This window comes from Herpailurus yagouaroundi, unplaced genomic scaffold (assembly GCF_014898765.1).
Source record: "Herpailurus yagouaroundi ecotype Mexico unplaced genomic scaffold, PumYag 139, whole genome shotgun sequence".
Lineage (NCBI taxonomy): Eukaryota > Metazoa > Chordata > Mammalia > Carnivora > Felidae > Herpailurus > Herpailurus yagouaroundi.
Window position 1 is genome coordinate 72396226 of NW_024412394.1, and position 72089 is coordinate 72468314.

Below are 72089 nucleotides of genomic sequence, written 5' to 3' on the forward strand. Positions count from 1 at the left end.
TAACCAAGCAACAAACCACAGGTATCTCTTAATATTTGTGATTATTACATCGGAGTGAAGAACTCGAAAAATTAATTAAAAAGTCTGACTGGCACTCTCAGTCCTCATGTGTAACAATGAGCAAGATAACAGGTACAGGAGGATATTCTATAAGTGCTTCAAATCATCAACTCAGACATATAGCTCAAAGTACGTTAATAATCTCTACACAAAGAAACTTAAATCCAAACAATTCATATAATTCACATGTGTCTAATGTATAAGCAAGAATATTGTTATTTTTTAAACTATTTATTTATTTATTTATTTATTTATTTATTTATTTTGCGAGAAAGAGAGAGCACATGTGCATGTTCGTGTGTGAGCACGAGTGAGGGAGGGGTAGAGAGCGAGAAAGAGACTCTTCAGCAAGTTTGAAAGCCAGCGCAGAGCCTGACTTGGGGCTCGGCCTCACTAACCTGACATCGAGACTTGAGCTGACATCAAGAATCAGACACTTAATCAACTTAGTCACCCAGGTGCCCCTTTTGTTTAATTTCAGTACATAGTTTTCCCTCACTAATTGTAAGTTCCATGGAGGCAGGAGTTTTTGTCGAATGTATTCAATGCTGTCTCTACGTATCTAGAACAGTTCTTAACATATAATAGGTGCTCAATAAATACTCATTTTATGAATGAATGATCTCATACATAAGTTTGTTTCTTGCTACACCCCTGGGATTACCATGGCCTCAACTCTTCGCAGTTCCTCAATAAATGGCAACCACCTTGGAGTCTGCCCACGCATCCATTTGGGAACATTACCGTGACAGTTGACTGGACACATCTCCAAATGACAGTTGATGGGACACACCTGGTTAATTCTCAGAAACTTTGCCAGACTTTATAGAGTTCATATTTTTAAAAAATACATTTTTCTTTTCAAGGTGATGCCACATCTAGATGATAAAGTAAGGTCCTGTGACAAGAATAAACTCAAACTTCCTGAAGAGTCAAATAAAATATTATTTGCCAATTCCCAAGCACTGCTTCACCAAAACTTATAGGTTGTTTAAGAAAAATTGTTCATTAGAATTTTTCTAGCAGACACCTAATAGTTTGTTTGCTAACAAAACTTCATGCTGAGAGCTATACTGAAAAATTTTTATTTAAATCATTGACAAGAGTGTACAGATTTTACTTCAGAATGATACAAAGTATGGACAGCAATTAATACTTGTGTTTAAGTCAATATGTTGTTTCCTATACACAATTAACGTAAAATGATCACTCCTGTCTTTAAGTATCTAGACAGAGGAAATATGCCCAATAATATATACTGAATCCTAAAAAAATGCTCTTTTCTCTCTGAAAAACATCATAAAAATATTTGACTTCATATCCTATATGTATTCTTCTTACATCAGATCATGATTTTTTTTTTTTGTATACACTCAAGGTCCTTGCCATGTGAATGCCGCCCACTGTATCTCTCAATCCAGAAATTTATTTTTATTTTTATGTTTCTATCTCAACAGAATCTCTCAACTCCATCTGTTTCTATCGGTACTGCTTGATTGTGGCCTAGTCATGCTCTGCTTCCCGAGAGTATGTCAGTAACCCCTGACTCCTTTTCATCTTTAGTTTCGCCAGATGTGCTGGTGTTATTCTTCTCGCCTGGACCTCATGCCTCAAGACTCAACATTCCCATCCTTCCTCTATGCTAATGTTGTCCACACTGCAACCAGAGTGATCTAGAAAAGCAAACCACATCTTGTTGGTTCCTAGTTTATATCTTTCCAGTGTATTCCCTTTACACTGAGAATGAAATCCAACTCCTCAGCAAGGCCAGGATGATGAGGGAGATGCGGCCCCCACCTTCTTGCCTCTCATTCTCTGTGTTCCAGCCTAGACTTTAGCATAACAACACTTATTTTACAGATGAGCAAATGGAAGCTTAGAGAGGTTAAATGTATTCAAGATTACACAGCTGATCAATAACACAACTCAGGTCTATTTGACTCCAGAGAATACACTCTTACCCAATGCTACAAAACTCACATTTCTTCCTCTATGGAACACTCCTAGATATTTTAATTCGCAGAAAGGTATTGTACCTTTATTAGTGCTTAACATTAGATTATTAATTATAATTGCATCTTTCCCTGCAAACTTTGGGCTTCACAAGGCACGTCCTAGTACAATTTTGGTATAATGCCTAGCATATCATAGACCATAGGTAACAATTTTTGGGTAATTGATTAGTTATTCTGTGCTATAATTAATTAATAGAAGGCAGAAACATTGTAGATATGTTATAAATATTTAAATAAAATATGTTTTCCTGAATTCTGACATTCAATCATAACAGAAAGCTGAGAAGCCCAACACGCTATTTTTTTTCATTACCAACAGTCATTTTTATTATTTTAGTGTGTTGACTCGAAAGAAAAACAAAACAAAACAAAATTCTAGAAAATACTTGTTAGTTCTGGAAGCACAAATAAAATCAAACCATCAAAAACATTCATTTAATAGATGGCAAATTCAATACTATGAGAGAGTTTAAGACTTCAAAAAATCATAGACTGCCTCTGAAGGTGTTTTGATTTTCCTGTCACTCAAATTGCTAAAATAAAAATAGGAACACATGACAAGTGCATAGAAAGCCATAATTTTACTGACATATCCACAAAATCTTGAGGATTCAAGACAGTAGAAAGAAATTTCATAGACTTTATTAGAGTCCCCGATGGTTGGACAAAGGTCTTCCTGTAATGGTTTTATTTGTCAGCAGAGACTTGATAGAGGAACAACATCTTTGGAGGGGGTCAGTATTCTAGATAAGAGAATTGGCATATTAATTTCTGACTCAAAGAGAAATTAAAAAAAATATTTTTAAGTAGGGATTAATTAGTCATTTCAAAAGCAATCATTGTTAGCTAGATGGTGTGGGCAGAAATGGATGGATGGGGAAGGGCATTTGGGTTGACAATAGCCAGGTGAAAATCTTTATAGTCTCACTATTGAGGAGTTGTGATTTAAAGACATTTTTTTAATGTTTATTTATTTTTGAGAGAGCAAGCACGAGTGGGGGAGGAACAAAGAGAGGGAGACAAAGATCCCAAGCAGGCTCTGAGCTGACGGGAGTGAGCCACATGTGGGGCTCAAACCAGGAGATCATGACCTGAGCTGAAGTTAGACGCTCAACAGACTGAGCCACTCAGGCATCCTGTGAGGAGCTGTGATTTGATGAGAGGTACGTTTCTATCCAGAAATTAGGTAATGGTGGTTTTCCGCTCATTGCACTGTTAGCCAGGAGTTTCTTCCAGTGTTCAACTCCCTCACCAATTCCTTTGTCTGTGCATGGAATTTAATTTACCACAGACACTTTTTTAAAGCCAATTCTAAGAGTTTAGTGAAATTTCTCCTCCTGTTCTCCCCACAACATATAGGAGCAAACATCCAAGAAACTCTCAATCTCTCTTATTCACAAGGAGGCTTAACAAGTGCTCTAGGTACATCAGAGAGACTTCACTGTGACACAATAATGGGCCTCTGCCCCAGGAAAGATTAGAACTCCAAAACCCTTTTTCCTTGCCTCTTGAAGGATACTTTTATGTTTGACAGGGAGTCAAGATCCTGTCTATACCAGAAGTAAAGGCATTCCGGCATATTTACACTGTGAGTGTTCCCCCCAAATACTGATATATAATAATGCAATTTCAATAACTCAAACATTTTCACTTCTCCTAATTGAGTTTTATATATACTCCATTGGTACACTCAGTTGATATAAGGTGACCAATAGAGTTTATTTATGGTGACCACAACAGTTGTCTATTAACTATAAATGGGTCAGAAATTCTGCAGGTTGGTCTGAGTCATCTAATATTTTACCATTTACCAGGAGGTGTCCTCTGAGCAGCATCAGCTTCACCTGGAGTTTGCTAGAAATGCAGGTCCTCGGAAGCCCCTGGGTGGCTCAATTGGTTAAGCATCAGACTTTAGCTCAGGTCATGATCTTGTGTTTGAGTATGAGCCCCGCGTCAGGCTCTGTGCTGACACCTCAGAGCCTGAAGCCTGCTTTGGATTCTCTTCCTCTCTCTCTCTGCCCCTCCCCCACTTGCACTCTGCCTCTCTCTCAAAAATAAATAAACATTAAAAAATTTTTTTTAAATAAAAAAGAAAATGTAGGCCTTCAGCCTCACTGCAGCCCAGATATTTGCATTGACATTAAAGTAAAAGATGCCCAGGGCGCCTGGGTGGCGCAGTCGGTTAAGCGTCCGACTTCAGCCAGGTCACGATCTCGCGGTCCGTGAGTTCGAGCCCCGCGTCGGGCTCTGGGCTGATGGCTCAGAGCCTGGAGCCTGTTTCCGATTCTGTGTCTCCCTCTCTCTCTGCCCCTCCCCCGTTCATGCTCTGTCTCTCTCTGTCCCAAAAAATAAATAAACGTTGAAAAAAAAATTTTTTTAAAGTAAAAGATGCCCTGTTCTAGGCAGAGACTCTGTGGCTGTTTGTGGTGACAGACCAGTGTGTCTCCCTCAAGCCAAGCTGCCCCATCCATTGTGGACTGATATGTTGGCAAAAGACCAAATAATAAATTTCTAGAAAAGTTAAGTTACAAAACAATGAAAATAATATTTTTAGATGCCAAGTTTTTCATGTGTATGTGCTCTACAGTTAATTTTGCAATCTTTTCTTTGTACATATGTATGAATCAATATGAAAGGGACATATACAAGAAAAACTTAAAAATAATGAATATAATGAATAGCATGACATAATGCATAACATAACCATATTAAACATAATACCATTTATAGAGTGTTTCTATGTGCCAAGAATTCATTGTGCTCTATAGTTTCACATAGTATATCATGAGACCCTCATGATTCTCTGAGAGTTTGTCCAGTTCATATGCCCATTTTGTAGATAAATAGGCTAAAGTTTAAGTTAAACAACTGCCTGAGGTCACACAGCTATAAAGTATGGATCCCACATTTGAATCCAAGTTCTGTGTAGCTTGAAAGCCTAAAACTTTTGCCTTCTCAATACCTCAATCTGATCTTTCCAAAGAAGAGGGAAATCCAGAGAAAACATGTATGCTGTATTATTTCTAGAAAGTTAGAAGACTTTCTGCTATTACATGCTATTGATGCTATTACAACAATGCTTTCACTCTACCCTCTAGGCTCATTTCTGTTAGTGTCACTGTAATACAATTGATTGTAAGGGACTTGCTAGGCAGAAATAAAACTGCTGATTTTGGGGAAAGTGGGGATGGAGAGAGAGTGGTTGAAAGTGAGGATGGTTCATTAATAGGATAAACACTATAATGTATTACTCAAAGGAATAAAAATCTTATCTTGAGCTTTACAGTGATATCATTATCAAAGAACTCCCTAGAGTGGGGAGATATGTAACAAAGGACAATTTTGGGAAATAATATACAATTTGGGAAAGGAGTTATTTGCGTCAATATGTATGCTTTCAGCAAAATAAATAAATAAAGTCCAAAAGTTAACAGATCCCATATTTAATACTTATTTCTTTTTTTTAATGTTATTTTTAAAGTTTATTTTTGAGAGAGAGAGAGATAGAGAGAATGAGCAGGAGAGGAACAGAGAGAGAGGGAGACACAGACTCCAAAGCAGGCTCTAGGCCCTGAGCTGTCAGCACAGAGTCCGAAACAGGACTCGAACCCACTAACCACGAGATCACAACCTGAGCTGAAGTCTGATGCTTAGCCAACTGAGCCACCCAGGCGCTCCTCAGTGGAGATGAACTTCTGACATCTTTAGAGCAAGAATTAGGTTTCATTATTTTTATCTATTCCCACATCATTTGAGGAGAGCTGCTTTCTAGTGAAGATTATACAGGCAGGCTCCTCCATGGCCTCCCTTGTCCTCTGAGTGGCACCTGTGCTCAGACCTGAGTACTGACCTAATGTTCAAGGTAAATCTATTCTTGGTGATATCTGATGCAGTCTTCAATGTGATTATTGATTCTGGTCATTCAAGACACTCGCCACCTACCATGCCAGGGATGGCTGTCACTGAGCTATAGTTTTTACATAGAGCTCATTTTATTTTCCTCCCATCATTCTTTTCTCCTATGGGAGAGGAAATATTACACAATTTTCAGTAGATTAGAATTAGCGATCTATCTGCTTTGCAAATGATATATTAAAGATAAGTGTGTAGAGAATGTGTAGAGACCAGCATTTCATCTGAGCAATAATCTAACAGTAATACTACTGTAATAGTGCTCCTACCACTTGTTAATTGAAAATCAATTGGTTTCCATGTCCAAAATGCTGCAATTACCTGGAAAACTACATCACACCGACAACATTTTCTTATGTGTTATTCAGACCCTGACAATTAAATCAGAAATGCAACATATTAATTCTCAAGGCCCTCATCCTTCGGTTGTTTCCCACTTCATCTTTATGATTAATTCAAAGATGGTCTGGCTCAGGGAATATCACACAACTCTGACCAACAGATATTTACAAAATAGAAATGAGGTGCTGCAATTTTTTAGAATTTGGTGCTAAAATTTTTGTCAATGGGTGTTTACAAAATGTGAATGAAGTGCTGAAAGTGTTGAACTTTCTGGGTAAGGGAAATTTGTACATTTTGTTGGTATCTATTAGTCAAAAGACACAAGTACAAAAGGGGGAGGTAATGTGTTAAATATCTTCAAAATTACCAAAGTTATAACTGGACATGAACTTAGAGATAATTTGATTTCAAACTCCTCAGTTTGCAGGTTGAAAACAAATGCAGATGGATGAAATGGCCAGTGAACTAGTTAGTCAATATTCTTTCTTCTCTTGTTGGATTTACAATATTCAACTTGACAACAACAGAAGTTTAGTTAGAACCATATTGTACTCGATTAGGAAATTTGGTTGTAGTTTCAGAGAATATAGGATTTATTCTGAAAAAGTGTAGCGTGCCCAGCGGTTTCTCTGCTTCTTCTCTTTCTCTTTTGTTTTTAAAAAGTTCTTTCAACAGCATAGCAGATTGGGCTGTTTCTTTATCCAGTTGCATCACTATTTAGGGGTCTTCTTTAAGAAATGTTTATTATAGAGGCACCTGGGTGGCTCAGTTAAGAATCAGACTTCGGCTCAGGCCATGATTTCACAATTGTGCTCTGTGCTGACATCTCAGAACCTGGAGCCTCCTTGGGATTTTGTGTCTCCCTCTTTCACTGCCCCTCCCCTGCTCGCATTCTGTCTCTCTCAAAAATAAATAAACATTACCAAAATTTTTTTAAATTTATTTTATTATTATTAGCCCCATTTAGTAGATGAAGAAGTAGGAAATCTTATCAATATTTTCGGTGTCCAATAGAATATAAACAATGGAACAAAGCCTTAAATCTTCATCTTATAACTCCAGATCTCTGGTTTAAGCTCCCTACAATTTCTTAAGTGTTAATATTCACTTACATCTGAATAACAAGACCAAAAACAACTGCCTGGGCTTAATAGGGTGAAAATGCTTTTGTCCTTGGAACGCCAGAGTTGTCTGATTTTATCCCTAGTACATGGACTAGGAAGGTAAGATGTACCTAATGACAGTGAGATAAAATGACTCATGGCACTGTGCTTTTGGAGCAAAATGGAGTTCGAGAGCTGGAATCCCAGCCATCCAGTATTTTATTACATGGTCACAAGTGTCACTGTGTGTAAGAAACAGTGAAACAAGTCTGCTTTAACCCTCTTTGGCACAGGGATATGTGCCAAAATACCTTTTGAAAGTGTAAAGAATGTTTTTACTGATCTCCTGCATATCTTTCATATTCAATATTGTGTTTATATAAATCTATTTCTGAAAGAAGAGTCTTAATGATACTTTAAGTGAATGAATTAACTAAAATTTAGTATGCTATATATATATATATATATATATATATATATATATATATATTACTTGAAAAAAGCTATTTAGAAGCTATTCCAAAATCATCCAATCTATAAATTCACATTTATAGAATCTATCAAGAAGCATTCTGGCTAGATAATAATTTTGTATTTTGGAATGAGAAACATGAACTAGAATTGATATAGCGCAATGACTTAAAACTTTATAAATCTCTTTTTTTTTTCTTTGGTCCTAGTTGCCAGAGAAGCACATTCATTTAATCTTTATCAGAAACTGGAGTTGGCTTTCAACAGCAACCTTCCGGTAGCTTATCTCATTTCCTAAAGTGAATTTTTTCAGAGGTATCACAGGGCTAAACGTGTATAAAATATCAATTACTGTGTTTCTCATCGTTGGGTGGGTCTTTATAGATTTCAAAATGTCACAAACTTTACGCCGATCTTACAACCAGCCACTGGGTATTTATTTATTTTTTAATTAAATTCAAAAATATTTCTTTATTTAAATTATTTATTTTCTAGCTTATTTATTTATTTTGAGAGTAAGAGAGAGAGAGTGTGAGTGGAGGAGGGGCAGAGAGAGAGGGAGAGAATCCCAACCAAGCTCGGGCCCCATCTCACGAAGCTGAAGCGAGATCATGAAATGAGCCGAAATCAAGAGTTGGCCGCTTAACCAACTGAGCCACTAAGGCCCTTATGTATTTATTTTTTTTAAAGTAATCTGTACACCCAATGTGGGACTCAAACTCATAACCCCAAGATCATGAGTAGCATGCTCTACTGACTCAGCCAGCTAGAAGCCCCAGGGTGTTTCTTTTTTGTTCATATTTGGAGTTTCAAACAAAACAAACAAAAAGAAAACACAAATAAATAACAAACCTCCTCCACCACCACAAAAGGCCCAGACTTTAAATTTGAGAGAATTTCCCCCCGTGGTGGAGTTGGAAAACCCGCGGAAGAATACCTGAAACTCCACCCCTGAAACTCTCTTTCCCTTTTCAGCCAGCCTCCTGGACACCTTGGTATCTGATAACATATTTATGGTACATCTGGGGCCAGAAAGATTGAGTTCTGTTTATGTTTTTTTTTAATTCTCTATAAGCTTTCTTTTTCTTATCTGTCCGATGAAGTTAAGCTTTTTAGTGCATTACATGAAGCAACATACCTCCGGCACATGGTATAAATGTGAATATAATAAGTGGGAAATTACCAATATTGTTTATGACTACATGGTTGATTTGAGGGGCAGAGACTTGCTCTAGAAGTTAGAATTTCTGAAATGCTGTCCAGGAGGCACTTTATAAGCTGAGTTATATGAATAAAGTTTGCAGCCTCCTTAGAGAACATATTTCAGGATAAATTAACAAGGTTAACCATACCTACTTTATCTTATCTCTAGTGAAGGCAAAATCAATTAAGGCAAATGAAAATAATTTATTGGTATTCATATAAACTCTTATGTTAATTTACATATGGTTCTTTAGTTTCTTGGGGCTAATTTAAAAACCTCCAGGAGGCGCCTGTCTGTTGAGTGTCTGACTTCGGCTCAGGTCATGATCTGGTGGTTTGTGAGTTCCAGCCCCCGTCAGGCTCTGGGCTGATGGCTCAGAGCCTGGGGCCTGCTTCAGATTCTGTGTCTCCCTCTCTCTCTGCCCCTCCCCCACTGGTTCTCTCTCCTTCAAAAATAAATAAATGTTAAAGAAAAAACAGAAAACAAAAAACAAAAACAAACTTCCAGAACACTTTTGAGGGACCATCAATATTATAAGTATGAATATTTAGAAGTATGACATTAGAAAAAGTTTTGCAAAGAAAAAAGTGTAAGAAATCAAGCCTTAGGAAAACTGCTTGCCCATGAGTCATCCCTCCAGAAATAATTGTTTAAATCATAGAGGAAAATATTTCATCACATTTACTTATTAGCACAACTTTACTGTGGAAGTTTTTCCAGAAAGTTTAGGAACAATAAAACTTAGATACAAAGCATAAATTACAAGAAAAAAAGATACATTATAAAAAAAAAGAAAAACATTAATTACACAGAAAAAATAGAACCTATAATATTGGCCAAAAATTGGTTATTTATTACATTAGACTAAGTATACTTACCTTAGTCTATTTTAATATTATTATTTTCCACTTGATCTTGTTTTACCCTTCATTATTTTTAATCCATGAGTCTTAAGACACATGTTGGAAGATTGTAGAAATAACGAAGTTGATACAAAGCACGGATAATTTTTCTTTAGTAGCCTCTAAAGAATCTGGTAGTTGGGGTGCCTGGGTGGCTCAGTCGGCTGAGCATCCGACTTCAGCTCAGGTCATGATCTCGCGATTTGTGAGTTTGAGCCGCGCATCGGGCTCTGTGCTGACAGCTCAAGAGCCTGGAGCCTACTTAGGATTCTGTGTCTCCCTCTCTCTCTGCCCCTCCCCTGCTTACGCTCAGTCTCTCCCTCTCTCTCAAAAATAAATAAACATTAAAAAAATTAAAAAAAAAAAAAGAATCTGGTAGCACTCAGTTCTGATACTATCATTTGGAAAAGATTTTCCCTTTAAATATACATAAGCAGGGTCAGTAATTAACAAGTTTATATTCCTATAAATAAATATTTAAAGTTTCTGTCTATACTATTTATCAGAAAGTTACATTTCCTTTTTTAAAAAAATGCCATCTATTGATGATACAGAGTGGAAAGCTATTGCATTAAAAACATGGTCTTCCTAGATTACAGGTTCTTTAGAGAAAGAGAGTATTCTTGTTTATCAGTATAATTCAAATGTCCAACATAAAACCTGTTTGTATACATAGTGGTGGATTAAAAGTTCTTAAATTTAAGGGCACCTATATGTGGCTCAGTCAGTTAAGTGTCCAACTCTTGATTTCGGCTCAGGTCATGGTCTCACAGTGTGTGAGTTCGAGCCCTGCATTGGGGTCTGCACTGACAACATGGGGTCTGCTTGGGATTCTCTCTTTCCTTCTCTCTCTGCCTTCCCCTGCTCACTTTCTCTCTCTCAGTCTCTCTCTCTCAAAAATAATAAATAAGTAAACTTAAAAAAAATTGTTAAATTTAACTATCCTATTGAAGTAATTACCACCATGTGAAATGATGTCCTCTTATGAGTAATTCTAGGGTTTTTTCAGGTGCTAAATTTAATAATGTAAGGGGCGCCTGGGCGGCTCAGTCAGTTAAGCGGCCGACTTCGGCTCAGGTCATGATCTCGTGGTCCATGAGTTCGAGCCTCGCGTCGGGCTCTGTGCTGACCGCTCAGAGCCTGGAGCCTGTTTCAGATTCTGTGTCTCCCTCTCTCTGACCCTCCCCAGTTCATGCTCTGTCACTCCCTGTCTCAAAAATAAATTAAAAGTTTAAAAAATAATTTAAAATATGCAAGTTTGCTTTTTCCTAACAAAATTAAATTTCTGAATTTATTATTGTGACGTTTATTCAAGATATGCTCAAAATAGAGTTTATCATTTAAAGACTTAGGAGGCTTCCATAGCCTTGTCCTTTGTCAGTCAGTGATCTACACCCAAAGGGTAGAAAAATTATTTTTTTAATGTTTATTTATTTTTGAGAGAGAGATGGAATGCAAGTGGGAAGGGGCAGAGAGAGAGAGAGAGGGAGACACATAATCCCAAGCAGGTTCCCGGCTCTGAGCGGTCAACACAGAGCTCCACACGGGGCTCAAACTCACGAACGGTGAGATTGTGACCTGAGCCTAAGTCAGACGCTTAACCAACTGAGCCACCCGGGTGCCCCACAAATGGTAGATAACTTCTTAAAGTAGTTTAAAAAAATATTCAAGAACATTAAAGAGTTTATCAATTAGGAAAGCCAGATGTCAGGCCTAAAGGTCACATAGCCAGAGATAAATCTCACACCACACTTGCTGGGTCTACTGGCCACTGTAGCTACAGATACCATTGCCATCGTTGTTGCTGACCTAGATGGCAGAATCGTTGTCCCACTGCCCTGAAACCTGGATACCTCTACACCCATCACGTCGTCCAAATTGACTTGACTCAGTTCTGCTTCTTCACATTGCCCATGTCTGAATCAAAGTCTCACGTAGCTGAGTCTGACTGGCAGATCCCCCTTCCCATACCAGCACCCTGCATGCAAATGGAAGTTCCGACTTTGGTTCGAATTGGAGGTCCATGGGATGCAGAAAATGAAATTTTCCCAGATGGGAGGATTTTGAGAAAGTGCCGTATTATAGGAAACATCCCATAATTCTGCCGTAAGTTCTTACTCACCTCTCTGCCTTCACTCTTTCCACATATCCTTGCTCTCTCTGTTTTGGTCATAATTGTCTTTTTAAAACAAAGTTATCTTTAACAAATGGATTTTCATATATGCTGTACTTAATTCTCCATCAAAAGATACAATCATACTTGCCTTACTTTTCTCAAAGACCTTGAGACAAAATAAAATAAGATACCTTGTAGACACTTTGAAAAGCAAAATATTTGTTTAAATATATGATATTATTATTAATGTAATTATTCATTAATATCTTTATGGAAAGACTAGAGAATATTAGATTTACATCATCATGGTCTCAGGAAGATCATTCCTTAGTAGATTTATCATGCAATCTGCTAAAGGACGTGAAGAAAGCCTAAAAACATCCTTTTTATAGATAAGCATGAATAAACTACTTATTAATTAAAAGAGTTCTTTAAAAAAATCTAAAGAAATTTTAGCTATGAGACTAATGTTTATAGATATTAAAGATTTTTTATTAATTAGTTTTAGAGAAAGTTAGTATAGTTATTAAGAATATGAGCTCAGTCAGTCAAGCATCCAACTCTTGATTTTGGCTTAGGTCATGATCTCATAGTTTGTGGTCACATCAGGCTCTGTGCTGACAGCACAGAGACTGCTTGGGATTTTCTGTCTCCTTCTTTTTCTGTCCCTCTTCTGCTGGCACTCTTCCCAACCCCCCCCCAAATAAATAAATAAACAAACATTAAAAGACAGAGAGAGAGAGAGAGAATGAGTATGAGCTCAGAATTGGCCAGACCTAATTCTTGGATCTTTAGTTATTGGCTTTGTGGCTAAGAACATTCTTTAACCTCCTTAAGTCCCAGTGTCCCCTTTTTGAAAATTTATCCTATATGGAATTATTATAATTAAGTGACATACTATGTATAAATTATATGCCACAGGATTTGACATATATTATGTGATAAAAATGCAACTTTATACAAGTATTACATTATTTTATATGTCAGAGTAAAGGGATTGAAATCATGGCATTTAACTTCTTCCTTTTGTGAAGGGTGTGTGTGTGTGTGTGTGTGTGCGCGCGTTTCTTTTGAAAGATACCTGATATACTGAATCAGGAAGGAAATCAATTGTTGCCACTCTTGATTCTTCTTACTGGAATGAAATCTTTTTTTTTTTCTATCACATAATCTGGAAAACAAATTTAAAGGTGATATGTTTTCATAATTTCACTTTTAAAATGGCCTTAACATTTTTATTAAAAAAACCCTACTAAGCTGAAAGCTATGCATAGCATTTGCCTTTTCTCTTATATAAATCCCATTATACATGTTAACTATAAGGTATACCTGGTGAATTAAAGTATCTTCCATTTTTAGCCAGCGTTAATTACCCTACTCTTGATGTATTAATCCACCAATATTTATAAATATTTGTTTTGCCATTATATAATGGAATCTACTTTTTAAATACTGGTCCCTGCTTTTATAACCTCTAAAAACTGGTTAATTGCTGTTGAGGCTGGAACTGATCACAGAAATATTACTGATGTTAAGATTATACCCATACTTAGATGATTTGCTAATTGTAATTTAAATGATAAATATTTTAATAGAAATTTCATTTGCTCTAAGTACACATCAATATGACTCATTTTTATAACATTAACCTATTTTAAGTTGTTAAAATTAAATTTGTTGTTTAACCATTGATTAACATTTATTTTCAGTGAACTTTTGTGTGATGAAAATATGATGTAATAGCTTAGACTTTTTAAGAAAACTTAGGGGAGAGGGGCGCCTGGGTGGCGCAGTCGGTTAAGCGTCCGACTTCAGCCAGGTCACGATCTCGCGGTCCGTGAGTTCGAGCCCCGCGTCGGGCTCTGGGCTGATGGCTCAGAGCCTGGAGCCTGTTTCCGATTCTGTGTCTCCCTCTCTCTCTGCCCCTCCCCCGTTCATGCTCTGTCTCTCTCTGTCGCAAAAATAAATAAACGTTGGAAAAAAAAAATTAAAAAAAAAAAAAGAAAACTTAGGGGAGAAATTAGAAAATAGTGCAGACTTCTACATAAAATACATTTTGAGAAGGAAGAAGCAAGATGTCTCTTATCAAAAATGGAAGTATTCTTTCTGAAAATTATTCTCATCATCTGTTGGGAAATATTTGAAATAGGAAGGATATGCCAAAAATAATATACTTTTTAAGAATTCACCTGTCTTAATATAAGACCTTCAACCTAATCTACCAGAGACAATGTCTGTTTTGAGATATTGATTTAGAAAGTTTTAACAAGAATACAAAGGGAAAGACCAAGATAATTTTCAGCTTTTGGCATTCAAAATAGGATTACACAACAGTAAACAGTCTTGGGATCCAGGCTGTTGAAGTGAGGAAGGATTTGGAGATTGCACATCAAAATCCTTTTCCCTATGATAAAGATGCCAGACCAGATAGCCAGAGATGCTTGACTTAGAGTTGGAAGTATTAACCAACCTTTGACCCACTGTGGGCAGATATTTGTTAATGAGAAATTTTGTGTTCAACAAACCGATTTCATTTTCTTCCCGGTACACAGCCAAACTACATTTCCAGCTCTTTTTTAGATAGATTTTGACCATGGGTCTGAGCTCACATTCAGGCCATCAGAACCTGAATGGAATGATTGCATTATTTTTAGGCCTTACCTACAGAAATCTCTCACATGTAATTTGCTCCCTTCTACCTTTGCTGACGACAATGAATTGTGCTATGAGGAGACAGCACTTTTAGTGTGTCAAGTCACTGTCATTTGGGAGTTACTTATTTTGGTACACAGTTCTAATAGTTATTAAATAAGATAATCTAAAAATTGCCTGGCCCAAGCCCTAACCCTTCATAATTCCTCAAAACTGTTACGTATTTAATGTCAAGTACTTTAACAATTCTAAGATTAAAGTAGTAAGCATGTGCATTTCAGATGAAAGCACATAAAGAGGATGGAAGTTAGCTATTGGGGTACCAAAAACAGAATAGGTTTCTAATCATTTAAAGAATGGTACAGAGTAAAGGGAGAACGTGTTTACTTTCCCAGAAGTTACAACCTAAAGCAATGGGTAAAAATCACAAGGAACTATCATTTGATCTAACTAAAAAGAGACTTTACAAAGACTGTAACAAATTCTCTTCCTTGCAGCCCCTAGCTCGATCTAAGTGACTACATTCTGGTATAGACATCTCTCCATGATTTATACAGTTTTTTGGAAACTACATAAATACTACACATATGTTACACACTCTTCTACAGAAGAAATATGTTACATAAAAAGCATACTAAATCTTCAGAAGTTAGTGTGAGGAAATAGGTCTAAAATATTAAGAGGGGGAAAAAAAAACCTACCAGACACAGGAAATAATATCTTTAGTGTGTTTCAAAAGATAGAGCTTCAAAAACCTTTCAATGAAATTATAGCGGATAAAACAGTAAGTTATAAATAGAAGTTTTTTTTTTTTTTTTTAGAAAGGAACTTCATTGCTCTTTAAAAATGTCAAAATAGGGGCGCCTGGGTGGCGCAGTCGGTTAAGCGTCCGACTTCAGCCAGGTCACGATCTCGCGGTCCGTGAGTTCGAGCCCCGCATCAGGCTCTGGGCTGATGGCTCAGAGTCTGGAGCCTGTTTCCGATTCTGTGTCTCCCTCTCTCTCTGCCCCTCCCCCGTTCATGCTCTGTCTCTCTCTGTCCCAAAAATAAGTAAACGTTGAAAAAAAAATAAAAAAAAAATGTTTAAAAAAAAATAAAATAAAATAAATAAAAATGTCAAAATACAAAATCGATCCCCCCCAGATGAAGGCTCGGAGCTAGCAATGTTTCACTATTAATGGAATTAGAATACTCTGGCTTCAGGTGTTCTAATTACTACAGGAAGTTGCATAATCTACCAGCATCCTTGCAAATTTTTATTATAGAAAGTTCTTATTCAAATTTTGTCCTTTTCAATTGAATTGAATTTATCCTCTTGGAATAACTGAAGAATTTTGTCATTCAAACTTAAAAAGCGTGAATTTAAGTTTCGTAAATGTAAAAATCCTCAGGACCGTGAGTTGCTGACAATTGTTGGGCAACAGTCTCTAAATACCTGTGTTCTACATCATGAGCACCACTAACACTTATATATTGAAACGCGTACTTCTGTAATTATAAATCAGCTTTGGTGACATACCACTGAAGAGAACTAATTCTTCTTTTTTGATCATTCATTTATTTATCATGAGAGAGAGAGAGAGAGAGAGAGAGAGAGAGAGCCAGGGAGGGGCAGAGAGGGAGGGACGGAGAGAATCCAAAGCAGGCTCCACACTGTCAGCATAGAGCCTAACACAGGGCTCAATCCCACCAACTGTAAGATCATGAGCTCAGCTGATACCGAGAGTCAGACGCTCAAGGGATGAAGCCATCCAGGTGTCCCAAGAACGAATTCTTTATTAACAATGGAATTTACTTATTTCTGAGAGTTACTTTTAAAATTTCCCCAAATCACTTCACTTACATTTATGGTAATGCATTGCCCTTTGAAGTAAATTTACCCACAAAGGAAGGGACTGACAGAAAGTTCCCAACTATTTATTTGGACACATGAAAATATACTTTCAACTCCTAAGGTTAGAAGAGGTCCATACAAAAAATAGGCCAACACATGGACATGCCCAAGACACAGGTTGTACATTTCCTCTAAAGTAAAGGATTCCCTGGGTGCCGTTGGCTCAGTTGGTTAAGTGTCCAACTTCCGCTCTGGTCATGATCTCACTGCTGTGAGTTCGAGCCCCGCATCAGGGTCTGTGCTGACAGCTTGGAGCCTGTAGGCTGCTTCAGATTCTGTCTCCATCTCTCTTCTCCTCCGCTGCTCATGCCCTCTCTCTCTCTCTCTCTCTCTCTCTCTCTCTCGTATAAAATAAAACATGAAAAAAAGAAACTTGGGGCGCCTGGGTGGCTTAGTCGGTTAAGCGTCCGACTTCGGCTCAGGTCACGATCTCACGGTCCGTGAGTTCGAGCCCCGCATCGGGCTCTGTGCTTGCTGCTCAGAACCTGGAGCCTGTTTCAGATTCTGTGTCTCCCTCTCTCTCTGCCCCTCCCCCGTTCATGCTCTGTCTCTCCCTGTCTCAAAAATAAATAAAAAACGTTAAAAAAATTAAAAAAAAAAAAAAGAAACTTAAAAAATAAAGAGATAAAAAAAGCAGTCCTAAGACTGGTATTAGAAATATCATAATGAAATAGTTTTTGTTGTAATGGATTTGTCATGATATCACACACTCTTTAAAATGTGGGGCATGTATTTTAAGTATTGATATATAAAGGATTGAACATAGTATATGATACCATTTTTCAGCTTTAGGAAATTGTAAAGGTGCTAAAAAGATTTTAACATATTCTAAACAGAAACATTAAAACAGAACACAGTAATAATTACCCAAATTATAAAGCAACTGAACTCCAACAACTATTAATTTAACTAAGAACAGGAACAACTGAAGAAAATAAATTAAATTGCAGCCAACTAATGTGGCAAAAGGGATAATTTGTCCTATAGACTTTTGCAGAACATTTGTGAAAACCTTCTGCAGCATTAGCTAACATTATTACATTGTATTGAATATTGATTATGCTAGAGCAAAAATACTAGCTAAGAAATATGGATGTAATATTCTGAGATGAAAATAAGGCTATACATTACTAAGCAATCTGTTTATATTGCTGATTTAATGACCTCCATCATTATTTATATTCTTCTTCTAGAGGCAATGCATTCTCTTCTGAACCTTGAGCCTCCTTCACTATAAAGTTGGATATTATCTTTGTGGCTGACTGTGAAAAATAATTCCAAATCCTCTTTATATGAAATAGGCTTCGAAGAACCAGAAAAAAATAGTCTGCGGTTTTTACGCTCTTGTTTCTTGTCCATTTTCACCAGTATTTGTTGCTGGGGAATAAAACAAATTATTACAACAAAGCATCCAGAGACAATACAGGCAACTTTAATATGTCTCTATGGTGTTCAGATTACCAAGGAGTGATTTCATTTAGACAGGTTCACGCTAATTAAAGCACACATTATGACTCTACGTTTATACAGTGAATTAACTTATTTTTTTGACTGATATGATTTTATGTTTGTACAACCCAAGAAATTAACTATAAACCTATGAGGAATATAAAAGTATTCAGTAAATGACTGATTAAATGATTATCAAACAAAAATTGATAGATTTTCTGAAAACAATAATCTTAGGGAAAATATAATGAAAAAAATGTTCTATTTATACAGCAGGACACAGTTCAGTGATCAGAAATAAATTTATAAAGAAAGATACGAGTGTAGTTTGTAAAAAGAATTGAGTGTGCGCTACTAACATTATTTAATCAGGGAAGAAAGGTGCCTCACTCAATAAATCTTACAGTTACTGGCTAGAACATTTAAAGGCGGGCAAATATCAGCCCATATTTGTTTTAAACAACAAAATATATTGACAGATCAAAGGCTAATTTTAAATATAAAGAAACCATACAACTAGATGAAAATAAAAGGTAAATTTTGTTTTAATTAATAATGGTGAGACAGTAAAGATCATTTTAAGTAGGCTACAAAGGGGGCACCTGAGTGATTCTGACTCTTGATTTCAGCTCAGGTTATGATCCCAGGGCTGTGAGATGGGATCAGGCTCCATGCTGCGTGTGGAGCCTATTTCAGACTCTCTCTCCCTCTGTGCTGTCTTCCACTTGAACTCTATCTCTCTATCTAAAGAAAAAAAAAAGTAGGCTAAAAAAAGCCATAAGGTAAAGATTGTTAAATTTGATTTCTGTTTCTTAAAAAATTTTTAACATTTATTTGTTTTTTGAGAGAGAGACAGAAGGTGAGCGGGGGAGGGGCACAGAAAGAGGGAGTCACAGATTCCGAAGCAGGGTCCGGACTCTGAGCTGTCAGTACAGAGCCCAACATGGGGCCTGAACTCATGAACCTGGAGATCATGACCTGAGCTGAAGTCAGATGCTTAACTGACTGAGCCACCCAGGGGCCCTTAAATTTGATTTCTAACTAAGCATTTTTCCAAGATGAAGAATTAGCAAACAAGCCCAAAGACAAATATCAAACATGAAAAAAATATATTTACAAAATATATTACAAAGGCTCAATGTCTTTATTCTATAAAGAATTCTTACATTCACTAAGAAGGGAATCTATAGCTCAAAATAAAAGTCGATAAGAGCATACAGAAGCAGTTTACACCTCTGAATTTATTATTTGCCTATTTTTTTCCAATAAGTAATATAATCAGAGTAACCAAAATCCAAATGATATACACTGATGAACATTGAAAATTCATTCCTCTCCTTGTGCCCATGTCCACACCATACCTCCACCTTCTGGACAAAACAAGTTTTAGTAGTCTTTTTTTTAAAAAAAAAATTTTTTTTCCAACGTTTATTTATTTTTAGGACAGAGAGAGACAGAGCATGAACGGGGGAGGGGCAGAGAGAGAGGGAGACACAGAATCGGAAACAGGCTCCAGGCTCTGAGCCATCAGCCCAGGGCCTGACGCAGGGCTCGAACTCCCGGACTGCGAGATCGTGACCTGGCTGAAGTCGGACGCTTAACCGACTGCGCCACCCAGGCGCCCCAGTAGTCTTTAAAATGTATCTGTGCAGTGTTCATTCATGCAGACATAAGACATGGAAATATACAGGTTTATTTCCCCTCGTTTTACACAAAACATACCATATAATATCCATTCTTCTGTACCACACCTTTTTTGGGGGGGAGGGGGATGTACACACTAATGTGGAGGTTTACCTTTTTTTTCACATGGAATTCATTCTCATTGTTCACGGGTCTCTACATATTTCACTGTGGATATGCTATAGTTTACTTAACAGCTCCCATATAGATGGGCCTTTGGCTTGTTTTCAGTATTTTGCTATAATGAACAGGAATGCTATGAAGAGTGGCGTTACATAGGTCATTTTCTACGTTTATCGGTATATCTGTAAGATCTGTTTCCCAAAGTGGAATTCCTGAGTCAAAGAGTAAATGTAATTGCAAGATACTGTCAAGTTTCCCTTTATTAGAGGTTGAACTATTTCACCTTCCTGCCAACAGTGTGTGAGTGTTTCTCTTTTCTCAAAGCTCTGCAAATAGAGTTGTCAAATTTTTAACTTGTTAACTATGTGGATATTACATAGATATATACATATATATGTATATGTACATATATATATACATACGTGTTAGTGTAACTTTTAATATGAATATCTTTTCCTGTGTTTCACCATTATTTTTCTTGTTTGTGTGTGTATGAATACATTATGCTATTTGTTTTGTTTGTTTTGCTTTTGTTTTTTCTTGAACTTGCAAATAATTCAATTTCTATACAGTTGAATGATTAAACTTTTCTTCTATGGCTCCTGAAAAATGTTTTAGTAGTTCCTGAGGCATAGATAGAAAAGGCCTTCTAACTCCAAAACCATAATATAATTCCAACCTGTTCTCTTCAATTACTTGAAGGATTCATTTTTGTAAACATTTAAGTTATTGGCAATTTTGTGGTTTAGACCTGTGGTTGGGTATGAAATATTAATCCAATTTTAATCCTCTTCTAAGTGGCTACTCTTTTGTGTAACACAATTGAGTAATAAGTTCATAACTACCACTGCTGACTTGTGGTACAAAGGGTTTTTAAACATACATTGATGCATAACCTTGATTATACATTTAGAAATATGTTAAAACAAAAACAATATATTTTCATAGAAAAATTTACTAATAGATAATAATGCTGATTGTGAGGGACAGTAGGGACTTTCATACATAGCTGATGGGGGGTAAATTGTGAAACCTTATTGGACAGCAATTTGGTATCATCTATCAACAATTCATGTGCACATAATTTTGATACAGCAATTCTAATTGTAACATCAATATAATCACACAAATACGTGCAAAACAACATACTTTCCCATTAAGAGATTCATTAACTCTCTTCAGATACATTGACTCAATGCTATGCCAGAAGCTGTTGGATCATGAAGTAGCTCTATATGTAACAGTATAAACTTATTTCTGAGAATTATTAAATGATAAAAAAATATTCAGAATAGTATATAATGTAGAACACTGAAATTGATGTAAACAAAAATATATGTGTGTATAAAAATATATGCTTTTAAATATATAAAGCATATAGTATTATGAACATAAATATGATTAACTACATTATTTTAAAATAGTTTTAAATTCAATGAAAAATTGTGAAGATAGTACATAGAATTTCCATATATATCACAATCTTTTTCTTCTGCAACATCTAATAGTAGTATGGTACGATTTTCGAGATTAATGAACCAACATTGATATACTGTTAGTAACTAAAGTCCCTAATTTCAAATTCTTCTCGTTTTTCTCCAATATCCTTTTTTGTTGTTGTTGTTCCCAGATCCCAATCAGGATAACACAATGCATTTAGTGGTCATTCCTCTTTAGGTGCCTGTTGACTGTTGACTTAACTTTACTCAACCTTAACAGTTTTGAGGAATACTGGTCTGTTGCATCATAGGATACCCATCTATTTGAACTGGTCTGATGGTTTTCTTATGATTTGATAAGAATGTGAGGTTTTTTGGAGGGAAACCACAGATGTATATTTCCACTGCCATCACATCACTTCACAACAGGGGTGCACACCATCAAACGTGACTATCACTGTTGACATTAACCTTGATCACTTGGCAGAGGTAGGGTTTGTCATGCTTCTTCACTGTAAATTTATTCCTCACAGCCCCATGCTAAGGCCTTTTGAAAAAAGTCACTCTATGTCAGTCTACATTTAAAGAATGCAGAGTTATGCTCCATTTCCTTGGGAGCGAAGTGAATGCATAAATCAGTTGGAATGCTTGTGCACAGGATTCATTTATTTATACCTGTATAGACTCTTAGATATTTATTTTAAAATTTTGATTATAATTTAATACTATTTAATTTTTTTTTTGCATGAATTGTTCCAGCTTTGACCTTTGAGAACTCTTTTAGTCAACTCTTGTGCCATAGTAACATACCTCCTACGAAAAATAAAATTTGTTTTTTTTTATTAGCTCTTTCTTACTTTCTCGTTATCTGAGGTTCTGTAGGCTAACCTTGTGTGCTTTCTACTCCAGTCCTATAATCAGTTATTTCTCCAAAGATTCATTTTATTGGATAATTGTATTAGAAACCACTATCCGAGCAAGTGTTCCTTATTAGTGGGATGGGTCTGCATCTAGACCCTCTTTGTAGACAGGACAAAGAAATATATGTGTAGATACTAAGCTTTGTGCATACCTGTACCTGTAAATATTTCCATGTCTAAGCATCTGAATCTATATTAAGGCAAACATGAATTCTTATGGATGTATACAGCTTTAATTCATTATAACATGGATCATTTTAGTTCCCTCCCCTTGCTTATTTGCAACTTCTCACTCCAATAACGAGAAATCTTTTTACTATAATCCACCATCTATTTTCTCAATTTGAATATGCATTATAGTTGTATCAGTACAATTAACCTGGATCATCATGGAACAGAACTTTATCGACTAGATTTTAATTTCATGCAGGTTTTTTTGCCTTTAATCTTATAGACTTCTTTCATTTCCAAAGTAACCAATTGATCACCTTCGCTCCATCTCACCCCTTCAGTACTATGTTGGCTACTCTGTGACTTTTGCAGTTCTCTATAAAATCTAGAGTTACCTTGTCAATTTCCACAAAATAGCTTACTGGTACTTTAATAAGAAACATACTTTTTGTTTGTTTGTTTTTAAAGATTTTATTTTTGGGGCACCTGGGTGGCTCAGTTAAGTGCCCAACTTTGGCTCAGGTCATGATCGTGCAGTTTTTGAGTTCAAGCCCCACATGGGGCTCTTTGCTGTCAGCACAGACTCTGCTTTGGATCCTCTGTTTCCCTCTCTTTCTGATCCTCCCCTGCTTGCACTCTTTCTCTCTCTCTCTCTCTCTGTCTTTCTCTCAAAAATAAATATTTAAAAAAATAAAGGTTTTATTTATTTTTTTTTAATTTTTTTTCAACGTTTTTATTTATTTTTGGGACAGAGAGAGACAGAGCATGAACGGGGGAGGGGCAGAGAGAGAGGGAGACACAGAATCGGAAACAGGCTCCAGGCTCCGAGCCATCAGCCCAGAGCCCGACGCGGGGCTCGAACTCACGGACCGCGAGATCGTGACCTGGCTGAAGTCGGACGCTTAACCGACTGCGCCACCCAGGCGCCCCAAAAGGTTTTATTTTTAATCAATCTCTGAACATAGCGTGGGACTCTAACTTACAACCCCAAGATCAAGAGTCATGTGCTCTACAGACTGAGCCAGCCAGACGCCCCAACATATTTCTAATTGTATATAGGTTTTCAATTTTCTATTTTATTTTTTCACCCTGAGCATATATTCTTCTAAATCAATCAAGAGCAACAAAAACAGTCTAGTTCATGGAGATCAGGCCTTAGTACCATTCTCCATTTTATAAAGTTTGATTGTGCGATATTTAATTAGATAAAAGGTCCCCTCTCAATTTAAAGAGACTGCTTAGATAGAAAACCAAAAGGAAAAAAAAAAACCTTCATCAAATAACAATGATAAAAGAGTAAAAATTTAATTGACAGTCTAAGATCATATTTACTCATTTGTGTATCGTGTTCTTGTCACAGGTTTAGCAATAGAGAAAGTGTAGAATTCATGCTCCCTAACCTATATAACCTGGTAATCTAGTGAAGGAATTATAAAGATATCATATATGGCAACACAAACTTCATGAACACAGGGATCTCAGCTAACTTTTCTATCCCTTAATTCTTAGTATCTACTTATTCCTGGAATATCTTTCCTGAATGGAATATAGTATCAAAAGTTACATGTTTTCTCTTAAAGATACTTTCCTTCTACCAAAGCACAGCTATGTATATTCTATTTTCCATTACTTTAAAAGGATAGAATTTCAACATGATTTTCTAAATATATGTAGTCACTTCATAACTTTTAATCATTATTTTTCATACCAAATAGGTCAAAACATGACTAATTTTAATCTCATAGAATGGCATAAATAATGCAGAAGACTGATAACGGTTCCTGACTGCAAAAAGGGAGGTGATTTCTGATATGTGGGGTGCTAGAAAATTTGTAATTTGAATATCGGAGAAGAGGTCATAGGTGCATAAAATCTGGGAAATTATAGAAGGCTCAGTGACGCATGTAAAGAGAAAAGTGACTTTAACAGTGATATGTGGGCAATTGTTACTTTTCGGTTTCACATCCAAATACCATTCTGAAATTAAGGGCATCTTTCATTGTTACAGATGCAGTCAGAGGCAGAGATTCTCATTATTGGAAGCACAAGACATTGAGTATTTTCTCTTAGGTTAACTCCTGGGAGATAGGACACAGGCATATGATGCAAGTTTCTGAGCTTCTGTGTAGGGCTCTGAATCTTGAGGCAATGAGCCAAAGAGGGAAGACCATTGGAGACAGTATCCAGGGACGCCTCCACGGTGTGGGAGTCATGGACCTTCCATCCTGAGGAGGTTGGTGGAGTGTCTGATATTGGTGTTACCAAAACTGTGTGAGACACAATACTCTTGGCCACAACTTTGGGCAAGTTCTTTGCTAGCCAGCTTCTTTGGTTCTCACCCATTGTGCAAGCATTGTGCAAGCTGGAAGTTTGTGAATGTTGAAATACAATTTCACCCCCTTATTTTCTGCTTCAGTTAATCAGTTGATTACTGTTGCTTGCAACTGACAGAAACAAACCACTACATTCAAGTGCTAAAAAGAGAGGATAAGGAAATAACTTAAAAAAAGAAATTCCGAGGCTATACAATAATGCTTACCAGAAAATCTCCCTATTGATAAATAGATATCTACCAAAAAATATCAAAACCCTCAGTTCATCGCTCCATCATCTGAAATACAGTCTGCAAAATGATATCTGTATTTGGACTAGGAGATTAGAGAAAAAGTAAAGTATGACAATAAAATTGGCTTTAGGGAAATAAGGGAACATGGGCTGCAATAAAGGAAGTTAGGGAATTGACAGAGGGTGCTTTACAGAAATATCAATATAGAATTTCAGTAGCAAGAATGGAGAATTATACATCGCTTATACTGCTTTTGAAAAAGTTTCAAAACGCAGTTACAGGGGAAGCAGAAAAAAATAGTCTGTTTTTCTTGAAATTAAAATTCTAAGGAGATGGGAATCCTCATGTAGTTGAAAACAGATACAGCTTAATGAGCTATAATAAAAAGAAGGCGATTTTTCCTTTAAATTTGTCTTTCTTAATTGTGTGATCATGTGAAGTCTCTGCCTCCATCTATTTTGTTTCTGTCTCCTTCTCAGTGCTTATTTGTGCCTTTCCTTCACATGATTGTCTTCTTCCTGCACACCTCTTTTCTAATAATTAAATCTCTTCATTTTTAGTCCTTGTCTGACCCACAGGTTCCCGTACTCACTGTCTCCCAGTTCTTGCTCCTCTCACCTAGCTTCATTGGGCATGTCTTGTTCCAGTGGGGGCGGGGCGGGGCGGAGCGGGAAACCAGCATGTAGCTCTAAAACAGCTCTACTGGACTCATTACTCCTGCAGGGAAAAATCGGTGCGTTTGGACACTGCTTCGTTCTCTATAGATCAGACTTTAATACGATTGGGACACAGCTTGCTTCCCAAAGAAAAAGTCTTTACATTGTTGTTTGTTCCCAGTGAACAAATATTCAAGAAAATAAAAGTGAGTGCACATATAAACTCACATGTGTACATTCTATTTCAAATGCCCTCCTTTTCTCCTTTGCACATCTCATTGTTAATGTGACCAGTAGTCTTCAACATATGGTGCTCCAGGGAAGTCTTTAATTCTCTGTGAAGGTCTGTGAGACTTTTTTTTAGCATAGCTGGGAATGACATTTACAAACAAAGCATATAATATAAATCCATTACTTATGGTATTGACAAGGTATGAAGAATTGATTAGGGAATTGTTCTATGTGGAAAAACAAGTAACTGATGACAGTCATTTTACACCCACCAGAATGTAAAAATTAAGATGTCCAAAGAAATTAAGTGTAGATGTAGAAGGAAGGCAAGATATAAAATGGCATAAAATTTTTTAAAAATGCTAAAAAAGGGGGCGACTGGGTGGCTCAGTCAGTTGAGCATCTGACTTTGGCTCAGGTCATGAACTTGCAGTCCATGAGTTCGAGCCCCGCATTGGGCTCTGTGCTAACAGTTCAGAGTCTGGAGGCTGCTTTGAATTCTGTGTCCGCCTCTCTCTTTGTCCCCTGTTACTCGTACTCTGTCTGTCTGGCTGTCTCTCTCTCTCTCAAAAATAAATAAACATTAAATTTAAAATAAAATAAAATAAAATGACATACAATTTGATTTTATGTAATTTCTTATGTTTATTGAATTTTTTAAAAAACCATCATATGGAATGTCTTTTAAATTCTTTTGCTCTCTTTTTGCTTGGATTGGCTTTCTTCTATTTTATGGGTGGGGCATGTTCACCAAAAGCTTTACTTTAATAGCAATACAAATAATTTCTTCCTGTGTGTGATTTGCCTTTTTTATTTTCTAGGTGATATATTGGATGAACTGAAACTTTTAATTTTAACGCAGTCATACTTTGTGGTTTGAAAATTTTGTTTCTTGCCTAAGAAATGCTTCCGTATCCAGGGTTGCCAGGCAATTAAGGATTGACTGTTGATTCTGGCTCAGGTCATGATCTCATGTTTGTGAGATGGAGCCCCGTGGAGCCTGCTTGGACTTCTCTCTCCTCCCCTCCCCCTCTTGTGTGCACACGCATGTGCGTGCGAGCACTCTCTCTCAAAATAAATAAAAGAAAAGAAATGCTTCCTTATCCAAAGATATTTTCATGTATTTTCTTCTTAATGTATTATAATTTTTTTTAACATTTATGAATTCAACCCACATGGAATAGATCTGTCTGTTATTTATGTAAGTGTCCATGTTCATTTTTCCACATAAAACTTTTATCTTACCATCTTTAAAAACTCTTCTTTTCCTACTGATATGCAGTATTAGATAAGTTATAAATAAATTTGGCTTATCAGTATAGTCTATTTCTAGGTTCCACGCTTTCTTCCTTTGATTTGTTTTTCTACACTTGTATCCGTTTACCTTGTCTGATTCAATTGAGTTATATAATAACTTTTGATGTCTGATAAAGCAAATTGCACCATTTTTTCTTGCTCAAGATGGGCTTGGCAATTATTGGACTGTATTCTTTCATGTTAATTATAGAAAAAAACATTTATCAGGTTCCATAAAATATAAAAACTACCTCGGGCTGGATAGTAAATAGTTTAGTCATTACAGGCCATATGGTCTCTCTTATAACCACTCAACTCAGCTATTGTAGTGTGAAAGCAGTCACAGATAATACATAAGTAAATGGATGTGTATCTGGGAGGGGGGAAAAAGCTTTATTTAGGTGGAAGGCTGGATTTGGCCTGAGGTTTGTAGTTTGCTGACCCTGTTCTATCTATTGCATTACCATAGAGGCTTGGATCCTTAAACAATATATTACTTAGTGTTGACTTTTTTCTTTTTCATTTTGTATAAATGTAATCTTAATATACGTCTTCTGAGATTTATATCTCTCAATTTTTTTTTTCAGATTCATCATATTAATGCATATGCCTACAGTCAATTCAATCTCTTTGATGTCATATTTTATTTAAATGTTGTTCCATTAAAAAAAAAACAAAAAACAAAAAAAAATACATAAATGCTGTTACATTTTTCTAATGGGTGCGCACCATTTTATCTGTATGAATTCTCCAAATATTGACTACTCAGTAAGTTTTCTTTTCCATTTCTATCTACCCAGTTGGCCTTCAAAATGCTAAAAATTGCTCCAAAATTGGTTCACTGCCAATATTCCAAAGACATGAAACATAGTCTCAGATAATTATTTTCTATCACGTTAACAGTGCTTCATGACATGTAAAAAAATGCTAGAATTGGGCATATTTAGAGATCAAGGTAAATTTTAAGTTGCTCTATTTTGGTCCTCATTTCCTTAAGTGAAAATGTAGAAATCTTTGGGTGTAACCAGTGCATCTCTCCTACTCTTAAAGGTATCTGAAGATTTCATTCTCAGTGTGGTCCTCAATATATTAAATGGAATGTAAAATTTACTTTCATTAAGTGTTGACTAAACACAGAAGTTTTAGGGGATCCTGGTATTCTGGCTGGGATTCTTTTGGATAAAACTGAGACATATGATTGACATTTTCAACAACCAGATGCTTTCTATAAAGAAACATATGGGAGGAATTATGTGCTGGAAATCTGGGTTGCAGAAAGTGGCCCTTTCACCTTGTTGAAAGTACCAGGTGCTGCTTTGGAAGACACCCTCAGAAGAAAGCATGTTTACCCTCTGCTTCAGTGAAAACAGGCCACCAAATCCTTTGTATACCCTTTCAGACGATTTCCCAACAAAAAGAATCCCTGGGAGGATTGCCAGATTACAGGCTGAGTCACCACAGTAAAAGGTAGTCATTAGTATCAAGTTTTAATATATTCCCTTGAAACAGGATTCAGATAATGGTTGACCACCTCCTCTCACCTTCAATTAAGAGCTTAAGACCATCGACCATCCCTCTAAGTTCTACTGTATGCACTTGTCTATTCCTCCAGTTCAGAACTTTCTTTCCATTAGTCTCATTTGTTTTCAGATTAGTCTTGGTAAAAACTGTCACAATGTTTTCCATTTCTTTACCCATCATCAGCATCCAAGTATAAATTTGTCCTATTTTTTTTTTTTTTTTTAAGGCCGAATGTGTACCACAGTGAACAAAAGTAACAGTAAAGAGAAAAATGTGTAAGGTTTTATCTGGAGCCATACAGTTAATTGTGTGTTGGCAGTATTCGGTGTACCTTCATATTGAATCCTTCTGTATTTGTATGCAGGAGGTACAAAGTAATCTAACTTCTGCTTACTAAATTTCAGCTTATTCACCAAAGACTTGAGCGGTAATATTGTGCTAGTTACAAACTGTCTTTATACAAAAATGACATACATATACATCATATAATCGGTTCATAGATCCACTCCTAAGTTTTCTTTGTATATTTTTAAATTTTTATTTATTTTTGAGAGAGAGAGGGAGAGCACATGTGGGGGAGGGGCAGAGAACGAGAGAGGGAGACACAGACTCCAAAGCAGGCTCTAGGCTCTGAGTTATCAGCACAGAGTCCAACATGGGCCTCGAACCCATACTGTGAGATCATGACCTGAGCCAAGTCAGACATTCAACCAACTGAGCCACCAGGAGTCCCAGATCCACTCCCAAGTTTCAGTGAATATATTTGTTTAACTATCATGAAACATTGTCTTGTGACAGACGAGCCTCAGTTACAAATAGATTAGAGGACACCCTTTTTTGAAATTTCTTCTTGAATTTTGTTTACCTGTCTTCACCACCTTCCCCTGAACCTGTTTTGTTTTGTTTTGTTTTGTTTTTGTCAGTGTTCTACTTTCTATCTCGTTTATTATATTCATGCATTCCAGTTATGGTGTACAGAATTTTGATTGGGAGTGGCTTATTTGTATATTTTTACTTCTCAATAAACTCTATTTTCCTCCTTTTCTGACAATATACATTTATTTAACAATGCTATCAAATAGAAATTACTTAACTTCTCATCTTGATGAAATTGAAAAGCATTGTCAATTGCAGATAAAAAAACAGAACTCCTACCAACACTAAATTGAAGCTTGTGATTTTTTTTTTTTTTTTTTTTTTTTTAGTTTCTTGACCCTCTGTCGTTGTATGTGAGATCAAGCCTTTTCAATTTACTCAGAATGGCTGACTAGGCTAAATAGTGAGTATCCTTGGGCATCCCCAGGGAATTTGTGCTGTCTGAAGCATGATTCGTCTGCTAAGAAGTGACTAAATGAATTGAGTCTGGAAATGATCTGCTGGACATGCTTCTCTTTTGCATAACAACAAAATATACTTTGGGGGACCCTGTATCATGTTACATTAAAAAAAAGACTTCTAGGAAAAATTGTCCATTATACACTGAGAAGAATTTAAAATATTATTAAGTTAACTTCTCTAGTTTCTTAAATTAACTGTAGTCTGTGTTTTTGAGTTTTCAAGTTCTTATTAAATATTTGGGATCAATGTTTTCCTTGATTTAAAAAGGTTGCTTAGATAAGCGAAGACAAGATGAGCACAAATGAAGTGTGAGTCTCAAATTAATGCTGTTAAAATTCTAGGTTCCAGAAAAAAGATTGTGTGAAAGTCATTCTTTCACACCTGAAGCTAACTGAACTTGGGAGAGATGGCTGAGGTATTTAGACTGCCAAGGTTGGATGCAAAGGGATTTTGTTAGTCCCTCTCCCACCCTGATCCACTTTCCACACTTCTCCACCCTATGCTTTCGACCAGAAGGCTCATGCCTAAGGGTCAGTTCACCAGGGTCCCTTTGCTTTCTGCCTTCCCACTGGTGTCAGCTGATAGGAGGCACTGGCAGGGGATCCCGGGGAAGTAGAAAAAGAGTATAGTGTTTCCTGTTCCTTTCCTGCTTTAGGCTGCATTTCGTGGTGATAAATGGATCTCTCTATAATTACTAGAGCTAGAAGACTGAGGGAACAAGATTAATGGAGAAGACATGAATAAAGGGAGGAAGATGACCAGTGGTTGCATGGCCAAAGAGGGGTTTTGGGGTCAAACAAAATATTTATTTAGGCGTGCCTCCTAGCCTTGATGACACCATTGTATGAATTACTAAAAAATCCCCTTTCAATAAGATGATTTGCTCTTTTGTTCTATCTTTTTAAAAAAAATTTTAAATGGTTTTATTTATTTTTGAGAGAGAGAGAAAGAGGGGGGGGAGAGAGAGAGAGAGAGAGAGAGAGAGAGAGAGAGAGAACACTAGCAGGGGAGGGACAGAGAGAGAGGGAGAGAAAGAATCTCAGGCAGGATCCATACTGTCGGCACAGAGCCAGATGCGGGGCTCGAACCCACAAACCATGAGTTCATGGCCTGAGCTGAAATCGAGTTGTACACTTAACTGACTGAGCTGCCCAGGCACCCCTCAAGAATATGATTTTCAAGAAAGCAGGTCTCTCAGAAGATATGGTATACAAAGGCTCTTTTCCTGATCTTGATTGATACAGTCTCTCACCAGGACTTGTCTTCATGAGTGGAACCTAGCCTAGATTTTGATCTCTATTCAGCATCTCCGTGGGGAGCCTTTGTCTAGTGCACTTTTACACAAAGACAGCCTGCTGCTCTATGTCTCCTGGGGTTTTACTAAATTTGCTGTGTGGCATGAAATATGTACACTCTCCTCCATTTCCTCTATGATGTATTTAATAAACACTATATTGTTCAAAAAATATGCAAGTACCTGTGAGTTTGTTTTTCATCTTTAGGTGCTCAAAGAGGAGAACGAGGTGACAGCTGACATCTGGATTAAATGATATATGGTTACACAAAGAAGTGTATGAATAGCTAGATATCAGAATATGAAATAGAAATTCTGTTATTGATGAACATAAACTGAAGCCTCAAAGTTGTGGATAATTTCTAACATTGTAGACTGAGTTGCTAGACACATTCCCAATAAGACTCATGCAGGTTGGATCTGACACCATCTCTGTTCTTCAAAGCTGTGACCTAGGAGATGATGTCACCTGGTATAAACAAGGCCATCTAGACTCACTTATTTAGAAGGAGATGGAGGTGAGATGTGACTCCTGCTTTAGAAGGGACCACCAGGAGAGAGACAATCTTGACCATCTCTACTTCATGTTCAAAGTAAAATCCCTAATCTCCTCACAACCTCCCTTCCTTTCTTTCGCCCTATCTTGATTCACGTATTTATGAATTCTTCGAGTTCCATAACCTCAAAGTATCACAGCCTCAATGCCTTAGAAATGTCTTGAATTTCTTGCAAACATATATGGAATCTTTTATAGTGTGCATTTGCCACACTCCCCCCCCCTTTTTTTTAAACTATCCAAGTTCAAATTTTCTTTCCTTCTCACATTCAATACTTCAATATTCTAACTAAACCTAATCGAACTTCCATACTTCTACTCTATTTTTCTATCTTCTAATTTAAGCTCAAATATAGCCTTTCATATAAATGATATAGGTTCCAAGGACCATGTCAAACCTACCTAGTCTGATGTTCAGAAGCTCATGGTCTCATACAAGCTCTCTAGGTGGGTCTGATTCAACAGTATACATACTGGTAATCATATACCACTGTTGTATTGCATCGCATACATCATTCTCAGATGGGTCATCCTAAATCCCAGATTCCGGGCTAAGCAGCATTTGGTGCTTATCTTCCTGTGAGCTAATGAAGTCCCAAGTTTTAAGGCATTCCATAATCTGGTTCCAGCTCATAGATAAGGAAATGATCTTGTGCTTACCCTGTGCTTCCCTCAAACAAAAGACTTGCCATCACTCAAATAATCTCCAGGAAATTTCCATATATTTCTTTTTATACTCCCTTCCTTTATTTCTTATCTAAGAAATATAAATACCATTCATTCAAAATGTGGTGCTAAGGGTCATTTTCTGTACTAATTCCATTCAGCAAGGCTCAACTGAAGGTAAATCCATGCTTGATAGAGTTTAACACTTACTTTGTAGAATGTGGTATAAATAAAAAAAATAGTAAGAAACTAAAAGCCACATTTTAACTCTGGGTTGCCACTAAATGCTGAACAAGTCATTTAATTTCTAAAAATTTTTCCCCCCTCTAGTCTATAAATAGATAAGTAACATGCACTCTGTCTACCTCACAGAACAATGGAGAAGATTGGATTAGATTTATTTTTTTTATGCCAAGAATCCAAATGCCTGGGTTCTAGTTCCAGCTATGTCACTTCCAAGGTCTGACCTTGGGGAAACTACTTAACTTTCCCCAAGATTCGATTTCCTCATCTGTAAAATGTGGATCGAAATAATTCCGTGTTAAAGGATTATATGTTGAAAAGAGGATAGAACATTGTCTACCACCTAAATTGTGCTTCATAAATGATATTATTGTCATAAGGCCTTGATGAGTTTTTTCAATGCCCTTTGATATTCGGCATAGGAAATACAGACGGAATACATATGTTTTGAAAGAAAAAATGTTGAACATTAGAGTGAATGATAGGATAATTCATTTAGCTGTGATGCGCTGCTGAGCGAATAATGGATTTGGCCTAAACTGGAGGTAAAGGTGATTAGGTACTGTGGAAAAATAAGACTGAAAAGACAGAGCAAGTCCAGGTATGAAGAATTATGGAAACTACACACTGTTCAAATTTGATACAACAGACAAGTGGAAATCATCATGGCTAGTTGAACAGGGAAGCAATACAGATAAAGAAATGACTTTTTTTTTTTTTTTTTTTTTTTTTTTTTTTTTTTTTGCAGCAAGATATTGCATGGATTGGAAACAAGAAGGCATGTATATAGGCAACAAACTTTCATAGGTAATATCGCCTATTTTCATATATACTTCACAAAATAACTAATGGGTTACGAGAAGAGTTACGTATCATTATCATTAAGCTAATTCTATCTTACACTGTTTTGGTGAGTTTTGTATAAAAAAGAATATTTTGCTAAACTGATATATTCTTATAAAAGAAGTATAAATTCTATGTTAAGGATTTATGTATTGTATATGCTTTAATATAGTTCTTTCTTGCTGGAGCATCATAAAATTTATAGCATGATATATTAAAAATCCTTCATAGTACATTTCAATAATTAGAAAACATGAATGAGTAGGTTATTAGTTTTGAGTACAACAATAAAAAGAATTGCTTCATAACAAAATGATCAGAATGCTATTTGATGGTGTTATAGGAAAATGTGAGGAGCATAAGGATTTATTCACCTATTGTGAAACATAGTTAGCCAAAAATTATTTATGCTGAAAATGAAATTCATGATTTTCAAGAAGCTTACAATATACATTTGATTATGTCATTTGAGCTCATTAATTATCCTTTATTCTAATAGCACATATATAATGGATTGAGTGATCCCATCATTTCCAGAAAAAAGTTAATGCATTTTTTAATAACTTAGAATTTTGGAATCATAGATCAACAAAAGGACTGGTACCTTTAACACAGACACAGTAGTAAGTTGCTTTCCACAAATCAGTTCTTCCAGGTTCTAACACATCTCCTAAAGGAAATCTTTTCTGGGAATTGAATATTGATATAGCCAAACATTTAACCTACAGGTAGGTTTCATTGGTGCTTTTAAGGGAAAATTACATTTCCAGAAATAATTGGTAATTGCAACAAAACTAAATCTTTCAAATTTTAATATTCTTAGCTATCTTCATAACACCTAAGATTCCAAGCAAGAAGTCTTTTATGGACATAGTCAATATAATTTTCACAATTATTTAGTTCTCTATTTAGACTTGTGTCTGCAAATTTGTGTTTTTGTTTCTCCCCAGTTGTCTCTGTCTCTCTCTCACACACACCCTACGCACACCACCTACACACAAATACTCATACATTGTTTGAATAATTACGCTGCAGTTTTTAGATATTATTTTTAAACTTTAAATTTGAAAATGGCTTATGTCAAAATTTCTTTCTTGGATAGGGGATGCACTACTGATATCCACTTAGATTATGAATAAAGTTTTGGCAAAAATTGCTAACTGTAGCATGTCCCCTGTCCTTGACTGTATTCTTAAGCTCCCTTTGAGTTAATATTTAGCTCATCAGATAATTGTATTTAAGATCTGTGTACCTAGGGGTGCCTGACAGCTCAGTTAGGCAGTTAGGCGACTGACTCTTGATTTCAACTCAGGTCATGATCTCGCGGTTGTGAGATGCTGCCCTGCATTGGGCTTTGTGCTGACAGCATGGAGCCTGCTTACGATTCTCTCTTTTCCTCTTTCTCTGCCCCTCCCCAGATTGTGCTCCTCTCTCTCTCTCTCTCTCAAAATAAATAAATGAATAAATAAACTTAAAAAAAGATTTGTGTATCTAGTCAAATTTCCTACTCTGTATATGTGCCTGAGTCAGGTATTGAATAGAAAAGATTTGGGAAAACTACAATAAAATAGTAATTATTTACAATGGCTTAGCCTAGTCTCCCCTCTCACCCTTGGCTCACGTTTTTGTACAGGACTCCCCGGAATTTTTGATTGGTGTACTCTAATCCAGTAGGTCCTTTTATGTTGGGGTGCAATGACCAATAGAAACTACATGGATGGGGGGCGCCTGGGTGGCTCAGTCGGTTAAGCTTCTGACTTCATCTCAGGTTATGATCTCGCGGTTTGTGAGTTCGAGCCCCAAGTCAGGCTCTGTGCTGACAGTTCAGAGCCTGGATCCTGCTTCAGATTCTGTGTCTTCCTTTCCCTCTGCCCCTCCCCTGCTCATGCTCTGACTCTGTGTTTCAATAATAAATAAACGTTAAAAAAAAAAAAGAAAGAAAGAAAGAAACTACATGGATGATTCTGGACCCCCTAAAATTGCTTGTTAAATTTTGTCTTTATGCTTGTATTATTGTTTTCAGGAACAACCTTCATCAAACCCAAGAAATTACTTGTGATCCAAAATAAGGTGAAAAACCACACTTTGGCAGGGAGGGGTAAACTAGAGATCTGGGAAAATGGAGGGACATGGCTCTCTGTAGACCCAAATTTCTTTTAAAAATGCCTTTTTTTCCCTCAGAGCTCATGCCTTTCTTCCTGCTGTCCCATAATACCTCTGTTTATTTAACATAATAAATGTTTTCAATTACAGCATAAATGCTCTTGGGCGAACCTCTGTTATTTATCTAAATTAAGCCAAACAATTTCTAATTTCTTCTGAGGCCTTTTAAAGAATGGTTAGATGTTGGACCCGCTCTGGCCCCTTAGTGCCCTGCTGGCCTGTGGGAGATCACTGAATTTTTCATTGTGCCCTTGGGCTCCTCTATGTATGGGATGAGGTTTACACTGTATCAATTCAGAGTTCCTTGCTTTGTTAATATCTGTTTTTTGTGAGCACATTACTTACTATTATTTCTTTATTCCTGCTCCCAATTAAAGTGACTCACTTCTACAGCTAATTTACTTATGGAGACAATAAAAAATATAATTATTTAGAAATCTGGAGTCATCGGGATGGCTCAGTCGGTTAAGCAGCTCAGGTCATGATATCATGGTCTGTGAGTTTGTCGGGCTCTGTGCTGCCAGCTCAGACCCTGGAGCCTGCTTCGGATTCTGTGTCTCCCTCTCTCTCTCTCTCTTCCCCTCCTCCACTCTCACTCTGTCTCTCTCTCAAAAACAAATAAGCATTAAAAAAAATTTGAAATCTGGAGTTATTTTCTCTCTCAAATTTACTCCTTGGAAGAATACTTAACAAATTATACACATGTAATGGGAAGAATAATAATTAGTATGTTACTCAGATCACTTCCAAAATATTTTAAGGCAACTTCTTGTATTGGACAATGCCCACAAATGTGGAAATTCAAAGCTCAACAAGACAGAGTTTACGATATGAAGAAACAGGCTGTCTAGAAAGAGAAACCAACTTGAAACCAAATAATGATCATGCTATGTCATAGCTCATAGTCCATTTTTAGTTTTTCCTGATTCTTACTTTTTCGTCAATAGTAGTTTTTCTTTGTCTATTCAGAGCAACTCTTTTGGGGGAGGAGTTTTTTTTCCTCCTCATTATTTACATTATAGAAGGACCACAGGAAAAAAAAAATGTTAACAGGTGATTTCTTCTTCCCGCTTATAACTTACTGGACCCGGGTGGGACAATGACTCAAGATGAGCCAAGTAGTTTCTCTTTCACGTTGTTAGAACTACAATGGCTGTGAATGTCATGTATGACCAACCTGTGACATGTAAACTTGGAAATAGTAGTTCATATTCTTTTGGCCCAAGAACCAGAGAAATCCAGACACAGAGATAGGCTAGAATATGTACACAACAGGGGGGAGCTGAGAAGTACTGATGGAGTTTTTAGTTTCACTGTTTAACTCCACTCTTCAAAAGGCAGTAAAACCTGCACCAGACTATCAGTCTTCCCACCAGGTACCTACCTTTGTCCTTGTGACCACAAGCAAGAAACTTAAATTTTGTACCTCGGTTTCCTCATTTGTAAAAGGGAAATGATCGTAATAGTATGCTACGCCATGGTAACACTATATACGACTGTGATAATTATAGTATGTTACCCCAGTAGAAATCCTATGGGTTTTTTTTTGCAAAGATTAAATGAGTTAATACATATAATGTGTTTAGAGCAGATCTTGGCACCTAATAAGCACTTTGATAAACGAGAGCAGGTATTACTATTCTTGCCATTGGATTTCATGGGATAACTCTCAATAATTAAGATAAACTCCATCTTTTACTTTCTTGAGTTAGTTTATGTCACAAAAAGCTTGAAAAATTGCCCTTTATAGAAAGTTGTATATTGACATTGGTGTTTTTACTTTAACTGGCAGCACGGGAGACAGCCTAGGCTGATGGAAAAAATGAACCTTGGCAAAATATTTCTCTAAGCTTCATTTTTCTCTTTGTTAAATGCAAGTCTTAGTAACTATTGCATAAGGTTGTTTTAGGATTAAATGATTTACAGTATCTATCACCTGGCTTATTGTGAATAAGCAACAATTCATATGATATTATGCTTATTATTTTTGGTAGATTTATTCTAATTCATTCTGTATTTATTATTATCTGGGTAACTCTATTGTTGCTTGATTTGTTTGAATTTTGAGCTATTTCACTTCAAAATTGTTTGGGGCTTTTTGAGCTAGTTATTTTAGGCCTTAAAATAAGCACTGTAATAAAAGAATTAAGTAATTTTACCCATTATGACTATTAAATGCCTAATTTTTTTGTCAATTTTCCAAGAATGACAGTTAAAGTAGGATTTAATGTTAACAGTTTAATCATTTCCTTATAGTTCCTACTCTTAATACACTTCCACGTCAATACATATTAGATAAGTTAGTAATTGTTCTTACAACTCTAAAATTTCAAAGTTCTTCTAGAAGAGAATTAAGATATTATGGTAATCAAACAGGCATTTATAATATAGTTTCCATTTTCTCTACATTCCTTAAATTCTTTTTTTCATTCCACCTCTATTTATAATTCTAGTTGCATCTTTCCTGTTGATGTTTACATTCAGGATTTCATTATTTTATCAGATCCTAAATCTTCTGAATCAACATATATTAAGGTATAGTTTCACAATTTATTAATCAAATAATTCGTATAGTTTTTATGTACCATAAATCTAAGAGGCCTACTGTTTTTAATGTTTTTATTTATTTTTGAGGGAGATTGAGAGCATGAGTGGGGGAGGTGCAGAGAGAGAGAGAGAGAGCGAGGGAGAGAGAGAGAGAGACAGAGGATCTGAAGCAGGCTCTGTGCTGACAGCAGACAGCCCAATGTGGGGCTTGAACTCACAAATGGTAAGATCATGACCTGAGCCAAATTCGACACTTAACCAACTGAGCCAACCAGGCTCCTCCAAGAGGCCCAATTCAATAAATACCCTTGTACCCACAAGCAGAAATCAGTGAGGTCAAGAACTTTCGCATATAGTTCAAAACAAAGATGTTTTATAATTTTCAAGCATCAGATACTTGTAAGCATAAAGTGGCAACAAACAAAAGCTCTCTGATATTAAGAAAGATACTGGTAAAATGCCTCTTTGTCAATGAGGTATACAAAAACAAAATGACAAATTATTATGAATTTATTGAAATAAACAATACTCCATAAGAAAACCTATGGATTACAATTAAAACTGTACTCAAGGGGCGCCTGGGTGGCGCAGTCGGTTAAGCGTCCGACTTCAGCCAGGTCACGATCTCACGGTCCGTGAGTTCGAGCCCCGCGTCGGGCTCTGGGCTGATGGCTCAGAGCCTGGAGCCTGTTTCTGATTCTGTGTCTCCCTCTCTCTCTGCCCCTCCCCAATTCATGCTCTGTCTCTCTCTGTCCCAAAAAATAAATAAACGTTGAAAAAAAAAATAAAACTGTACTCAAAGCAAAATAGATAATTTAAATTTATTTATTATTTAAAAAGAAATATACAAGTAAATAAATTTTCATGTTAAAAATTAGAAAAATAATTTATAATCAATTAGGAAGACATTAAAAAGTAAGTCCAAAATAAAGTAGTTTAAAACCAAAACACAAAGGGATTTAAAAATACAATGCCTGCACTTTCAACAATTCAACATATCAGTAAGAGAATTATTTCTAGTATTACAGGTCACAGTCAGCAAAATTGGTGAACTTCTTTTTGAAGATTTAGGTAGTACAATGAAGCAAGAATAGAATAAAAATAAGACATATAAGGAAAAAAATACAAAATTTTCCTTCAATTGAAGATGATATAACTCATTTCTAGAAAATGAAAGAAAATTTATTAAAACCTTATGAAAATGAATAAGACCATTTGGAATACTGGCTGTATATCAGATGAATATACAAAAGTCAATAACTTTCTCTATATTTGCAATAATCAGAAATTCAAGTGGAAAATTAGTACGTCATTGACAATGGTAATCAAGATTATAAAATCCTAATAAAGTTTTAAAAAGCCATTGGACTATAAAGCATTATTGAAGAACATAAGAAATGTGAATAAATAGAGATATACTCCCACTGAACAGGAAGATCTGATTTTATAAAATCAAGTACAGATACTTTAATGAACTTTATTGAAGTATGATTATATACAGTAAAATGTATACATTTTAATTGTGTAGCGGATAGGTTTTAATGAATGTATACATCACTATAATTTCCACCTATTTTGAGATATGGAACATCTGCATCACATCAGTAGATTCTCTTGTGCCCCCTGCAAGGAATGCCCCCCTTACAGGAAATCTCAGGAAAACACTGATCTGACTTCTATCAGTATAGATTAGATTTGCCATTTTAGAACTGCACATAAATATAGTAATATAACAGCTACTCTTGTATTTGGCTTCCTTCACTCTATGTAAGGTTTTCAAAATGTATGCTCGTTATTGAATCCATGGTTGTATAAGTGGTTCATTCCTTAATTTGCATATCTCATCATAAGATTATATAATGTTTCCACCTCCCTTCACCTGTTCATGGACAGTTTGGTGATTTCTAGTTTGGGGGCCTTATTAAAGTTGTTATTCTGATATTATACTTTAATGTATCATTCTTTTATGAGCATATTTGAACTGTTCTCTTGTGTGAATTCCTAGTTGTGGGATTACTAATTCATATAGTAAGTGCATTTTAAAATAATTTTACCTGGGGCACCTGGGTGGCTCAGTTGGTTAAGCGTCTGACTTTGGCTCAGGTCATGAGATCACCGTTCATGAGTTTGAGCGCCCCGTCAGGCTATGTGCTGACAGCTCAGAGCCTGGAGCCTGCTTCAGATTCTGTGTTTCCCTCTCTCTGCTCCTCTACAGCTTGCACTCTATGTGTGTGTGTGTGTCTCTCTCTCTCAAAAATAAAGAAACATTTTAAAAAATTAAAAAAAAGTTTTTCCTGCTTTCTCCTCGAGGATTTTGATGGCTTCCTGTCTTACATTTAGGTCTTTCATCCATTTGAGTTTATTTTTGTGTATGGTGTAAGAAACTGGTCCAGGTTCATTCCTCTGCATGTTGCTGTCCAGTTTTCCCAGCACCATTTGCTGAAGAGACTGTCTTTATTCCACTGGATGTTCTTTCCTGCTTTATCAAAGATTATTATGTGGGTCCATTTCTGGCTTCTTTATTCCCTTCCACTGATATGTGTCTGTTTTTGTGCCAGTACTATACTGTCTTGATGATTACTGCTTGGTAATACATCTTGAAGTCTGAGATTGTGATGCCTCCAACTTTGGTTTTCTTTTTCAGGATTGCATTGGCTATTTGGGGTCTTTTCTGGCACCTCAGCCACAGCAACTTCTTACTCAACGTGTCTCTGGAGGCAAGGGAAACAAAAGCAAAAATGAACTATTGGGACCTCATCAAGATAAAAAAAAAAAAAAAAAACTTCTGTATGGTGAAAGAAACGATCAGCAAAACTAAAAGGCAACGAATGGAATGGGAGAAGATATTTGCAAACGACATATCAGATAAAGGGTTAATATCCAAAATCTATAAAGACATTATCAAAATCAACACCCAAAAAACAACTAATCCAGTGAAGAAATGGGCAGAAGACATGGATAGACATTTTTCCGAAGAAGACTTCCAGATGGCTAACAGACACATGAGAAGATGCTTCAACATCACTCATCATCAGGGAAATACAAATCAAAACCACAGTGAGATATCACCTCACACCTGTCAGAGGGTTAACATTAACAACTCAGGCAATGACACATGTTGGCAAAGTTGTAGAGAAAGAAGAACACTTTTGCACTGCTGGTTGGAATGCAAACTGGTACAGACACTCTGGAAAACAATATGGAGGTTCCTCAAAAAATTAACTACCCTATGACCCAGCAATTGCACTACTAGATATTTATCCAAAGGATACAGGTATGCTGTTTGGAAGGGGCACATTCACCCCAAAGTTTATAGCAGCGTTATTGACAATAGCCATAGTATGGTAAGAGCCCAAATGTCCATCAACTGATGAATGGGTAAAGAAGATGTGGTGTGTGTGTGTGTGTGTGTGTGTGTGTATATATATGTATATATATATATATATATATATATATATATATATATATATACACCATGGAATATTAGTCAGCAATCAAAAAGAATGAAATCTTGTCATTTGCAACAATGTGGATGGAACTAGAATGTATTATGTTAAGTGAAATTAGTCAGTCAGAGAAAGACAAATATTATATGACTTTACTCATATGTGAAATTTAAGATACAAAATAGATGAACATAAGGGAAGGGAAGCAAATATAATATAAAAACAGTATGGGGGATAAAACATAAGAGACTTAAATACATAGAAAAATTGAGGGTTGCTGGAGGGGTTTGGGGTAGGTTAAACAAGCAGGAGGCATTAAAGAGGATGCTTGCTGGGATGAACACTAGGTGTTATATGTAGGGAATGAATCACTGGGTCCTACTTCTGAAATCATCATTGCACTATATGCTAACTTGGATATAAAATTAAAAGATAAAATAATTTTACCTACTTTATTGAAATACAATTCACATACCATGCAATTCACTCCCTGAAAGTTTACAGTTCAATGATTGTTAGGATATTCACAGATATTTGCAACATCACCACAGTAAATTATAGAACATTTCCATCACTTTAAAAAGAAACCTTATGTGTCTTAACTGACCCTCCTCTGTCCCCTCATACTTCTCTCTTCATTCCCAAGAAATCACTATTCTACTTTCTGTCTCTGTAGCTTTTCCTATTCTGGATTTTCATATGGATAGAATCAGGGCATATAGCTTTATGTGATTGGCTACTTTCACTTAGTCCAATGTTTAAGAAGTTTATCCACGTTGCAGTATGTATCAGACCTCCATTCCTTTTTATGGACAAATAATATCCCATTGTATGTATATACCGCATGTTGTTTATTCATTTATCCATTGATAAACATGTAGATTGTTTCTACCTTTTGACTATTATAAATTATGCTAGTATATGTGTTGTTATGTAAGTTTATTTGTGTAAACATGTTCTCATTTTGCAGGGGAATTGCTGAGTCATATGATAATTCTATTTTTAACCATTTGAGGGACTACCTTATTGTTTTCCAAAGTGGTTGCACTATTTTAAATTCCCAAGTAATGTATGAGAATTCCCATTTCTCTACATATTCACCAATACTTGTTACTTGATTTTTTGATTCTACCCATCCTAACTGGTATGAAGTGATATCTCATTGTGGTTTTGCTTAGCATGTGCCTAATGACCAATGATGCTGAGCATCTTTGCTTGTGCTTATTGGCCATTTGAATATCTGCCTTCCCTGGAAAATGCCTATTATAATTTTTTCCCAATTGATTGCTTGGGTTATTTGTCTTCATATTAAATTGTGAAGGTTCTTTATATATTTCATGCAAAATCTGTCTTCAGATATATGATTGGCAAATGTTTTCTTCCATTCTGTGATTGTAACTGAACCCGAATTTGTCTGCCCGATGCACAGCAAAGAAAATCACTAAGACCTCAGGTATGCATCGAGGAAAGGGTTGATTCAAGAGGTAGCCAAACAAGAAGATAGGAGGACAAGACTAAAATCCCCCTTCCTGAAATGGGAGAGAACAAGTATTTTATAGGGGTTGAGATTACATACATATTGATGAAAAGGGAGGGGAAACTTACAACTATTCACAAGAAAAGATGGAGGATGAACACTGGGCAAACATATAGGTAACATGTATCTCATGTTCACTTTGAGATGGAGACAACATCAGAATGAGGCAAAATTCAGCCTCTGACATCAGGAGGACCTTAGGGCAGGAGAAGGGGCTAAGGGCATGCTCTGAGAGCTGGTATAAACTGCATGAAGTCTTGGGCTAGTTATGTCAGGCAAGGTATGCAGGGCCTTTATTGTTCATAGGCTTGAACCATGTCATTTGACCCTGAGTCCAAGCTTCTGCCTAGACAGCTGGTGAATTAATTAGTGGAGTCTGAAAAGACACAATAGCTGATTAGGGAGAAACAGTTCTTGGAAAAACGAGCTTTAAGTTTTCTTCTAGTTTCAACCTCATTAACCCTATGGGGCACAGTTTCATGATCGTCTTTTCACATTCTTGGTAGTGTCCTTTGAAGCACAAAGTTTTCAATTTTGATTAAGTTAATCTAATTTTTCTTTTGTTTGTGCTTTTGGTATCATATTAAAAAATGTCTTGCTGAAGATTATGTCTGTTTTGTTAAAAGATTTTTTTTTTTTAGTTTTAGCTCTTACGTTTAGGTCCTCGATCCATCTTAAGTTGATTTTTGTATGAAGTGCAAGGTAAGTGTCCAATTTCATTCTTTTGCATGTGGACTTCCAGTTTTCCAATTCATTGAAAAGACTGTCCTTTCTGCATTAAATGGTTTGGGCACACTTACCAAAAGTCAGTTAGCCATAGATGTATGAGTTTATCTTGGAATTCTCAGTGCTGTTCTATTCATCCATGTGACCTTGCTTGTATCAGTAGACTGTCTTTTCTTTTTTTTCAGCTTTATTGAGGAATAATTGACAAATAAAATTGTAACATATTTAAAGTGTACATTGTGAATATTAATATATGTATATATTGTGAAAGAATTCCTCCCATATAACTAATTGACACATCCATTACTTCCTATATATGTATGTTGGTGGCAACATTTAAGTTCCAAATGCTTAGCAATTTCAATTCTACAATACAGTGTTATCAGCTATAGAACTATAGCCACCATTTAATACATTAGATCTTCAGGCCTATTCATCTTGCAGTTCAAAGTTTGTACCCTTTACCAACTTCTCCCTATTCTCACCTCCCCCAACAGTGCTCCCATCCAGCCCCTGGCAACCACTTTTTGCTCTCTGTTTCTAGTCTAGGAGCTTGAATTTTTTTTTAAGATTCCACATAAAAATGATACAATTCAGTATTCAACTTAATGGAAGGATTTCCTTCTTTCTCATGGCTGAATAGCATTCTACCGTGTGTGTGCACTTGTGTGTGTGTGTGAATGTACAGACAGATGTCTGTCTGATATTATGTTTTCATTTCCTTTGAGTATATACCTAGAAGTGGGATTGTCGGATAATATGGTAGTTCTATTTTTTCTTAAATTTTTACTTAAATTCCTGTATTGTTAACATAGTTTCAGGTATACAATATAGTGATTCAACACTTCCATACAACACCCAGTGCTCATCACAAGTGCACTCCTTAACCCCCGTTACTTATTTTACCCATTACCCCACCCAACTCCCCTCTGGTCACCATCAGTTTGTTCTCTATATTTGAGTCTGTTTCTTGTTTTGCTCCCCCCTCGCTTTTTTCCCCGTTCCTCATTTGTTTCTTAAATTCCACCTATGATTGAAATCATGTATTTGTCTTTCTCTGTCTGACTTATTTTACTTAGCATAATACAATCTAGCTCCATCCATGTTGTTGTTGCAAATGGAAAGATTTTATTCTTTTTTATGGCTTAGAATATTTCAGTGTGTGTACACATACACACACAGAAACATATATATATATATATATATATATATATATGCATATGGTAGTTCTATTTTTAATTTTTTTGAGGAACCTCCATACTCTTTTCCACAGTGGCTGCAACAATTTACATTCCCACCAACAGTAGACAAGAGTTCCCCTTTATCCATATGCTCACCAACACTGGTTATCCACTGTCTTTTTGACAATAGACATTCAAGCGGTGGTAAAGCAATATCTCATTTTGACTTTTATTTGCGTTTTCTTGATGATTAGTGATGTTGACCACCTTTGCCTATACCTGTTGGCCATCTGTATGTCTTCTTTGGAGAAAGGTCTATTTAGTTCCTCTGCTTATTTTTAAATCAGATGATGGTGATGGCAATGACGATGATGATGATGATGATGATTGCTCTACAGTTGCATGAGTTTCCTATATATTTAAGATATTAACTCCTTACCAGATATAATTTGCAAATATGTTCCCCCATTCCATAGGTTTCTTTCCATTTTGTTGCTGTTCCTTTTCATTTTGTTGTTGTTCCTTTGCTGTGCAGAAACGCTATAATTTGATGTAGTTCCATTTGATTAATTTTTTGCTTTTGCTGCCATTGTTTTTAGTGTCATATCCTAAAATGTTAGTTTTCCATCCTACTTATTGTTTAATTTCACTCTATATTTTCTTGCCTTTTAAAATAGAAACTTAGATAATTTTTTTCTAAATATTTATTTTCCTTTTCTTTTTATTCCCTCCCTTCCTCTCCCCTCCCCTCCTTTTTTCTTTCCTCCCCCTTCTTTCTTCCCTAATGTAAGTCTTTAAACTTCAGGTAATGCTTTAACTGCATACCCAGAAGTGTTGATTTTTTAATTGTCACTCATCTCCAAACATTTTTTACTTTTCTATATCTTTTTTTAAATTATAGATCACTTGGGTTTTATATACTTTCCAAACATTTCAGGGTATGCAATTTTATTATTTAATTTATTTCTGTTGGGATTAGAGAATATATTGTGTAATATTTCAGTTTTTTATTGATTAAAATTATTTTATGGCCCAGAATTTGGTCTACCTTCATTAATATTTTATGTTTACTTGAAAAGAATATGGATTCTGTAGAAGTTGAACTGTCTTTTTAAAATTTTAATTAAAGGGTAATGGGTGATAGAGCTTTTCAGATCTTTTGTATTCTGATTTTTTTTCCTAAAATTTTTTATTGACTACTGAGATAAGGGTGATGTCTTAGTCCATTTGATGTGCTATAACAGAATACCATAGACTGGGTGGCTTATAATCAACAGAAATTTATTTCTCACATTCTAGAGTTTGAGAAGTTCAAGACATCAGTAGGTTTAGTGTCTGATGAGAGCCTACTTCATAGTTTATAGATGGCCATTTTGATGTGTCTTCACATAGTGGAAGGAGTGAGAGTTCTCCAGGGTCTCTTCTAAGGGTACTCATACAATTCATGGAGCTCTGCTCTTGTGACCTAATCACCTCCCAAACGCCATACCTCCAAACCATCACACTGGGAATTGGGTTTCAACATATGAAATTTAAGGGGGTACACACATTCAGACTATAGCAAGTGATAGTTTCTACAATATGGCTGTGGAAATTTGTAGTATTTCCATTTGCTTTAACTTTTTTTTTTCATAAAATTTGAAACTTTGTTACTAAGTGCATATATATTTTTGGTTGATATGTGCTTCTTAGAAATTGGCCCTTTTACCTCTAAGAAATTACTCTCTTTATATTTTGTCTTGAAATATAATTTCTTTAATATTAAGGTAGGCATGCAAGCTTTCTTTTGCTTCCAGTTGCATAGGTAAATATTTTTCATTTGAGAACAAACTGATGGTTACCAGCAGGGAGGCAGGAGTGGTCAGGGTGAAATAGGTAATGGGGATAAAAGAGTGTAATTATCATGATGAGCACTGAGTAATGTATAGAGGTGTTGAATCACTGTATTGTATATCTGAAATTAATATAACACTGTATGTTAACAATACTGGATTTAAAATAAAAAATGATTTAAAAACTAATGTATTTGTGATGTTATTTATGAAGTATTTCTCTGGTAGACAACATAGAGTTGATTCCAAATGATTATCTTTGCCTTTATGCCTTTATGCTATTAGTTTCTCTGAAAAAGTTTTCATTTCACTCTCATTATGCAGAGTATTTTCATTGCATTCGAATTTTATAGACTTGTTTTCATTTCAAGTATTCCATTCCTTTGACATCTGGCTTCTATTATTTCTAATGAGAAATCACAGTATTTTTTTTTTTTATCATTGTTCACCATAAGCAAATGCCTCTTTTTCTCTGGCTATTTTGAATATTGTTTCAGTATATTTCTTTATTTTTTCAGCTGTTTAACTATTCTGTGATGGCCCTAGGTATTGTTTAGTTTGAATTTATCTTGTTTTCAGTTTGCCAAGCTTTGTGGATCTATAAATTAATATTTATCATCAAAATTTTAAATAACTTTGGTCTTTTTTATGTCACATATTTTTTCTGTCTTCACTCTATTTCTGGGATAACTGTTAACATATGTATTAAACCTGAGCAGAACTTCTCAACTGATAGAGCAAAGAAATACACGCATGTAAGCCAGAGTTCCTTCTAAATGTAATAAACTTTATCTATTTAAAACTAAATATGAGTTCTTACTGATGTCTCCAACTCTAATACATTAACATCTGGATCATTTAGCCTCTTCCTCTTGCTTGCTGGCAAATTCCTATGTCATAAGTGAGAAATCTGGCTCTCCCCATCTGTCATCCTTTTATTTAATCATTCACTTCCGGTATACACATACAGCAGTGTCAAAAGTTTTCACCCATACTCCTGTAGAGAAAAACATTATCGACTATAGTATAGCACTTACACACAATTATTTTGTTTTGGTTTTCCGGACTTCACTCCTTTTCAGTTACTTAGGTCAGTGCCTTTCTTTCCCCACTTCCTTCAGTGAGACTAGTGCGGCCCTTCGTAATAAAGTTAGATTCTCATGTCAAGTCTAATTCCTTCCTGGAATCATCTAACCTCCTTAACACATTTATAATTTTGTATACATTAAGAGTCATTTTTTTGTGCTGTAAATTTCTACAGGTTTTGAAAATGCACAAGTTCATGCATCACTATTACAGTATCATACGAGGAGAGTTTCTCCATTGTAAAAACTCCCTGTGCTTCATATATTCAATCCTGTATACCTCCTTCACTCCACACTGAATCTCTGACAACCACTGATCTATTTGCCATATTAATAGTTTTGCCTTTTCCACAATGTGTACAGATGGATGATATAGTATGTGTCCTTTTCAGATTGGTTTCTTCCACTTAGGAATATACACTTAAAGTTCTCACATGTCTTTTCATTTTCAAATGACATACCTCATTTCTTTTTGTTACTAAATAATTTTTCATTTTATATATGTACCACAGTTTTACTTTTCCATTCACCTATTGAAAGGCATCAGTTTTTCTGCTTCCAGGTCTTGGAAATTATGAAGAAACCTGCTATAAGTATTCATGTGCAGGTTTTTGTATGAATATACTTTTCAAATCTATTGGGTAGATATCTAGCAGTGTGATTGTTGGGTCAAGTGGCAAGATGATAGCTTTTTAAGAAGCTGCCTAAGTATCTTCCAATGACTGTACCATTTTGAAGTTCATTAGCCAAGAATGAGCTTTCCTGTTGTTATAGATCATCCAGCATTTGATATGGTCAACTTTTTAAAATTGGATTTTAGCCATTTTATACTTGAGTGGTTACATCTCATTTTTGTTTTAATTTTCAATTTCTATATAACTAATGATTTTAAGTATATTTTTATATGCCTTTTTTTGCTATATGTGTCTCTTCTTTGGTGAGGTGTCTCTTCAGGTATTTTTTGCCCATATTGTAATTGCGTTTTTGTTTTTATATGGTTGAACTTTAAGAGTTCTTTGCATATTTTAGATATAAATCCTTTATCAAATACGTGTTTTGCAAATATTGCTTCCACTTCTATGGATTGTCTTTTCATTCCATTAAGAGTATCTTTCGTAGAGCTGAAGTTTTTAATTTTAACAAAATTCCCCTTATCAATTTTGGTTTTTTGTGTCTTATGTTTGATGATGTATCTAAAACACTACTGCCAAAAGGTCAGCTAGATTTTTACCTCTTTTTTATAGAAGTTTTATACTTTTTGATTTTACATTTAGGTCTATGATATGTGTTGAGGTAATATTTAGGAAAGATATAAGTTGTGTATAGATTAATCTTTTTAATATATACATCCTGCTGTTCTGACATCATTTGTTGAAAACACTTTTTTTTTCCATTGCCTTTCTTTTCTACTTTGTCAAAGGTCAGTTGAATATAACTGTGTTGTTGTATTTTGGAGCTCTCTATTGTGTTCCATTGGTTTATGTGTCTACTTTTTTGGTAATTCCCTGCTGTCTTGATTACTGAAGATTTAGAGTGAGTTCTGTATTCAAGTAGTGTCAGTCTTTCAACCATGTTCTTCCATATTGTGTTGGTTATATGGATATTTTATCTTTTAACACACAATTTAGAATACAACAAAGAACTTGCTAGATTTTGACTGATATTGCATTGACTCTACAGATCAAGTTGGGAAGTATTTAAATACAGAATATTGTGTCTTCCAATTTACTAAAATGGAATCTCTCTACATATGTTTAGATCTTATTTGATTACTTTAATCAGAGTTCTGTTGTTTTCCACATAGAGATTCAGTGTATATGTTGTTAGACATATACTTAAAAATATTTCCTTTTTGTAGTGCAATTGAAAATGATGTGTTTCTGTTTCCTTTTGTTGTTGTTGTTGTTTTCTTTGTCTTCCAAACTCCAGGCAACTAACTTTTGTACTTTTGTATATTTACAAAATCACAATCGTGTGACCTTGCTGAAATTGCTTTCTAGTTCTGGAAGGGTTTGTTTGTTTGGTCAATTATTTGAGATTTTTCTACACACACAATCATGTCATCTGCAAATAAAGTCAGTTTTATTTTTTCTTCTCTATCCACATAATCTTTATTTCCTCTTCTTATCTATCTTGTCTTGGATATTGCCAACTGCTTCTACTGCTTTTATTGATATGATGGTATGGTTTTTACTCTTTAGCTTGTTGATATGATGGATTGATTTACTGGTTTTTAAATTAAATTTAATAGATTTGTTGACCTAAAATAAATCCCACTTTATACATTATTGGATCAGTTTCCATCTTTTTTTCATTGCAAACACTTGCACCTATATTTTTGAGTACTATTGTCCTGTTTTTTTTTCTTTTCTTGTAATGTCCATGGAGTTTTTGCATTAGTATAAAATTGTCCTTGTGGAATGAATTACAAATTGTTCCCTCTATTTTTTTTTACTAACTTAGACTGTACAGAATTAGTATAATATCCTCTTTAAATTCTAGGTAGAATTCGTCATTGAAACCATCTGAGACTGAAGCTTTTTTTTTTTTTTTTGGAAGATTATAGATTTTCAGTTATGTTTTAAATAAACATAGACCTAATCAGATTAGGTGAACTTTGATAGTTTGTGTATGTCAAGGAATTTGTACTTTTCACCCAGGTTATCAGATAGTTGGCATAGGTTGTTTATAACATTCTTTTATCATCCTTTTAATATCTATGAGATCATACTGATGCCTCCTCTTTCATTTTTAATATGAATAATTTATTTATTTTCTCTCTTTCTCTTTCTCTTTTTTAGCCTGGCTGGAGGTTTATGGAGAACACACTAGAAGTATTTCAAAATGATTAACTTTTCCCTCCTTGCCAGAAACATGGCTTTTCACCATGACACCTAGTATTGTTCCTGAAATTAAGACCCATGAAGGTGTGGGCTACCCCAAAGACTACAATTCCCAGGCATTTCCCAGTCTTATGTTAGTCAACACTTAGTCTCTAGCAATTCATTAAAGTTACCATTTAAGAGTTACTACTAGTTTGGGGTGGCTGAGTGGCTCAGTCAGTTGAGCCTTGGACTTCAGCTTAAGTCTTGATCTCAGAGTTCATGGGTTCAAGCCCTGCATTTGGGCTTTGTAATGACAGCACAGAGCCTGATTCAGATTCTCTGTCTCCCTCCCTGCCCCTTCTCCACTCACTTTCTCCTTCTCTCTCTCTCTCTCAAGAATAAACAAACAAACAAACAAACAAAAAATACTTACTAATTGTTTAAGGGTCCAGCAGTTTCTCCTCCAGGTAAACTCATATCAGCTGTGATTTTTCATATTTGCTTCTTTCTCCAGGTTTCTGTGGTTTGCCCTATGACCTCAAATCTCTGATACAGGTTCAAGAAAATATACTGATTTTCAGTTTGTTGAGCTTTCTTTCTTCTATGGTTAAAAGTGAAGATTTCCAAGACTTCAACATGTCAGAGCTGACACTGAGAATGTAATTTTATTTTGCCAAGTATTTACATATACTTTAAAATATTTGTTCACCGAATCCAACAGCTGGGTATCTGAATCATCTTAGGACTGGATCCTGCTTATGACTTTTTAAATTTAAATTAATTATTTTTTAATCATAGATTAAAAACTACCTGGGCCTTTCCTTGTCCAGTAATATTTGACTGTGTACTTTACATCATTGACAAGATATAAAGACTTTGGATCTTTTCTTTTCCTTTAAATAGTGTTTGTTTTATTTAAGTAAGTAGTTCAATAAATGACATGTCATCTTGATCTCATGTAAGTTTGTTTATATGTTGTGTTAGTGCATATATGTACCATCATCAAGATGTTCTTGCAACCCTTCCTGATACCACTGAATGCCCATATTTCCTGTCCCCCGTGGTTATTATCAAGGTTTATTTTAAGGCTTTGTTCAAGCAGATCTACCTACTGAGTACCTTGTTCTAGGGAATATTTCTTAAACTTAAAGCACATTACTCCTCATATTTCAGCTGGGTGCTCAGTGTGGTTGAGAAGTTTTAACAAGGTCTCTATAGTCTGGCAGGGCCAGCTCTTCAGTGTTCCCTGGCACTGACCAGCCATTTCAATCTCTCTCTCTCTCTCTCTCTCTCTCTCTCTCTCTCTCTCTTTTTCCCCCCAAACTCATAGCAACTACTCTACTCAACCTGAAAATGCACAAGATAGCCCCTGGTAAAGGATATATGGGCAAATCTGGTCTCTAATTTAGCTTCTTCTCCAGTGTTCTGCTTTACAGGTCCAAATGCTTCAACTACCCTGAATTTTGTCTTCGATCTTCTCAGATAAAGATGATTTCCATGTTCAGCTTTGATTCCTGGCCAAAGAGACAAGGATATTTATTGCATAAAATATTGACACTCCATCCTAAATGGAAATATGTATGGCTATCAAATGATCATGATTAAAGAGATTATGATATACACTTGACCCTTTAATAACTTGGGCATTATGAGTTCTGACCTCCTTTTTGGTAAAAAATTTGTGTATCACTTATAACTCCCCCAAAACATAACTACTAATAGAGTACTATTCACTAAAAGCCTTACTGGTAACATGAACAGTCAAATAACACATATTTCATATGTCATATAAATATATATATATATTATATGATGTAATTTTACAATATAGTAAGCTAGAGAAAAGAAAAAGTTATTTAGAAAAACCTAAGGATCAAAAAATATATTTACTGTACTGTGTTGTATTCATTGAGAAAAAAATAATGTATAAGGATACCTACACAGTTCAAACCCATTTTGTTGAGGGTCAACTGCATATACATTATTAAGATGAATGAATTTGATCTTTTATATATTTAAATGAGGAAGAATTATAATATAATTATAAGTTAAAATGCCAGATATAGAATAATAATCCAGGTATGATAACATTAGAAATTTGAAAATGCACACACACACACACACACACACACACACATATACACACATTCCAACAGAAACAGAGAAATCTGTTGAATGGTATAACCCAAATGAACAGATACCTTTGTACTAGTGTGTGGGGACTCCGACACCACAGGGCAATATTTTGTAATGAACTAGAGACCTCCATGCTTTAGTAATGTGTACAGAATTTATCTTGAATCGATGTTATTTTAACAGTGAAAGTGAGTGTTACTTATCAATAATTGAGTGTGAAAAATAAGCATGAACTAGAGCTGTCCTGGGAAAACTAAGATGTATGATAACCACATATAGGAATGAAGTTTGATACAAGGATTAGTCTGTATCCAATTCTATCCTTCCATTGGTGCCATAGTGTCCTCTCACCAATTTCCAAAAAGGAAATATCCTATCAATATGATTTTAAGTCATTTTTTGTAATTTTAATATAAACATAAGATATAATTCTCCAGTCAATTTTTATCTTTGATTTCCTTTACAATTACTCTTTATACTCTTTAAATTTTATGCTCATTGGGAACGTCACCATTTTAAATCATACAGTGTGGTCAAAATGTTAAGATCAATAGGTCCTTGGGTAAATGTAGAGGGTAAAAGAAGCTACAGGTTCATTTTAGACATATGTGCTTAACATGTTCCTTTCCAAATGCAATTCTCTGTATATAAAAGGAATAAGCATACTTTTATCAATGTAAGAAAGGTTTTCTGATTCCAGATGCTTCTCGACAAGTGAAATCCTTGTGTCTCCAGAATCTAGAAAACAGTGTTCATAATATTAGAACTTAAAACACTTGGCCAACTTAATTCTTAGTCACGTTGTAGTTAGCAAGTGATTATAAGACAAGGAGTACCTATGAATAAAAAAAATATATATTCACACCAATAGAAAGACTATATTAGAATTTCATATATGGATGTAGGTATGATTAATAAGTATGAGGACCTATAGTAAGTGTTATAGGTGAGGATCAGAATAAGTAGGTCTCAAGAAAGATAATTGTCATTGGGTTGAATATAATTTGTGCAGAATTGACCTAGGGAAGAAGAGTTGAGTAAGCATTAGTAGATGTGAAAATTTGCTTTGTTTGTGAGAAAGGGAACAGTAGTCGATGACGACATCTGTCAATTGTTACTTTCTCTATATGACCCATGGAACCTATTGAACACTTTAGAAACAGATCTGATTTAATTTTTTTTAACAACGCTGCAAATTGTGAATTGTTCCCATTCTACGGAAGCTTTCATTAAATGATTTGCTTGAGTTCACACAGTTAGCATTTGGGGAGCATCATTGACATTGAAACCCGGGACCATTAGGCTCAATAATCTGTGTCTGCTAGCACACGGGCAAAAGAGGCTGTGTAGCAGAGCAAAATAATTATACAATTTACTTGTTTTGTTTTCTGATACTCAGGTGATTTCCCATTCATTACATTTTTTATTTAAAGTTCAATTTCTGTGGCAGGCTTTTCCCCCAAAATTTTTCCTTCTTTTTCTTTCATTCAAGGAAAAAAAAAAGGCCAAGCATACTTTTGGATCAGGATCTCATATACTCCTAGTATCTACTATATCAAGTCACACAAATGACTCTTCATTAAGTTTGTTCTGTGTTTATAGAATAGTACATGGATTAACCTGAGAGTTACACTTCCATTGCCTAAGCAATTTCTATTTGTACTACAATATTTAGAAGTAGTGGAAATATTTGAAGAGGTTGTTTAAGAAAATCAATCAGTCAAGCTACCCAATAATGAACGCCTGAGTAACGTGAGCATTAATCACAAGTACAGTGGTTTCTCCATGGAGGGTGGAGAGTGGGGATTTGAACTAAATTACAAAAGAGGAATAACACTATTTTAAACGCTTGCCTAATAACATAATCCAAGAACAAGTTAGAGCAATGTAAAATAAAGCTCCAAGATATTAAATAATTATTTTCATATTCAGCACTTTCCTTTATCTTTTCCATGTGAGAAACCATCAACTGAGAAAATCACATAAGGAAAATTATGAAATGTTTTAAGAAAATATGCAGTGTCCATGGTAAGTTCCTCACTGACCTTAAAACTTGAGCCTCACTTGACCTTAAAACTTAAAACTGACCTTAAAACAAAATAAATACGCTGAGCAGGATTAAATCTGAGTAGAGATTGAATGTTTTAGTCCCCTCATTTTGATACGTAAAACTAAATAAAGAAATATGGATTTCAAATATCCAAACTGGAGGCATCTGAGAGAAAATGTGACTATTGTCATTTTGCAAATCTGCGTTTTTTTTATTTTTTTTTATTTTTTATTTTTTTTTTCAACGTTTTTATTTATTTTTGGGACAGAGAGAGACAGAGCATGAACGGGGGAGGGGCAGAGAGAGAGGGAGACACAGAATCGGAAACAGGCTCCAGGCTCCAGGCTCCGAGCCACCAGCCCAGAGCCCGACGTGGGGCTCGAACTCACGGACCGCGAGATCGTGACCCGGCTGAAGTCGGACACTTAACCGACTGCACCACCCAGGCGCCCCAAATCTGCGTTTTTTTAAATGTCAGAGTCATTTTCTAATCTTACTCCTCTTACTTGAAAATGATGCAACTAGAGGCATCCAGTTATCCTAGAAGTGGCATAGAAACATTTTTTAAACTATCTGTGCATATAAATGTAGTAATGTAATAACAATGACAGCCATAATGATTGATAGAAACTTATATGGCAGAAGACAAGATATATAATGATGCATAGTTATGAAAGGCTATAATGTTTTTTCTGAGTTCCATGGTTTGCTCAAAAGCAGTGTGCAAGCATGTAGAGGGTTTGTTAGAGACACAGAGACAGAGAGAGAGAGAGGCAGACAAACATAGTGATGATAATAATACAGTAAATCAGAAGTTTAGCTTTTGAAAAGATAAAGTAAAAATGAGATTCTTCAATCGATTTTTAAAATTTTGATGTTGTTTTCATGCATTTTCAGAATACATATTTTTTTTGGATGTGAAGTAGATGAATTTGAAAGGAACCAGTTAACTGGTTCTTAGATTTCCTTCTTAGAGAAAGTATAATAAATGCTACAAAAAATAATGGGAGAAGTAAAAAAATATGAGCAGATTATAATAAATCTAGAGTTTCATGTGCACATATGTGTGTATACCTGTATGTGTGTGTGTATATATATATATATATATATTTGTGATTGTATATATATTTATATATGTATAAATTTCAATATTGCTAATTTTTTGTTCTTAGTCCTCCTAAAAAGTTACAATTTTGGAAAAGGTATTGTAGCTTTATTTCTGCCTTATATTTTATACCTTCTCCACAAAAGAATACTCCACCATATTCCACTTAAATCTTTTTATGTGCCCAGTGCCACCCATCTTAACCCTCAAGGTCTCCTTTCTACACCAACCAATTCTTCACATTCAAGGAGACGCACTAGAATCTATACCTATTTTCTCATGCTCTATGATTCTAAAGAAAAAAATAATTGCTTAGTCATTTCCATGTAATTATTGTATTATATTAGCTATTCCCTCAACTTATTCTTTTAAATGACAAATAGGCTCATTTCTTTTCTCTTAGCTTTTCACATATTTTCAATATTTTTACATTTTCAAGACTGAAATAAAATTGGAATTTAAAATATTTCTCCCAGGTATGTTTATGCATTTGCTTTTATTCCCTTTCTGTTCTCTCTTCCTTCCCCAAATATATTTCCTTGGCTTCTCTGGCTTGTACTAACTTGTCCTCTTAGGAAGTAGGGATCACATAGTCCTCATTATAGATCATAATGTAATAGAGTCCAATTGAAAAGGTGTGTAACAATTAAAGAATTCATAATAAAGGCAGGGAAACATAATGGAAAGAGCACAAATTTTGAAGTCAGGAAAAGGAAATTTACTTTTGCCATTCACTGTTATTTTCAGCAAATAACTCAAACTTTGTGACTTTTGCTTTATCAATATGAGAAAGCAGAGTGACAATACATACTTCAAAAGATCACTGGGTGAATTCAGTGAGAGACATAGATGCTTGATAAGTGAGAGTTAATATTATTATATAAAAATATGGACCTTAAACTCACCATCGTTTATTAAAGTTAATGAAATCTCATTTATAATATGGTACATTAACATTTTTTTAATTAATATGATGAGTTGAAATTCACTTAGTCTCTTTGGCCTGTTATAAAAAACACCTGCGTAGCTTAAAAACAACAAAAATTTATTTCTCACAATTCTGGAAGTTAAGTCCAATATCAAGGTACTGGAAAGTTTTGTGTTTGGTGAGTCCCTGATTTCTGGTTCACAGATGACAGTCTTCTCATTGAGTCTTCACATGGTGGAAGGCGTGAATTAGCTCTCTGATGGCTCCTTTATATTTAAAGGCACTAATCCCAACCATAAGCGTTCTATGGATTTATGTGTATGAATTTATCTATTCTGCATATTTCATATAAATGTAGTCATGTAATACTCTGTGTCTGACTTCTTTTACTTAGCATATTTCTAAGGTTTCTCTACATTGCAGCACATATCAGTACTTTATTCATTTTTATAGGTGAATGTGTACATATACCACAATTTATTTATCGATTCATCTGGTGATGGCAATTTGGGCTGTTGCTACATTTTAAAATATGGAAGTACAATGTTGATCCTCTAACAGTTAAAGCCTTGTGAAAGAGACTGATATCTCGATCTGTTTCTGTCTCTTTCTTTCCTATATTCATTAATGGAAACATGTGCCAGTAAAGGAGCCAGATTTCTACCCCTGAGTCAAGAATAGTAAGCTAAGGATTTTCAGCAGTGGTTTCAGAGTTATTCCGTTGAGAATTTATTCTAAGTACATGAGCATTTTTAAAAATTGCTATCTCATCTCCACCGACTACCTATAGCTTTTCTATTCTTATATGTCACCAAACTATATTTCTTTTCACCAGCATATCTTCCTTTTCAAGAAATACTGCCATAGCAGTGATTGCTGATTAAATTGAGCCAAACGTTACAAAGAAGTTTGAGAATCACTATTAAACCTGTAACTTTGCGATACATCTTTTAAAATGTAGGAATCTGTCACTTTTGCAGAAATAAATGCATTAATTTATCTATTTGGAATTTAGTGGTGTTTCAAAAAGCATTCCAGCTTGAGCAAGATGAGAATGTGGTGTGAGTGTTGGTTTTTTTTTTTTTAACAGTATATCATTTTTTCTTTTAAATTTTTAATGTTTATTTTTGAGAGAGACAGAGTGTGAGCAGGGGAGGGACAGAAAGAGAGGGAGCTACAGAAACCGAAGCAGGCTCCAGGCCTTGAGCTGTCAAGCACAGAGCCTGACACGGGACTTGAACTCAAGAGCAGTGAGATCATGACCTGAGCTGAAGTCAGATGCTTTACTGACTGAGCCACGAGGGCGCCCCAACAGTATATCATTTTGAAGCCAGTATGAAACCACTGTTATCACTGTTTGATATTTTACTTGTTCTACAGGAAGTTGAATGGTAATAAAATTAAAAAGAGAGAAAGAAATGTTGTGAAAGCGGTAATTTATACTTCAGGGGAAAGAAGTGGGAGTTTTCATTAGATTATGGGTATAATAGTTAGACACACTGTCTAGTCCTCTGGTTAATTACCCCTGATACACTTTGAGCTTGTATGATAACACTAACCTGAACAATGAAGCCTAACAAGATTTTATTCTTACCCTCCAAATTATTTAAGGTTTTGAATCATTTGCAATAGAAAAGTATACTTTTATTTTAAAATGTTTTTGTCAAAGATTGTTTTTTTTAATTTTTCTTCTTTTTCAATGCAAAAATTGCCTCAAAATATTTTGAAGATATATCATCCAAGAAATGATTTGGAACACTGATGCCACATGGATAGTTTTACCATTTATAGACTACAGTATCTTTCTAAAAGTCAAGCTTTTAGCAATTAAGTTAAAAGTCTTGGGGAAGTATTTTATTATACTAAACATACCTGAGACAGTTGAAATAGTAGGTTAGTCAAATGGAAAAAAAATATTTAACAAAAGGCAAAGTTTCTCATTTTAAATGTCAAATTGTTTTCAATCTCATATTTTATTAGGAACTTAAAAGAGTCCTTGGCCTCCTACTTTTTTTTCTATAGATTTTAGTATCATTCATATACAAATGAATACTGGAAAGAGACACATTTATTTTTCTTTCTATTAATGTAATAGCCCCAGTAAAATTAGAATTTATCATGGGAGATGTCTCCTAAGAGATATATGAACAATTGCTTCCCCTTAAACTTGCACTCTCTTTCTTTTTACAAGAACTTTTTTACATTTTCCAGTCCCCTCAAATTTCTGACAGAGAAGCTAGAAGCCATGAGAAGCTAGGATGCTTAATATCACCTCTATTAAACATGCAAGTCTACCTTACTAATTTTATCCACCATTTTCTTCTGTGCTGATAAAATTACAGCACCTCTTTCCCACCTGTGTTTTGCAACCTAAGCCCTCACACCTTCACTCCCTACTAATACTTATCCCTTCTTTCTTTCATGTATGTAACTTGTTTCGTTTTAATAATTTTTAAATGTAATCAAGTATTTCTTATGCAAGCATTTGAAAAGATATCAACAAAAAGATTAGTAGAATCAATGACTACTCCAGTCCTTCCCACTGTTGTTTAATCTCATCCTACTTTTTTGAGGTCAACTTTTCATAAGAGAGATCTATGTTTACTATCTCCATTTTGTCACCAATCACTGAATCCTCAACCCTTCGGTTTGATTCACATTTCTCATTTCATCCTGTGGTGACCTGTGACTACAATGTCATTTGGTCTAATGAACATTTTTCATTATCAAGTTTATGGGAGCTTTCAAAAGCATTTGACATTGTTGGCCTTACCCTTTGTCTCTAGACACTCTATTACCTTAGCTTACTTGATATAAAACAGTATCTTAACATTTCTTCTATTTCTTTATATGTATTGCCTTCCTCTTGTCTGTAGGCTCATCTTTACCAAGCTTTAGAAGTTGAAGTTCTTCAAGATATTTTTTCTACCTCCTATCTTTTCACTCCATATGTTATGCCTAGGTAATGGCATTCATAACAATGGCTTAAATTTTCATTTTCATGAAGGAAGACTTATGACTTTTTTTTTTCAACGTTTTTATTTATTTTTGGGACAGAGAGAGACAGAGCATGAACGGGGGAGGGGCAGAGAGAGAGGGAGACACAGAATCGGAAACAGGCTCCAGGCTCTGAGCCATCAGCCCAGAGCCTGACGCGGGGCTCGAACTCACGGACCGCGAGATCGTGACCTGGCTGAAGTCGGACGCTTAACCGACTGCACCACCCAGGTGCCCCGACTTATGACTTTTTATATACAAACTATACCTCTCCTCCGAGCACCAGACCCATGTATCCAGTTACTCACATGACATTTCTACTAGATATCTACTAGACCTCTAGAATAATTTAAATCAAAACTTTTCAAATTGAACTTTATGATACCTCCCCTTTGGTTCCGGGAGCTAACCCTCATCAAGGGGCCTTTCTCAATACCGGTCTCTCCCTTTTCATCCACATGTATTATATACAATCCTATTGTTTCTGCCTACTAAGGAACTCTTGAGTCAACCCACCTCTCTGCCTCTCCATTTCCATAACTATGGTCCAAATGACAATAATTTCTCATATAAAGGACAGCAATAGCCCCTTTACTTCACTTATTGGATCATCTCATGCCAGCCTCACTGGCATCTCCATAGCCAGCCAAAGTGATTTTTCAAAACATAAGGCTGATCATATCACTCATATGGTTAAAAGAATTCTAAGAATCAAATAAAGATTTCTATAACTTAGCTTTGTAAGCCACTTCCTATATTCCTGGTCTTACGTTACAATATACTTTTCACAAGACTGGTTTATACCTAAAATCTACTATTTTCTAGATGTGCCTATACTCCATTATAACACAAATTGTTACCCTTGATACTTTTCTTAACCTAATCTTTGTTTTTACCTAGTTATTTCCAGCATTTCCCTGGATTATAGTTCAGCCAGATCCTTTTCAAAGAGGGCTTCTCTATCCTTACTGACTAGATAAGTTTTCTTCATTGCAAGTTTGTAGAATACTTAGTAACCCACTCAAAATGTTTGTTGCATCTAAATTCTTAAAAATAAATATTTGAATTTTACATTACTATCTGTCTATTCTACTACACAAACCATGAGAGCAGGTTCTATGTCTCTCTGTACTCATCATGGAAACTTCAGTATTTAGTAAAGTACCTAGCACTTAATAGGCCCTCAAGAAAATTTTCTGGGTAATAAAATAAATGAATGAATGTTGGATGTTATACTTAGGAGAATGGAAATTCTGACACTGAGAAGGAATTATTATTATAACTGTTAACCTGACAGAAATTCAAGTTAAATTAAGAACAATGACCAAGTCTGGAAGTGTGATAAGTATATCACTATTTGGTTTTGTTAAATCTACATCTCAAACAATAGTATCATTTAGGTGTAGCATGTTAGAAAAGTTGTATATGATGAAGACAAAGTAGGGGCACTTCTAAGAAAGACAGTGAAAGGGATTAATGAGTTAGAATGATTGATTCACGTGGGTAGAATAGTAACAATCAGCTCAGCACTGAATGTGAAATTGGGTTCTTTGTAGACTACACAGGACAGAGCTTGTTTTCTGTGCTATAAGTATCCACTCTATTGTAGTTGTGATACATTTCATCAAATTAGACTGTTTGCAACTAAAGTAATTACATTTTAAAAGCAAGGCTCAAAGATGGTTTAAAGAAAATATAATAACCATCTGTAATTATTGGAGGCACACCAACACCAATTGAAAATAGAAGGTGTTGGATAGAAGAATTAGTTCTAAAATTAATAAAATGAAATTAGACTTGAGAAATTTTCAACAAAACATAAAATTCATTTCCAAATATTGGTTTTCCTAATATGAGTGAATGCTCATAGTATCTATTATATTTAAATCATTGAAAGGAATAGCCAGACTGAGGTGGTATTGAGTATGGGGCCTAAAACTCAAAAAATAAGTATATAAATAAACATATAAATATATAAAAATTAAATATAAATAAAGCAAATATTAGAAAGATAGTGCTGCTCATAATGTTTTACTTTCAAGTATGACTTTCCCTATAATTTTCAAACATTGGGTCCTTATAAATATTTACTATAGGGGCATCTGAGTGGCTCAGTCAGTTAAGCGTCCGACTTTGGCTCAGATCATGATCTCACGGTTTGTGAGTTCAAGCCCCACGTTGGGCTCTGGAGCTGACAGCCCAGAACCTGGAACCTGCTTCAGATTCTCTTCTCTCTCTCTCTCTCTCTCTCTTTCTCTCTGCCCCTCCCTTGCTCTCACTGTCTCTCTCCCCCTCTCTCTCTCAAAAATAAACATGTACACATGTACATCTTAAAAATATTTACTATATTTTAAGTTAACTTTAATTCTACTTTGTAAACATTTTTACATTTGAAAATTAGAAGTATCTGATGACAAAAATAAAATTTAATTGCTTTATTAGAGCAACACCCCACCCGTGTTCATCAGAAGAGATTTTTGATCTTAGATGCTAAGACAAATGTCTAAAACGTATTTTAACATTTTATATGAGAATTTTATATTTATCAATATTTGAATGTTCTTGACTTTTGTGTTCACATATTTTTTGTCTCTCTGTTTGTCAGGTTCAATTCCAACTGCCATTCTTTTCCTGGTACGATGACAAAAATAGAATCACTCTGAAACACATAGATGAACAAATATTCCATGGAGAAAATTAATCTCTTTGTCTTCTTCTTGGACACTGGATCATATTTCCCAGACGTGTAGCTGTGTTTGGTCATACAACTAAGCTCACACCAGTAGAATGTTAGAGAAAAGTGTATGTGCAACTTTCGTCTCACATATTAAGAGATAATCTAGAGCTCTCTCCCTTTTATCACAGGCAAGAATGATTAATCACTCCAATGGCCTTGGAAGTCCTCTGTGAACATGGCAGAGACACATTCTTGGACCCTAAATAACCCTGTGAATCAAGCTATCCAGTGACATTAAACACTTACTCCCTAACATTCCCTGATTGAGAAATGATTTCTCAAAGCATTTAAAACCTTTTACTCGAATTAATACCTATGTAAGCAGGAAAACAAAATTGTTAAAGATCTTATGCATTGCGTATAAATAGTTATAATCTAAACAACACAAAATTACCCCCAAAACATGTTGTATTTGGGCTTGAGTTTAGTATTAGCAGGTTATAGAAAGATCATGAGATTTCTGGGAGGTCTTTGGTTTTGCTGACATTTCTGAACTTCACACCAGTATGGTGTCCTTCTTTGTTGCCTTTTGGAGTTGAAAACTTGAAATGAAATAAAGATGTCTTTTGAAATTTGAAGTCTCCCCTTGGAGTTGAGCTCTTGGGGCAAAATTGCCCATGGATGACATCAGATGGATTTTGCGGTAACTCCCTAATCTTATGTCAGTATAAATTAATTCTTCTGCAACAGCACTGGTTTTAAGATCGGTAATAGAATGCTTTTTTGTGAGAGAACATACTAAAACAGTGAGTTATAAACTCATGTCCCACTTAGGGTTATTAAATTTGCTGACCTTAGTAACTTCACCAGAGGTTTACTGTTTCCACTTAACTCTCATTTTACCTTGAATGAGAGAGATGTTAAATGTTCTTTTGTCTGTGTTGAATGCTTTCTTGGTGCCATTTTGTGGTATTTGCAGGCCTCCCTGACATTATCAAATGGATTGACATTTTAAATATTTGCAGTGCTCAGTGGGTACTAATTCACCAAAGGTGAACCACAAGCTTCTTTCGCTATGGCACAGCAAGTGATGTGTGTCTGTTTAATCACAGCAGCTGAAATGAGATCAAAAGCCACTGTGTTGTTAAAGTCCTAAATCTGCTGTCACAGCAGACACACCTGGAGGGGTCCTTGAAGGAAAAAGCTAAGTAGTGAAGAACCCACTTAGGCCACTGGCTTATCTGACTGAACCCATTAACCCAGCTCAGCAAGAACTCTCTCCTAGCATGTAACATTTCCATATTTTTAGTAAATTCTTTATAGGTGCAGCTCAATCATTTGTGGGCCTCAGCAATTCTTGATTTTCTTTATACTCTAAATTGAAGTTTTATTTTTATGTTTTATCAGAGTTGAGAATCCAAATATTTCAAAAGATGAAAGATATAAATCATTCTATGAAGTCACTGTCACAAATTTAGGGGACTTGATCCAAAAAGGATCTTAGTAGAAAATTGTACTACAGTACTAACTTTTTCACTGTTGAGATTTCATACCACATGTTTTATTTATAGATTCTAAAAAAGACCAATGTTAAAACATCAGTGAATGGAATGACTCTTTAAAATTTTATCCTAAATCTTTTTTTTCTACAAGACATAAACTTTATATATTATCCCCAGTATTTTTAAAGAGTCCATTCAATAGCCATTTGTATTTTAGGTTGACTTAAATATCTTTAGCCTTCACCTTTCTGCAAGAAAACATTTGCATTAAGATTTTTAGACAAATTCTCATGACTTCCATCAGTCACATGTATACCACCAGAAACTCAGTATTTCTAGTTTCCATCCTAGTCTCCCTGAAGAAGTTTAGGGTATCGTACCAAATCTGTATCCATGTGTGTCAAATGTATTAATATAGAAAATATTAAAGGCTAATTTCCTGTACTTTAACTTGCTGTGTATTTATACCATATTGAAGAAATTAGTAGAACATAAAGCATAAAAAATGGCTAAATATTAATCGAGAAAATCAATACATAGTAAAGTTTGGGTGTACAAGGCTTATTATTAGTATGATAGTGGAGTCACTGAAAAATTTCAATGACTTGTTCTATAATTTGTTCTACTTCTGTCTCATCCTGATACGTAAAATTCTTGGATGTCAGGCAAAACAGTTCAATTTCTTCTAATGCTTTTTCTTTGTAATTAAGGAAACTAATTAATAGAATAGCAGAAAATAAATAAAACAAAACAAAAAAACATGGAGATTATGAAAAAGAAAAATAAGTAATTGGAGGTGTTTACAAACATGCATATTCTTTCAGTGCCCTGAAAAGACACTGCTTTTACATCAGACCCTCATCATCATTTCCCCCACTAGGTTTCTATAAGATGACACTAATGCTTTCATGAACAGATTCAAAGAGTGTGTGTTAGACAACAGGGCTTGTTGGGCAGGAGGAGAAGGAAAAATATTAAACATAAGAGATTACCTCTATATTCAAGAAGCTGAAAGAATACTTAGCTGCACAAGTTGTAATGAAAGAAGTATGTATTGAATGTGACCATGGGCATGACGCCATTCTGGGTGTGAGGTTGAATGAAATAAAGATCTATTCTTTCATGGAGTTTTCAGTCTAGCAGGAGAAACAGGAGGGAGACTGATAATAGACATACCAAATAAGTAAACTATGCAGTTTGTTAGAAGGTGAAAGTTTTCATGACAAAAGAATAAGATGGATGAGAGCATGATCATAGTTAGTAAGAACTGGTCTTTTCTTTTTAAGTTTATGTATTTATTTTGAAAGAGACGGAGAGAGAGCAGAAGCAGGGGAGGGGCAGAGAGAGGGGGGGACAGAGGATCTGAAGTGGGCCTTGTGCTGACAGCAGAGAGCCTGATGCAGGGCTGGAACTCACCAACAGGGAGATGGTGACCTGAGCTAAAGTCAGATGGTTAACTGACTCAACCACCCAGGCACCCCAGAATTGGTCTTATTGAGCAGGTGAGTTTTGTACAGAGATTTGATGACTAATGTTTGGAGGAATTTTTTAAAGAGGAGATAAAAAGTCTTAGGGAAAAATGGAAAGACATCCATGGAAGTACCATTTATTAACTGTCCACTCTCAGACAGGGGCCCTCTTCCTCATCTCACTTTCCCTGTATCCTCAACTTCTCTGAAGGCTTAGGATCATCCTCATGTTCTTCCCCCAGAATCTTCTTAGGATATTGCTTCCCTGGAAACCCTCTCAAGTAAGGGCTTCTTTTCTCCCATATCTTTGAAATCTTCTGGTGATCAGGAAGTATGTTTCTGGCTTCATATTTCTTCTTCCAGAACTTTCTAACTCTGTCTTTCCTGACATTCTTAGTTTCAAATATCCTGTCATCAGAACTTAAAACTATAGAACCCTTACATCTATAAAATCTGGATCGATTTCTAAATATTTTATTCTTAAGCTTATTTGTAATTACGTTGACACTCTATTTGTATCGTATGACTAATATCTATATGACTGATCCAGATTGCTCAAATCCTTGACCTTATCTACTCTTGAGATTTTATGTGTCACTTTAACTCAGTCATTCACTTTCTAAATATTGAGATTATCAATAACTCCAACTCCTTTATAATCTTAATTTTAAGAATTTTACTCTCTGATCTTTACGTACTCTCCAGGTTCCCCCTTTACTATTCTGACACTAACAATCTTTCCCCCGGAATAAACTTAAAATTTCTTGTTCCTGACACTTTTTACAATCTCTTACTTTGCACATGACTTGTCCTCATCTTCTTTCATACTCAACTTAAATTCCATGTACTATCATCTTAATCATTCTGTAACTCTCAACTTCTTTTAATTTCTTTCATTTTGTTGTACTTAGTGACCCCCCCCCCAAAAAAAGGAGAAAAAAAAGAAAAGGATCTCAGATAAATTGAACTCTCTAGCTACTGTAACCTTACATCAATAGAGTTGAGTGTAGCAGGAGAAATCATATAATCTTGCCGAAAGTCCCACTTTAATTGTCACTACTCTTAACTGGGGTAGTTAGAGCTATCTAGCAACATCACACATTTCCCTAGTACATATATATACTTTTGTGTTAGATTACCATTCCATACCTTCTCTTCTTTCCTTAGCTTCTAATACCTCCTCTCCATTCTCCATTTTAGCTTACAATTTTGCCTTTAATTTGGCTGAGGAAAGAGAAACAAAGAGAAAAGCAGTAATACTATAAAAACCATCTCCAACGTGCCACCTAATTATCTGCTTCTCATTTCAGTAAACTTTGCTGAAAGTGTGATCCATTCTCATGGTTTCCAAATCCTCTTCTCACACTTTTTCTTAAATCTACTTCATATAGGTGTTCACTAATATTAATTCACTGAATCTCCTGGCAGAGTCGACAATGATCTCCGTTTTGCTAAGTCAAGTGATCAATTCTTAGTTCTCTTATCTGATCCAACATTTTTCTACCCCTGAATAATACTTTTATATGTCTTCCATCATACCATACTCTTGTTCTTATCACAAATTCTTACTTATGACTTCTTTCAAATTTTCACAGGATAAGTAATCCAAATGTATATATGTTGTCTTAAAGGTAAACAAGTAGAAATGATTCTTCCTAATATAGTTTAGGAAACTAAATTGCTTTGGTATTAAAACTGGAAAAAAGCTCTACCGGTAAAATTATGGGCCAATTTCATTTAAAACAAACTGAGGGTTGATGGGGGGTGGGGGAGGGAGGAAAATGGGTGATGGGCATTGAGGAGGGCACTTGTTGGGACGAGCACTGGGTGTCGTATGTAAGAGATGAATCATAGGAATCTACCCCCAAAACAAGAGCACATTATATACACTGTATGTTAGCCAACTTGCCAATAAATTATATTAAAAAATAGATTTAAACATATTAAAGAAAAGATAATAGCAAACTGAATCTGAATGGATATATATATATATATATATATATGGTAAAATCTATCACAGAAATTTGAGAATGTACCTTTTTTAAGTTTATTCATTTATCTTTAAGAGAGAGAGAGCACAAGTACAAACTGAGAGGGGCAGAGAGAATATCACACAGGTTCCACTCTGTCAGCACAGACCATGAGATCATGACCTGAGCTGAAACCAAGAGTTGGATACTTAACTGACTGAGCCACCCAGGCACCCTGAGAATGTTTTTATATTAGAAAATGTGTTCACAAAATACACTAAAAGAGTGATGGAGGAAAAAATATATCTTCTTCTCTGTAGATGAAGAAAAAGGGCTTGATAAAATTCAGCACTCACTCAAGTTTCTAAGTCAACAAAACTTTTACTTAACACAAGGCATATTTACCAGAAAATTAGAATGAAAATTTGACTTCATGATAAAATTTTAAAGCATCATACAAAAGGCAAGAATAACCACTATCACTATATTTATTTTAATTTTATATTTTACTTGAGGCTCTACCAAATGCATTGACAAAAGAGACCAAAAAGAAGTGATGAGGAACCAAAAAGAAGAAATAGTTAAAATCCACAAACACTATGATGTATCTACCCAAATCAAGGGGCAAATACAAACCAAAATTATAATTTTCTGGAAACACAAGATCATGGTCAAAATCAGGATTTTCTTACGTAAAGGATTGCACAATAAATTTATGAACATGTAATTAAGAAAAAAAATGTCTTATTTATAATAGAAACCAAAACCATAAAGAGTATATATACATTGACCAATAAATGGAAACACTCTTGAAGGGAAAATAATTAAAACATTTTAAATTTTGTGAAAGATATTAACATCTCTATAGGAATGGTGCCTGGGTGGCTCCAACTCTTGGTTTGAGCTCAAGTAATGATCTTGCAGCTTCCTGAGTTCAAACCCGTATGGGGCTCTGGGCTGGCAATGCTTGGAATTCTCTCTCTCCCCCTCTCTGCCTCTCTCCCACTCATGCTGTCTCTTTCTCAAGATAAATAAACTTAAAAAAAAAAAAAACAACTTCTACAGAAAAATATAGCAAAAATAAATAAAATATAAAAATTAATCTAAATAATTATAGAGATAAAACACATGCAGAATCCGTATTTTAAGGGTGACAATTTGTTTGCAACTAATCTTTTAAATTCAATATGATTCCATTCACAATTTATACAGTTTTTTTTACAAAAATTTACAATATGTTCTTAAAATACATATAATTATTGAATGGTCAATAGTAACCAAGTCAATTTATAAAAGGAGAATTTAGACTTACTCTGTCAGCTCTAAGATTTTCTATAAAGCCGTACTATTAAAATAGTGTTATTGGCACAGAGACAGTCAATAAACCAATATAACAGGATGGTAACCCTAGAAGGAGATTTCATAAAACAAAAAATAAATTATACAATAGATGAAACATCACATGTCGAAAAGGAAAGGATGACATATCTAATAAATTAGGAACTTAAAAAATGCTCAGATAAACAAATGGTGCCAGACCCACTGGATATTCAGACAAAAAAAAAAAAAAAAGATGAAATTGGATTTCTGTAGGACACTTTTTTTCCCACCTTTTAAAAATTTCAGATGAATTAGAGGCTTAAGCATAAAGATTTAAAAATGTAAGATTTAAAAAAGAAAACGTAGAATATCTCTATGTAGTGAGGGTAGGAAAGGATTTTGTAAACAAGAGACAAAATGCACAACCCACGGAGGAAAAATTGATAAACTCGATTTCGTTTCACATATATTCAACAGACACCGCACTAAAAGTTAAAATACAAACTGTACACTCAGAGAAGATATTTGAAAATTATATCAGTTAAAGATTAATTTCCAGAATATACGAATAATTCTACAAATCATGAATTAAAGGGAAAATGAAATGAGAAATGAGCAAAGAGATCGTTTATAGAAATCAATAAAATCAGCATAAAAATATTCAACTTTAAAAGTACTAAGGGGATTATAAATTTAAACAAAAATTAAATGCCAAGTCATACTCATTAGTTTGAAATATTAATGTCCAATGTCACCAAATACTGTAAACAAAGAGGAGGAAAGGGAAACTACATTGCTGGTGGCAATGCAAGGTCATTAGAGAGCCATTTAAAAATAGGAGAGCTGGAGAATACATATTCTCTGACCCATTTTCTAGGTATCAACACCAAAAAATCTTATAAATTCTAGGATACTTCTAAGAGTCTTATTAGTCTGTGCAGAGTTTGGTAACAATGAAAATGTGTACATAAACTAAGTTTTCTTGGAGATTTGTGGTACTTAAATAAATCATATTATATATATGTAAATTTGCACTAAAATTCCCTTTTTATCTGTCTGGAATGAATCAGAAGAGAAGTTTCAAAATGATAAATCTTAAACCCCAATGTTCTATTTCTTAAAATAGTGTATGAATACATCATTTTCCATTTCATTGTTTTTATAATTTTGTATATATGTTAATACTCTATTAAACAATATTAAAGAAAACACATTGTTGAGTAAAGAAGGCAAATTTGAAAAACAGACAGAATGTGGTAAGTGAAGTCAGCAAATAGTAACCACTGCTGGGGTTGAAGATTTTGAGTTACCTGGAAGAAGATCATCAGAGCTTTCTGAGATGTTGAGACTATTTTTAATCTTAATCTGGATGCTGGCACACACACACACACACACACACACACACACATATGCGTGTGTGTGTGTGTGTGTGTGTGTGTGTGTATGCGTGTGTCAGGGAAGAAACAGAGAGAGAGAATACTGGAATGCTTTGTGTATCTGGATGAGAGGAAGGGATACGGACTATCTTCAACCTTGTGGGAGGGGATGTAAGGCAAGAAGTTAACCCAGGCATATCACATCTTACCCCTGCTCATTCTTCCCTGCCTTTGCTGGTGGTCATGGGCCTTCAAAGAACCTTCGCTTCTATGGATTTCTTAGAAAATCTCTCCATATTGGCTACTTTAATATATGTTTTTCTTTTATGATCTCTCTCCTAAGTCCATACCTTTGCTGTGTTGCAGACTGGATGTTTCCAATCATTAGGCATGTTTTCCGGTTCCTCTACAGGTTTCATCACACTGAGAATCTAATTAATACAACATTTTTGGAATGGATAGATGGAATATCTTACCTGTAAACTTGCACTTTCTAGAATTGTAGGAAGGATATGCAGGTTGACCAATGTCAAGAGGTATTGAATGCCTCTTCTATATTCCTGTCTAGTGATTATCCATGTTCCTTTGAGCTCTTCAGAGAAGGATAATTCTGCATTTCCTGAACCAGGACATCGTAGATCTAAGGGTCTGAATATTCTTTACGTTAATATCAAAAATTGTAATTGCAGGTTCCACACCATACCATTTATATTTTAAAAATACCTAGCATAGGGCCGCCTGGGTGGCTCAGTCGGTTGAGCATCTGACTTCAGCTCAGGTCACGATCTCACGGTTCGTGAGTTCGAGCCCCGCATCAGGCTCTGGGCTGATGGCTCAGAGCCTGGAGCCTGCTTTCGATTCTGTGTCTCCCTCTCTTTCTGCCCCTCCCCCATTCATGCTCTGTCTCTCTCTGTCTCAAAAATAAAATAAAACATTAAAAAATAAAATAAAAAAAATAAAAATACCTAGCATATATCAAGTTCAACACCTTCAGTTGAACAAATATTTACTAGATGACTACTGTTTTATAAGAAAAAGTTCATTGAATGCTAGATATATTTTGTCTCCACATAATAAATAATATAATAAAACATATAAACAAAATAACTGGATGAAAAATAATCCAAAAGAGATCTAAAAAAATCTAAATGCTAACACAAGTACAAAGACAACATTGAGTTAAATAATAATTGCACGTGTTGAAATGAGTCATTCTCTACTTGAGCAAAGGCAAGGCCATTTGCAGCATAATGCAAAGCAAGTGTGTTATCCCTCAGGGAGGACACAGCACTTGATCTACTTTTTCCATGATATATTACCTTTCAGAGCTTTTCCTTCACATAAGTAATCACTTGCAGGACAGAAAGAATGTCTTATGCAAGAAGAGAAAGAGGAAAATAGGTAAAAGAACATGCTGGAGAAAAATAGAAACCCCCAAAATCAACCACTTAAGTTTATCAGACTTGAGGAACTCATTAACAGTGAAAAAGAATCAATAAAATGAAAGACCTATTCGAGGAACAGAAAAGAGACTATAAGAAACAAAAGACA

At 35.3% G+C, this 72089-nt stretch overlaps 1 long non-coding RNA gene across 1 annotated transcript; it reads left to right on the forward strand.

The window, feature by feature from the left end:
* Nucleotides 1-3577: 3577 nt before the first annotated feature.
* Nucleotides 3578-38365, forward strand: LOC121029195 (uncharacterized). Its single transcript, XR_005789636.1, has 3 exons — nt 3578-3663; nt 33572-33630; nt 38283-38365. It is a non-coding gene; the product is annotated as an uncharacterized LOC121029195 (long non-coding RNA).
* The last annotated feature ends 33724 nt before the right edge of the window (nt 38366-72089 follow it).